Below are 72,089 nucleotides of genomic sequence, written 5' to 3'. Positions count from 1 at the left end.
TTTACAATTCAAATTTAGTAAATCTGCGCAGATCCCATTAACCATTACAATTATGGGAAATGAGATATGCTTACTACAATAATAGATAATTAGGGCTAGGTGGAGAAGTTTGTGAGTTCTCCTATAATTTAGATGAATCTAAAATAATGTGAAAACACCCTTTTTCCAAAAATGTTAGCAAAAATAATATTAATAAATATGCCTGTTTGTGAGATACACTACCTTAATATATCCTAGCACATGAAAATATTTCCCTGTGTGTCACTGTTTTGCAGGAAATAAACAATTAATTACTATTTTGTTGGCTCAGTTTTCTTGGCCATAGTATCCTGACGCTCATATCATAAACATCTTTTGACCACATGACTTCTTTCTTGAGCACCCTTTAACTTCACAAATGCACAGAATCTGTCTTCCTGAGCATCACACAGCTCATTACCATTGCAGTACAGAGATAAAAGTAGATAATAGTAGAGCCATTTGGCAGCTGCTCCCAGTTATGTTTTCCCAAGAATCGTCCATAACATGTCCACATGTTTACAAGAGGACAAGAGGAAAGAGGGTTAAAAGTGGTAATTTAGTTTCTCTGCTAAAATAGGAAAAGAGGAAGATCAGGAGCTGAGGATCTGTGTTGAAAAATTATTAATTTCTCTGGACAACTATACTAAGAATTTCCCGTAGCTTCAAAGTAGTACTGTTAAACAGAAGACAGAAAAGGGTCATCAAAGTCTGTTTTTTTATTTAACGATAACTTATCCTACATGTATATTGTGTATAGAAGGCTCTCATAGTATATCATTCAGAACTAGTCAAAGATTACGTTAGTAAGTAATGTGTATACTTTTAAATGACTATATAAAGCTTATCTGTTGTCTTTGTCACTTTAAATGTTCTCCTTCACTGTCGCTTAGCTATAGCAAATTCAAGGTTGAATTATCTGGTTCATTCTCTAAAAACAGACCTCAGCACCAAAAACATCAGAAAATACCATATAGTGTAGTCAGTGCTATTTTTAGAGAAAATAGGTTCAGGAATGCCTGGGGGAGGGTGACGCACTCAGTCTATCATTTAATATATAAAACTATACAAATAGAGAAATATAAGGAAGAAGACTCCACACCATGACCATATCTTCATCATAATCTGGCTTGTTCTTTCTTTGCTGTTAGTGTCAACAACAGAATGTTGCCCTTTTAATAACCAGTAACATATTTTAATGGATGAATTTTAAAGCCAGACCAACAGAAAAAGCAGGATCCATGCTAAATACATTAGAAAGGCCGGATCCACATACAATATATGAAAAAAGTCAGACCAACAGGAAAAGCCTTATCCACACTTATGGCTGCCGGGCTGTGATTAAAGGCACCAATTGAGTGGAACTGGCAGAGGGGCAAATTGATATTAAAACAGGTTTTTTTAACTGACTTACGATAGTGACCTTGATAAAGATATTACATTTTTTATTTTGGGCTGCCTCATAAATTCAGTAGCAATAATTACTGACTACTTACGGGTTTAATCTGCTTTGCAGCTTTTTAATGTTTTATTTTTAATATCTTTTCCTAATCTCTCTAAACAGCAATCCAGGACCTTCCTTTCCTCATGATCTCTTGGTATTCTTGGGCAAACTGGGGGTAGGCCATTTGGTGGGAGGAGCGCCCGTCCTGGATGAGTGACTGAAGACTCAGGATCCTGAGCACAGGACAATCTTAACTGATGAGCGCCCTGAGCAGCTGTACAGGGCCCCAGGATTCTAGGGGCTTTTGAGCATGGTCGGGTTGAGCCAGGGGGCATCTACATGGAGTGTGTGGCAGCTTGCATAGGGCAGTCGGTTGAGAGGCCGCTCTGATTGTGAAGTACACACACACCAGGCAGCATTTTCCCAGCTTACAGCCACGGAGCCAGATAATTACTCTCTATGTTTTTTTGCACTTGTGCTACTTACTATTTGTTTTAAAATTCACTGATTTAACAATATTTATTTTTCAAAAAGTTTTACCATCTAAAGCACTGATTGTTGGGACTAAGATGTTCCTAATTTCCGTTACAGTTTCACAAAAATGTTGCTTTTATTGCAAAACAAATTGACAAAACACTGTACACTATGTTCTATTTTTTTATGAATTATATGGTGGGTCATATGACCGAAGACAAAAGATCAAAATAAGAAAATAATTATTTTCTAACCACTTGTTGGGTGAGTGGCTTTTTAATACACACTAGTAGGTGCTTTTAATTCCTTCGCTCTCATTATTTGTTTTAATTGTGACAAACCATTACCATTTATTGGTAAAGAGCTGACCACTCACTTAAAGGTGAGGAGTGTTAATTTGCAGATTATTTGTTCCAAAATATCTTTTTAAGGTGATTATAATTTCTTGTGTTCACGATTTTCTTCATGTGCTGTGATTGCAACCATTCATCTAGCAAAGTGACAAGAGTGCTTTCTGTGAGTGAATCTGTGTTTGGTGTGTCATCCCCTCACCCTTCCCTTTGGGCAAATTTGAACTGTTGCTTCTTTTGCTTGGCAATGAAGTATAACAAAGTCTGAGGCCCAAATTGCCAATAATGACCATCCAATGATCCCGGTAGAGGTCATCCATGTGTAGAGCGTTCTCCTTCATTTGCAGTGTCCAGAAATGAGTCTCCATCTGTGTCCAACCTGCATTCCAGGACCTTCACCTCGAGCTTCATTGGTGGCCTGAAGGTAAGAGTGAGTGGCGTGAGGTAAGTGCCCGAGTACACCTGCACCGCATTTAGAGGCTAGGAGGACGTAAAAGAAACCATTGTTTGTATACTAAACTGTGTATAGTTTAAGTCTCATGTACGAGCCATTTCTATGGGTAGATGCATTGTAGTACTAAAATAAAACTTTGTTAATGATGTCTGTCTCAGAAGAAAGTTCTATGCAGGCTCTGCCCAAAATTAGTTAGCCCTAACTGTTGGAGAAATTTAAAAGCCCAACATGTTGTACACAGAAGCATGATCGGATTAGACATTGGTACAAGTTGTCTAGTACTTTCCCATATGTTGTAGAATCAGGAACTGTATCTTCCTTATCAACCATCTCTCTCTAAATAAACCTCTCTCAATCTACTGAGCCAACAGTATGGAGGTCATTCATTATTCAAGCTATTTGACATCATGTTTTTCAAAACCCTGTGTGGTGACAATGCAACATGTTTAGATTCTTGGAACACACCGTAGGTGAAGTTTCCATACCATGTATAATATTGTGGTCATAAATGAACAGTTTACTGAATGGAAAGTAATCATATTAATCGGTACAGTTCTTTAACTTCAGTCACATATACTAAAGATAAGGGAAGAGGGAAGTAAAATAATGTAATCAGAACAGTAACAAAATTTCCCATTAGATAATGAAAACTGTGTAGTGTGTCATAATGAGGAATTAAGGGCCTGATTCAGCATGGATCGCTATTCTGCTAATACAAACGCAACTCAGTTGCTAATATCACAGGCTTGCCTACCCTCCCGATTTGGTCGGGAGCCTCCCGAATATCGGGTGCCACTTCCGACCCCCCGGAAAGGCAGGCAACCCTCACGGCTGCCGCCTACCCGCTGGACTGCCGCTAAAAAACCCTGCAGCGGGTTGGCCCGATGACGCGATTGGCGCTGAATCGCGTCATCGTGACTCCGCCCCCTGCTTCACAATGCCTTTTTTCCGGCATTGTGAAGAGGGGCGGGGCCACGATGACGCGATCGTGCGGTCACGCCCTGGCCCCGTCCCCAAACGGCATCATAGCCCGGCCACGCCCCCCCGCAGAATGCAGGCATTCAGCTCCCTCCCGGAAGGAGGGAGCTGAATGTCGGCAAGTATGTAATATCAGCTGTGATATGCAAATGATTGCATTTGCATTGCGATCGCAGCCTAACATAAGGACGCCCACTTCCCCTTACTCACATCAGTATACTTTAGCAACATAATCGGTAACATCGAGTAACATCGGACCCATACGCACACTTGCACAAGCCCAGACCTTACTCAGAAATTGCTATCTTCCATGCACGCTATGAGACCTCATACTGCGTATGCCATCGCAGTGGCTAATTTATGCACGCCCCTGCAATGGCGTGCAATTGCACTGGCACACCTGCGTTTCCCCGACCATCCCCCGTCACCACCCACAAACGGTGCTTCCTGTCAATCAATCTGCGAGGGGTCTGCGTAGCCTCTGCGATCGCAATAGCTAGTTCGTACACGCACACTGCGATGCGTACTCATGCGTAGAACGCAACAATCGCCCGATAGAGTTTGTATTAGCAACTGTGATCCTTGCTGAATTGGGCCCTAAGAGCCAAGAAAAGTTAGTGTTCAGGCAAATTATAGGTTTTAGCAAAGAATTAATAAGTGGAGTATTAGAGATCTTTGCATGAAGGGAAAATTAGTTTAGCTGCATAATAAAATCTTTTCTTGCAGTAAGTTGGTCAAGTTTGACCCTCTGTGCTTACAGAAAGCCTGTTGAACCTGTTTCTCTCAGGTCCTGATGCTGACACACTTTAAAAACATGCATATGTACTGGCCTTTCTAGGTACACATATGGGGCCAAATGTAATAGGTAGTCTGTTTTGGTAAATTGTGAGTTTGGTGCTAAACTCGCAATTTTTCACAACTCTCCAATGTAATAGGGAGTCTGTTCACTAAAACTAGCATTTTTCAGAGTTACTAAAACTCTCCATTCTCAAACTCGCATCCAGATGTTTTCACATTGAAAACAATCAACTCGCCCAATGTAATAGAGTGTCTGTTTCAGACTCGCAAAAAAAAGTTTACCAAAAGTCCCCAAATAATAGACCTGCTTCAGGCTAGCGAGTACATCCTGAGCAGGTCAGATTAATACAGAAACATGCACATATCCATGAGATATGTACATGTGTCTGTGTGTACTTATGTTAAATGGTTTTAAATAAAAAAAAAAATTATGTGCACCCCCTCCCCAAAAGCATAACCAGCCCCGGGCTTTATAAAGCCTGTTCTGGTACTAATAATACAGGGGCAAAAATGCGTAGGGGGCCCCTGTATATTAAGAAACATTGAATCATTGATGTAACCACAAGATTAACCTCAATTAATCTTGCGGCTACGATGTAGCGGTTCCCACAATAGACGTCTATGGGGATTTCTCACCATAGACGTCTATGGAACAGACAGGCTGGCCACATTCAGCTAATCAGGGAGTTGCTCCGACGGAGATGCTCCCTGATTGGCTGGCGGCCCCTTCACTGACGGGGCACACGTGTGCCCCGGTCATTTACCCCGGAGCAAAGGTATGTGTACACACATACCATTGCTGTGTCCGGCATGGATCGTTTTTTTTTCGTTTTTTTATTTTAACCCCTGGATTGCCTACTTGCAGAAGAGGACGTGATCGACGCATAGGAGAGGTGAGTATGGATTTTTTTTTTCAGATACACCCCTATGGATTACTTCAGATACTAGGTGAGTATGTGTGAGTGTGAGTGTGCATGTATGTTTTATTAAAATTATACTTTCACGGTGTATGTTTGTTTATTTACGTATTTCTTTAGTTGTGGAACTACAAGTGCCAGCTGGCCCATAATGCCCCGCATGCTGGTATTTGTGGTTCTCCAAATACCAGCATGCAGGGGAGGCTTGCTGGTACTTGTGGTTCTACAAATAAAGACAATATTGAAAATTTTATTTTACACTTTACACTAACACTATCAACCCGGCACCCACCGCCCTAGGGTGCCGGGGATAGCCCCGGGCTATCAGTCTAGGCCTGGGGTGCCCTGGAGAGGGGTACCCCTTTATTGGGGGGGTACTAAACTCCCCAGGGATCCCCGGCCTGGACTGACTAGCGGTCAGGGGTAATGCTTTGGCCGGGGAAACCGGTGAAAGGTTTTCCCTGGCTGTGGCATTATCCCCCCGCTAGACAGAGTTCGGTGCTGGTTCTGGAATTTTCAGGGGACCCCTACTCGTTTTGTCCCCTGATTTTCCAGAACCAGGACCAGCTCAACAAAGCCCTGTGCTGGTTCTTAATATACAGGGGCCCCCTACGCATTTTGGCCCCTGTATTTTTAGAACCAGAACAGGCTTTATAAAGCCCAGGGCTGGTTATGTTTTTGGGAGGGGGCGCACGTTTTTTTTTTTTAACACACACACAGAAGCCATCACGGATCTCACTGATCTGTGATGGCTTCTCTAAAACTCGCACCTTTTAATGCTACTCGCATTAAAAGGTGTCAGTTTACATTGTCCTAAACTCGCCTAAACTCGCAAATGCAGTAGCCTCGAGCTGAAAAGTTCGCAGGCTATTGAATTTGCGAGTTTCAGTACAAACTCGCACTTTCTAAAAGTGCGAGAAAGTGCGAGTTTGTACTGTTACTAAAACAGACACCCTATTACATTTGGCCCCATGGTCTCTTTTATGGATATGCCAAACTAGTTGAATCTCATGACATGCCAATAAGCATTTGTGCGCACACCAGTGGATGTCACAAATTATCTTTATCTAAACCTCATTGTTCTGATGCTTTGCACCTAAGCAACAGCTTGTCTAATGCTGGGTACACACTGACAGATATATTGGCCGTTCCATTGAACGGGTGATATATCTATAGTGCATATGCGGGTGTGTACAGGTGATATGCCAGATACTAGCTTAAGCCACTTTGTCCTTGAGCCACTGTAATAAATAATAGAGCGTTTCGTCCTTTGATACATTTTCCTTTTAGTGCATTCCTCTTCAGTGGGGAATTCCTGCTATTGGCATTTTGAGCTTGTTGAATAGGACACACAATGAATCAAAAGTTTCCTATTCAGTATCTCAACACATATTATTACTATAACATAGATTGTGCTTACCTGCCATCATTAGATTCAGTAAGGGAGATAGACAGACAAAGGGAGAAAGAAAGGACAATCACAAACCAGAGTGGGGCGAGGACTGGTAAAGAAAGAAAAGGCACACATACAAAAATAAACACAAACACACAGAGGAAATACAGGAAGAGACACATTCAAAGAGAAGATAAAAACACACAAGAGGGCAGAGGCACACATGGAAAGTGAGAGGTGCACATACAAACTGTAGACAGGTAGACAAAAACAAAGGAGGAGACAGAGGAGTATTACATGGTGACATAGACATGGGGTGGGTTTCGGAATAGAGATGGCGGAACAATGTAGGAAGGTGGGCGAGGTGAAGTGCTTAAGGGTGCGCAAATTTACAGAAGGAAACTGGGCCCCATGTAAAAAGAGTGACCTGCTCGCAGGGGCTCTGCAGAAAGTTTCTGGAAGAAGTTGGTCAGAGGAAGGAAGGAAACAGGTAGATGCTGGGCAGAGAAAATAGAGACAGGGAAGAGATTACAGACAGGAGCTATGTATATGGGAAAGAAACAAAGAGATCTAGGAGTCTATTCATCATCACTTAATTTCAACAAAAGCAGGTGAAAATGAAAATTTTCACCTGCAATTATAGAAATTAAGTTATCGGGCCATTCATCAAGAAGGTAAAGCAGGAGATATTACAGCTATCTACTGCTTACCTTCCTCTCTCGGAATGGCCCGCTGTCCCCATACACTAGTATGGGGACAGAATTCATCAAGCTCTGAATATACAATATTTTCAAAGCTTTACTGCGGGAGCATTTGCCATCTTCAGATGGCGAGTGCTCCCGTTACCCGCTCTTTCCCTATGGGAAGGAGTCCCAGGTCGTGAAGAGGGATCCTTTCAGATCCCCCTGCCCCTGTCCAGCTCCGCCTGCCGGACGTCGAGGCTTTTGTGCGCATGTGTGACCTGTAGGTCACACACGCACACTTGTCTCACTGCTCTGAAAGGAGCAGTAAAAAATATTCAATGCTCCAAAAGGAGCAGTGAAGTCGCTCACGGGGACAGCTGATTTTCGGATCAGCTGTCTATGTGCAGGACCAATGATGTTAATTATCAGGGTCTGTCTGCTAGGGGAAGAGAAACATTTAGGAACTGTACTCAGGAAAAATAGAAAGTTAGCAGCTGTAAAGAGGGCAAAGAAACATGCAGGAGTTGTACTGCAGGGGAGAGACAGATAAGAGCTTTGCAGGGTGGAGATAATCATGAAGGGTATGTACTGAAAGTGAGAAATATAGGAGAAAAGGATGGAGATGTGGAGATAGAGGATACATGCAGGATACTTACAGAAAGGAGTCCATCTACATTGTTCCAGGGGTCAGAGGAAGATGTACCCAGATCTTCCAAACAGGGGCTCCTCCAATAAGTGTGTGCTGAGCTTTTTCAATCAGTATGTGTTGAGCTCCCCCAATCTGGGCCCAGCACATGCTCCTCTGACCCCTGTCACTAGAGAGAAAGTTCAGCATGAAAGACTGCCCCTGCTACACTATTATAGCTGATGGCCAGAAGCCAGTTCCCTGTCAGTGCACCTCTAGGCGTAATGGCCGTCCCCTTCTGCCCAATTTTATTATTTTCATTGTTTGGTTAGAAGCCCTCATTTGATGAATGGTAACACAGGCCTTCAATGGAAAAATGTCTGAAAATAAATAGCTGATTTTTATAGGTTTTTCAGAAAACATACTAAAAAAGTACCATCACATACCCTTTTTCTGCAAACTCAAATTTTCTTTTTAATTATTTCCAAATTACTGTAAGTATTAAGCTTTAAAACAAAAATGTCATTATAGCGCTTTAAGAGGGGGACAGTGAAACCAAACAAGAAAAAAGAAATCTGCTCCCCCAACCAAGAGGTATTATTTCTGCTGGCAAATGGAACATGAAGCCTATCCACAGCAACAGAAGATAATTCAGAACAATACCAAATAAACATAGGCAGAGAGATGAACATACCTAGGAACAGGATAAATAAGCAAACAAATAAAACTCTAAGAGCAATGTGTGCAAATGCTAGCAGCTTAGGAAATAAAATCCCTGAACTAATTGCAATAATGACAAGGGATGATCTGGATATTGTGGCTATTACGGAGTCATGGTGCAATGAAAATCATGACTGGGACATAGCTATACCAGGATATACTTTATTTAGGAAGGACAGAATGGGAAGAATAGGAGGAGGAGTAGCAATGTATGCCAAGGAAAGCATAAATACTACGTTAATACATTGTATTGAAGAAAAAACACAGAGTCCCTTTGGGTGACTATAGAAACAGGGGAGAAAGTGATTCTTCGTATTGGGGTGATCTACAGACCACCAGGTCAAGAAGAGGAACTGGACAATAAACAGGACATCACTAAAATGGCATTAAAAGGAGAGGTTATAATCATGGGAGATTTTAATCTACCCGATATAAACTGGGAGGTGTCTGTGGCAGGTTCCACTAGAAGTAGGGACATCCTGAAATCATTGCTGGGAGCCTCCCTCCAGCAATTGGTGAGGGAGCCCACTCAGAAAGACGCAATATTAGACTTAATACTTACAAACGGAGACAGAATATCTGATGTAAAAGTAAGTGAAAACCTCGGATCCAGTGATCATCAAGCAGTATGGTTCAGAATAAAGACAGATACTGACTCACCCCATACAAAAACAAAGGTGTTAGATTTTAGGAAGGCTGATTTTGCAGGGATGGGAAGATGTGTAAAGCTGGGTACACACGTAAAGATTTTCTGTCCAACCATCCAACTAATTGATTGGTTGGAATGAAAATCTGGTACAGTATGAAAGCAAGTGACAATCAGCAATTTGCTCCCAAACGCCGGAAAATGGACAAAAAACTGTTGTTTGAACAAATTGTTTAGAGCAAACATTTAACAAACTTGTCTGAACGAATATTTTCATCTGTTTTCTGGCATTTAGGAGCAAATTGCTGATCATCATTTACTCCCATACGTTACCAGATTTTCATTCCAACCAATGAACTAGTTGGATGATTGGACAGAAAATCTTTACGTGTGTACCCAGCTTAAGCGAATATTTGGCAGAGGGGGGTACTTGAAAGGAGTGCAGGAGAGGTGGGAAAATGTAAAAAGTGCAATACTAAAGGCAACAGACCTTTGTATCAAAAGGGTTAGGAAAACCACAAGGAAAAGGAAGCCAGTGTGGTTTGGGAAAGAGGTAGCAAGTATTGTGAAAGCAAAAAAGATGGCCTTTAGGAAATACAAGCAGACGCAAAATAATGACGACAAAGAGGTATATCTTGTAAAACAGAAGGAGGCTAAGAAAGTAGTCAGATGTGCAAAGGCAAAAGCTGAGGAGAAAATGGCACAGACAGTGGGTAAAGGGGGCAAAACTTTTTTTAAGTATATAAGCGAAAGGAGAAAAACAAAAGGTGGAATAAAAAGACTAAAGACAAAAAGAGGGAGTCTTGTTGAGGGAGACAATGTAATAGCTGATCATCTTAATTATTATTTTTGTTCAGTATTGACTACTGAGAGAGAGGGAAAGGGGCCACAGTTAAGTTGCAGGTGTGATCAGAAAAATGAGGTAGGAACAAGCACATTTACAGAGGAGAAGATCCTAACAGAACTCTCAAAACTGAAAGTGGATAAATCAATGGGGCCAGATGGGATACATCCAAGGATACTAAAAGAGCTTAAAGGGGTGCTGGTAACACCATTAACAGAATTATTCCATCAGTCACTAGCTACTGGAGTAGTCCTAGAGGACTGGAAAAGAGCAAACGTTGTCCCACTGCACAAAAGTGGAAGCAAGGAAGAGGCAAGCAACTACCGACCAGTGAGCCTTACATCAGTAGTAGGGAAATTGATGGAAACACTCTTAAAAGAAAGAGTCGTAGATTATCTCAAATCCAACAATCTGCAGGATCCCAAACAGCATGGATTTACTTGGGGGAGATCATGTCAAACAAATCTTATTGAGTTTTTTGACTGGATGACTAAGGATATAGATAAAGTGGGGGCCATAGATATAGCTTATCTAGACTTTAGTAAGGCTTTTGATACTGTTCCACATTGCAGACTGTTAAATAAACTGGAAAGCATGGGATTGGATACAAAGATAGTTGAATGGATAAGATCATGGCTGCAGGATAGGAAACAGAGTTGTAGTGAACAGAGTGTAGTTTCAAGTGGGAAATATTACCAGTGGAGTACCTCAGGGATCTGTACTTGGACCAGTGCTTTTTAATATCTTTATTTGTAACATTGCAAATGGTATTGAAGGGAAACTATGCCTTGAAGCAAAAATGGAAACAGTTGAAAATGAGACCTGCGAAGCTTTCAAAGAAGTTGTAAAGAAAATTCTAGGGAACAATAAGGACCCTAACTTTAAGTGTATCGTGGAAGACATGCTGATAAAATACAAAGACTTTGGCTGCTCGATGAGTTTAAAGGTGCACTTCTTGAACTCTCATTTAGACAATTTCCCCAGAAATCTTGTGCTGTAAGTGAAGAGCAGGAGGAATGATTTAATCAAGGCATAACTAGAACCTTGTGGGCCCATAGCAAAATCTTGAAAGACCTCCCCCCCCCCCATTGGCACCGAGAGGTAAAAAAAACATGCATTTGCCCCAACATGAAACAAAAATAACATACCCAGCACTGCAGGGCTATACTGCTCTACACCCCCCTATACTGCTTCACATCCCTTTGTACTTTTCTACACCCTTCTATGCTCCTCTACTTCCCTCTATCCTGCTCTACTCCAATCTATGCTCTTCCACATTCCACTATAGTGCTCTACACCCCTCTATGTTCCTCTATATCCCGCTATACTGCTTAGCACTCCATTTATAAAATCATTTGATGGCATCCTTATTAACGTGTCATTTATGTGCTGAGAATCCAGGACCTTACACTGCTGCGCTGACCAGTGAGAACCCCCCGGCGAGAGAGAGTGCTCCTGGGAAGTCGCTTGCCTTCACAGGCAGCTTTGCCACAGCTGTCACTTCTTGGTAGACTGCATCATTGCACAGCCCACGCTCCAATTGCACACAGCAGAAACAGCATGGACTTGAACAGCCCATCTGCTGGCTAGCTCCAACGGTGGCCATCTTTGTAAAGGGCTCAATGGTCTCATTAGATTTGTAGTTTTCTGCTTAGAATCTGAGCAGTAAAAGAAACTACAAATTCCATGTGCCAAATTCCGGCCTTTTCTGGCCGGCCGGGTGCATCAGGCTGACAGATGGCTGAATCCTGGTAGCCCAATCCATGCGTGACTGGGTACAGGGCGAGCGGTGGGCCCTCTTGGCAGTCTGGGGCCCATAGCAGCTGCGTCCCTTTTGCACCCATGGTAGTTACGCCACTGCATCAAGATATCAAAACGATGGAACGCAGATACCAGGGTAGGTGGAACGTCAACATGATTGTGGACTACTGTTGGATACTGCACAGAGAAGAACCGCAAACTGTCTACAAGAGAGAAAGTAACAAAAGGAGCTTTTGAGAGAAAAAGGAGAAGGCAGTATAAGGACTTGTAAAAATACCATTAAAAATAGTTTTATGCACGTTTACAATGTCAGAATGGATTTCTATCAATAATTTTGTGCATAAAACTATTTTTAATGGGTTTTTTTTACAAATAAATAGATTCCATCCAGAATATGTATTATTATGCTATTTCCCCATATTTTTGCATTCACTTTGTGAAAAAACCTTGTGTGATAGAGAAATTTGGTGGTCAGCATACCAAATACCATAAGAATCTATCATGAAATTGCAGACAATTTTCAATTACCCCAATTTACAGGCCTGTGTAATGTATATAATCAGCGGCGGCTCCTACCCTCTTGTATGAGGGGGGCAGCCGCCGCTGAAAACGACAGGGAGGGAGGGTACATTTATTCACCCACTGTTCCTGTCCTGGCTGGGTCCCAGCACCTGCGCAATTGATCTGTCAGGCGCCGGCACCCGCGCATGCGTTCTAGTGGCGGGAAGCCGTGCATGCCACCGGCATCCAAACGGCTGCATCGTCTGCAGCCCCTAGGAGCTGGTTAGGGCTTGTGGAAAGGCAGAGTAGCGGCTTCCTCCTGGAACCCGCTCTCGGCTATCAGCAGCCTGGACTGGCAGTCCCAGGGGGAGGAGCAGTGGTGGAACGGGGATTCAGGTAAGTAATCTGTATGTGTTTGTGTTATATCTGTAAGGGGCACTGCATAGGGAGGGACTCACTACAGTGGGGGAATTCATAACGGGGCACTGCATAGGGGGGACCCACTACGGGGGGCACTACATCACTACATATCGGGGCACTGTGTAGGGGAGACCCACTACTGGGGGCACTGCATAGGGGGGACCAACTACTGGCGCATTACATAACGGGGCACTGCATAGGAAAGGCCACTACCAAGGGCACTGTATAAAGGGCACTACTGGGGGCACTGCATAGGGGGACCACTACTTAGGGCACTGCTGGAGGCACTTCATAGGTGGACCACTACTGGGGGCACTGCATAAGGGGGCCACTACTGAGGGCACTGTATAAATGGCATTACTGGAGGCACTGCATAAGGGGACCATTACTGGGGGCACTACATAGGTGGGCACTGCATAAGTGGCATTGCATAGGGGGACCTCCACTGGGGCACTGAATATGGTGCACTGCTGGCGGCACTGTATAAGAGGAACTGCATAAGGGGGAGGCGGTAGCTGGGGCTGGCATAGGTGCTGGGGGGGTAAATGTTAATTTGGGGGGTGGGGGGCACCAACATTTATCTTGCCTCCGGGCACCTGGGATGAAGTTACGCCACTGGGAAGAGCCGCATGTGGCTCAAGAGCTACATGTTGGCCACTGCTGACCTAATAGCATTAATGTAAATGTACTAACTGAAATAAATGCAGCAATGGTGACGTGCTGAGAACACCTAACAGTAGCAATGTATAAGTACTTATGTCCACAGAATAAATGCAGCAATGGCGAAGTGCTAAGAACAACTGATAGCAGGAAAGGACAAATAGTAATGTCCACAGAATAAATGCAGCAATGGTGACGTGCTGAGAACACCTAACAGTAGCAATGTATAGGTACTTATGTCCACAGAATAAATGCAGCAATGGCGAAGTGCTAAGAACAACTGATAGCACGAAAGGACAAATAGTAATGTCCACAGAATAAATGCAGCAATGGTGACGTGCTGAGAACACCTAACAGTAGCAATGTATAGGTACTTATGTCCACAGAATAAATGCAGCAATGGTGACGTGCTGAGAACACCTAACAGTAGCAATGTATAGGTACTTATGTCCACAGAATAAATGCAGCAATGGCGAAGTGCTAAGAACAACTGATAGCAGGAAAGGACAAATAGTAATGTCCACAGAATAAATGCAGCAATGGTGACGTGCTGAGAACACCTAACAGTAGCAATGTATAGGTACTTATGTCCACAGAATAAATGCAGCAATGGTGACATGCTGAGAACACCTAACAGTAGCAATGTATAGGTACTTATGTCCACAGAATAAATGCAGCAATGGCGAAGTGCTAAGAACAACTGATAGCAGGAAAGGACAAATAGTAATGTCCACAGAATAAATGCAGCAATGGTGAAGTGGTTGCGGATAGATCCCCTCCAGTAGATGTACCCTGACATCATCAGTTACTCTCCATGTCAGTGTCAAACGCAGGATTTGTAGAGGAGGGTTTCCAAATGCTTAATTTTAGAGTGAGTGGCCAGTCCATGAAGAGGGTATAATTGGCACTTAACCAGCTTTAATATGTGTCATACAAAAGGTATTGTGTGTCATTATTCCAGCATATACAGGACCAGTGATCACAGCCATTAAATGCGGCAGTAAGGCCATCCTGCCTGAGCTGAATGTTTATATTTCAGATGTGGGCACCATTCCAGAGTATTGGAACAAATCCGGGAGTCTGGGGGAGCAGCAGAAGAGCCTAGCACTGCCCTGGATATATTTGTACATATTGGTCTCCTTATGCTCTGGATAGTGTATAATTATTTGGTATTAATAATGAACCCTATTGATGGTATATAGCAGTGTACCCCTAACAGTGCATGTTTTCCAGATCTCTTTTTTGGTGCACAGGTGTGTTTATTACTGACTGACACATGTTAAAAGATACACTAGTGGTGCTAATTATTACATTTTTGATACTGAGAAGAACATGCAGTACTAGTAAAATTCTATAATATTACTATTTCTATTGTGGTCATGGTGTGGCCTGGGAGGGGGGGTTTCCAGGCAACCAGAAACACTCCCTGCATTTGCCTATATATGTGGACAGTGATTGGGGATAGTAACCTGTGGTCTTTACGTCTGGTTAGGGATGGCCATCGGTGGGTAAGCCATTGATGTTCACCATCGATACCATCAGTAGGTAAGATCGATGGTGTGTAACCAGAGAAACCATCGATGATTTCACATATTGATGGTCAGCCCAGTTCTAGTAGTTCCTATGCAATGGACCAATCAGATTAGAAGGCAGGGCTTTGCAGGGTACCCAGGGAGCGGAGCTATGCATTCTGTCCTAGGGGTAAATTTACTAAAGTGAGAGTTTTTAGAAGTGAGTTTTAAAAGTGATGTTGCCCATAGCAACCAATCAGATGCTACTTAACATTTAACGAGCACCTTCTAGAAGATAATAGCTAGAAACTGATTGGTTGCTATGGGCAACATCACTTCTAAAACTCACTTCTAAAAACTCTCACTTTAGTAAATTTACCCCCTAGCGTCATAGATGAGAGAAAAAAAAAATCATCATGGAGCTCTGAGCCATCGATGGCGGAGAATCATTTAATCACCACCATCGATGGCAAACCCCATCAACCATCGATTTTTGGTGATCATCGATGGACCATAGCCATCCCTACATCTGGTACAGTCACTGAAATTGATCTATACACAACCATGGTGAAGTGTTGCGAACACCTGATACTATCAATGTACAGTAATAATGTTCACAGTACAAATGCAACAATGGTGAAGTGCTGAGAACACCTGGCTGGTAGTTGCATATTACAGGTATTAATGTCCACAGAATAACTTAAACAACACCTAAGAAGCATAATGCTACCAGAGGCTGAGAGCTCGGACGGAGCTATTCAGACACGCAGCGGGGGGATGCGTTGTGATTGGCAGTCTCCCTTTCCCACGCTGCTGCCGGTGAGATGGTACGGTCTGCTGTGGGTACCACCAGGAGGTGACCTGCCGCTCAGGCGCTGGACTGCAGCAGCAGGAGGAGGAGCGCGGCGACGGCGGTTGCCAGGAGAAACAGCGCCGCTCCTGTCACGGTGTTACCCGCACACCGCCGCCTCCGCCGAGCCCCCCGGGGGGAGGAGCCGCTCTGACATGTTCTCCGCCAGCTGCCGCAGCAGCGATCAGACATGGCCGAGCTCAGCCGGGATGCGGTTATCCGTTTCTTGAGTGAGCAGGGCGGCCGGGTGCCCAACCAGCAGCTAGTAGATCGTTTCCGGGCGCTTCTGACAGAGTCGCCCCCCGGGGAGCCCCGCACCGCTGCCCGCCAGCTCTTTAAAGACATCGTCAACGAGGTGGGCAGCGTGCGGGCGGAGGACGGGGTGAAGTACGTGTGCCTGCGGAGACGGTACCGGAGAGCCGCCCAGGACGCTCAGCTAGATCCCGGCAGTGACCCGTCAATAGCTGAGCCCGGTGATCGCTCCGATCCCAGCCCCGAAACACCTGGTACGCCCGTCATTAGTCCTGCCGGGGAGAGCAGCCCGGAGCCTAGCACTGGGGAGGACACGTCAGAGGAGACGCATTCAGGCCCCAGGGATGGGGACGCTCAGGAAGACTCCGGTCCCGGGGAAGAGACCGGAGACGATTCCCCCGAGAACGGAGCATCCCCGTCTTACGATGCGCCCCCGAGTATCTCCGTGACCGAGGAGCCGGGAGACAGTCGGTGCGTGCAGCAGCCCCCGGAGCTGTGTCCGCTCAGCAGGAGGACTCCCCGGAACAGCCGCAGGGGCGCCCGGGAGCCGGTGTCTCCGCAGCTACGGCGCGGAGGTCTGCTGCTCCGGGCCGGGTTACGGGACTCTGACAGCTCGTCCCTGCACAGCTCATCCTCCGTGTCCGGCAACGAGGAGGAGGAGAGCGGCGCCGGCGGCTCCCTGTCCGGCCAGGCGGCGCTGGAGCCATTGGAGCACGCCTGGATGCTGAGCTCCTGCCGGGCGCGCTGGGACAGTCTGCAGGAGCTGCTGCTCTCCGAGCCCGGCCTCATCCCCCGCCGGGACTTCATCACCGGCTTCTCCTGCCTGCACTGGGCCGCCAAGCACGGGCAGCACGACCTCCTGGCCGCCCTGCTTGCCCACGCCCGGCAGCACCGGGTCCACGTCAACATCAACGCCCGGGCGTCCGGCGGCTACACCGCGCTACACCTGGCCGCCATGCACGGGCACCTGGACGTGATGAAGCTGCTGGTCGGAGCCTACGATGCGGACCTGGACATCCGGGACTACAGCGGCCGGAAAGCCTGGCAATACCTGAGCCAGGACACTGCCCGCGATGTGCAGGCGCTGGTGGGAGCGCTACCGGCCGCCGGGGAGGAAGAGGAGGAGGACGGGGGGAGCTCAGGCTCGGGCCGCTGGCGGCTCTCCAAGGTGCTGCCGTCTCAACTCATTGTGCACCGGCTGTCGCAGCTCCCGGAGGACGAGCAGGACGGCCGTGGGGAGATCAGCAGGAAGGGATCCGGAGGGAGCCGTGGGGAGATCAGCAGGAAGGGATCCGGTGGTGGCCGGGGGAAGCCTCGGATGAATAAAATCAGGTTCAGAACGCAGATCATCCACAGCAACCTGTCCGCCAGGGACCCGGGGGAGGAGGAGGGCCGGCTGCTGAAGAGCCCCATGAGGCACCGGCCCAAGTCAAATGTGTTTGGCTGAATCTGTGCTGAGTCCCCTGGCCTAGATATTGCTGCTGTAACTGTTGTCTCACCAGCCTGGTGCCCCATATATGCTGTCCCGTTACCGGCATCGTGCCCCCTGTATAGCGTGTATCTCACTAATCAGAGCACAGTCCCTCACACTGGAGGTGAGGGTTCTATAGAGGTGCCTCTTGGTAAACGGGGTACCCAGTCTTCCCATAGTGTAGTGTTACAGCAAATGACCAGCTCACACTCGCTAACATGCATTGTCCTTGGTGAGCCTGAGGAAGCCTGGAAATTGGTTGTGGACTATACTGAGCAGCTCAGTCACCTAACCTGTGTGCCCATGCCAAGCCCTAATAGTGGTTGAAGAACATTAATTTAATATGTATTTATATGGGATGTACTTGATTTCCCAGATAAGCGACTGTACAGTAAAATATTGCTGAGAAGATATGACTGGTCATATTGATTGAAGCAGAGAGGTTTTATTAGACTAACATTTTATAGTCAATCATGTTGCACAGTTTATTCTGTAATTTCAGTCTTTTTTTAGATATCTAAACCAAATCAAAGCTGCTTAAATGAGTGATAGGACAAAAGCCTGTAATGTGACAATACAGAAGTAGCAGACTGTAGAGGGCTTACATGTGGCCTAGCACTTGATTTAAGATCATGCAATATACCAAATGTATCTGGAAAAGTATGTTGCTTTTATGGTTTATATGAATAATTCTAAATAACTATTTTTGTATTTCATGCACCAAATTTCCATTGATAGCACATCACATAATTAGCACTTTCTGTAAATAACTTTAACATTCCAGATAATACTAGTGAATGAATCATACCAGCGTATAGCACTTTGTTTAATTGTGATAGGTTCCACCTAATGACTTGGACTAAGCTTGTATAATGTACTGTCATGCCAGTTACATGTTCTTTGCTTGTAGTGCTTTTCTATTACTAAACATGCAAGTGAAAATATAGTTGTCTGTGTCACTGATCAGTTTATATAAAATAGTAATAACATTGCTTCTTTTATAAATGTCTGGTACAAATGTTACAAAATTTTTATCAAAACAATCTCATGGCTACCTGAATGTGTTGTACAATTGGAGCCTATATTACTGCCCCACCGCCTCCTATAAGTATAAATATATGGGAAACAATGAGACTGCCTGCTTTTTTAGCCTTGAACCAGATTGCTGAGTCTGTGAGCAAAGTGAAGTCTTTCCCACATTTTATTCCTGGCGGGAGTGCGGTCAATGAATGAGATCTTTGTGTTCAGGGTGTTTTATAAACCTGAATGCCTGCAGCCTCAGTGATCCCGTTAACCAATCAACTGCTGGGGAAGACTGGAAACAATTGTGGAGTGATGTAGTTTAGGCCAAAAAGTAATGAAGAGGTTAAGCTTCTTCGTCCACTAGTTCTTCATTTAACATAATGTTGTCGTGGAATAATTTACCTGATCACCAACATTTTCTTGGCTCTGGAAGAAGTTGCCATGAGAACACACAATTTGTCTCCTACTTTAGGATACAATGATGCTTCTATTTAGGAGCTATTCATTTTATTCAACGTGGCTTAGTAGTCACTCAATTCCTTCCTATTTGTTTAATGTTGGAATGACCTAGTCAAACTCATAATTAAACATTCACAAATGTATTGTTCTGATTCCCAGGATTACGACGCAAGACAGCCAATGAAAAATGAAATCATGCTCCTGAGTACACTAATGCTGCCCATAGACCTACCCGACCAGCATAAGATACGATTCCCCGGAGCTCCCTGGCAGTCCCGGCAGCATGTTTGTTGTTTTTCTTTAGCTCAGGATCTGTCATAAGATCCATCCTGTGGCTCATAAAAAAAAAAAAACAATTACTTGAATTGCCGCACGATGGATCGCATGAACAATATAAACGGCACAATCTGCACACGATAGGATGGAACATATGTGCTGCACATCTCATCATACGATCCAATTATAGGAGCTGCGGAAGCGCGCATCGGATCGTATCTTACTAAAATAATACACGATTTTCATAAGATCCGTCTTATGACTCATTGAAAATTGGGCAATCGGCCTGAAATCGTGTAGGTGTATGGGCACCTTTAGGGGCACATTTATAAATCTTTGTGGCCAGCCACTGATAATAAAGATTACTTATTGCCGCAATTTTCTGCATTAAGGAATCCTTATTCTCCTAAATGTATTATTACCTAGTTGCTGGGACTCTGGGCCTCATTCAGAGGCGGTCGGAGGATGCAAGCGGTCGCTCAGAAACTGGGCGGCCGCTTGCATCCTGACCGGCCGCCTCTGTTTCGGTCGTTAGGCTGTAGGTTAACACCCACAGCTCTAATGACCGCTCGGGTGATGGTCGCGATGGTCAGAGACCATCGCGACCATCGGGGTTTACGACGAGACCCTAGGGTAGGGTCTCACTTGTCGTAAGCCCCGGAGAGCTTCTGGCTCTGTCAGAGCCGGAAGCTCTCCACTGACATCACTAGTGATGTCAGTGGGGCCTCCCCCAAATGGTAGGCGTTCCCATGGGAACGCGTCCGTTTGGGCTGCCACCCCCCCGGCCCGCCTTCCAAACGGAGCGAGCTGTCAATCAACATCGACAGCTCGCCCCCTTTGGAAAGAGACCCACTACGACCGGCGCTGTCGGTCGTAGCGGGTCTCTCGCATGCGCACGAAGGAGCCGGCTCCCTCGTGCGCATGCGCACTGGACAAACATCGAGGCGGTCGTAGACCGTACGGCCGCCTCTGAACAAGGTCCTCTGCCTCCGATAGGAGCCCTTCCCGGCAATCGGTAGAAGTAAAGTTAACTTTATGTTTTGTCTGGCGACACATGTAACTGTGGAGTGTATCCCAAAATACAACGGGTTATCGCCATCTGAAGATGGTGTTAGCTGCCGGCGCTAAGTTTGGTAAATATGACAGTTGCACAGCCCCCATAAGAACCTATGGGGGCTGTTGCTGCTGTTAGAAATGGAGGGACAGAGATAAATGGAGATATCTGCTGTTGTCCCTCCATGGTACATTGGGGTGATACTTCATTTTTGTAGATTTCCTTCGAAAACGCATATTTTGGGAGGATATCCCACAAATATTATTTGATAAATAGACCACATAATGTCTATCTTCAACTATCATGTCATGCATCATTTTAAAGGAAACATATAGGTAATAGTTTATTTTTTTTATAATTGTTTAGTCGAATAGCTCAATTGTTTATAACTGTTTCCAATCAGTTTTTATGGCTTTATCAAATCATCTATCTAATTAAAATTAGGGGTGTGCACCGGACACTTTTCGTGTTTTGTGTTTTGGTTTTGGATCTGGATCTTTCTTCGTGTTTTGGATCTGGATTGGTTTTGCCAAAACCACCCTTCCGTGTTTTGGGTTCTGGGTTTTGTGTTTTGGATCTGGATTTTTTCTTAAAAAATAAAAAAAACCCGCTAAAATCACATAAATGGGCCTTTTTTTGTTCCTACGCTATTAATAACCCCAATAACATTAATTTCCACTCATTTCCACTCTATTCTGAACACCTCACACCTCACAATATTGTTTTTAGGCCAAAAGGTTGTACCGAGGAAGCTGGATGACTATGCTAAGCGACACAAGGGGGCGGCACAAACACGTGGCCCATCTAGGAGTGGCACTGCAGTGGCAGACAGGAAGCCAATCAGCGTTATGGTGCCCATTTGCATGTAGCACGAACCCGGGAGATCCGTGCTACATGCATCTGTGTGATTGGCACAGAGCAATGACAGGTCCGTGAGACCCGTCTGTGCTGCTGTGGTAAAAAAAAAAAAAAAAAACCTGTGTAAAAAAAGAAAAAAATGGCGTGCACCCCCCCAAAAAAGAGCAACCAGCCCCGGGCATTAGTAACCCAGTGCTGGGTGTGCTTAAATACAGGGGACAAACGACGTAGGGGTCCCCTGTACTTAAGCACAACCAGCACCGGGCTAGTCAGAACCAGCGCTGGTTGCCAAAATACGGGGGACAAACGACGTAGGGGTCCCCTGTATTCTGCGCAACCAGCTCTGGGCTCTGATCCGGTCCTGGTTCTGGAAATATAGGGGACAAAAAATGAGTAGGGTTCCCCTGTATGTTCCAGAACCAGCACTGGACTTTTTCTAGCGGGGGGCTGATGCCACAGCCAGGGGAGCCCTTTCACCGGGCCCCCCAGCCGCAGCATCAACCCTGACCGCTAGTCAGCCCAGGCCGGGGATCCCTGGAGAGCTGGGGACCCCCCCAATAAAGGGGTCACCCTCTCCAGGGCACCCCAGGCCCAGGCTGATAGCCCGGGGCTATCCCCGCCACCCCTGGTGGCGGTGGGTGGCGGGTTGATTGTGTGGTGTGGTGTAAATAAAGAATATCAAACATTGTCTTTACAAGTAGAACTGCAAGTCCCAGCTAGCCTGCCCCGCATGCTGGTACTTGGAGAACCACAAGTACCAGCATGCAGGGCATTAAGGGCCCACTAGTACCTGTAGTTCACCTGTAAAAAAAATGTTTAAAAAAACACAGGACACACACACCGTGACAGTATAAGTTTATTAAACATACATACACACACACACATGTACACATACTCACCTATGTAACCTGTAGCATCGGTCCACTTGTCCGGTAAAGTATCCCTAGGGGACCTGTGAAAAAAAACATACTCACCATCTCCTATGCGAGGTTCTGTCCTCTTCGTTCCAAAGTAGGCATCCCCGGACTTGGCAAAAAAAAAAAACGAAAACGCGATCCACGAACTTAGTACCGTTCTATAGAACGGTACTTCCCGAATGAGAGCTTAGCGGCGGGGTATCACCATGGAAACCCCGCTGCTAAGCGTTCATTGGCTGAGAGAGGTCATCTCCCGTCTCTCAGCCAATGAACGGCTCCCTCCATTGTAGTCAATGGTGGGAACCGCAGGGTAAACTTTAATAACCTTGCGGCTCCCAGCATTGACTACAATGGAGGGAGCCGTTCATTGGCTGAGAGAGACGGGAGATGGCCTCTCTCAGCCAATGAACGCTTAGCAGCGGGGTTTCCATGGTGATACCCCGCCGCTAAGCTCTCATTCGGGAAGTACCGTTCTATAGAACGGTACTAAGTTCGTGGATCGCGTTTTCGTTTTTTTTTTTTTGCCAAGTCCGGGGATGCCTACTTTGGAACGAAGAGGACAGAACCTCGCATAGGAGATGGTGAGTATGTTTTTTTTCACAGGTCCCCTATGGATACTTTACCGGACAAGTGGACCGATGCTACAGGGTTACATAGGTGAGTATGTGTACATGTGTGTGTGTGTGTGTGTGTGTGTGTATGTATGTTTAATAAACTTATACTGTCACGGTGTGTGTGTCCTGTGTTTTTTTTAAACATTTTTTTACAGGTGAACTACAGGTACTAGTGGGCCCTTAATGCCCTGCATGCTGGTACTTGTGGTTCTCCAAGTACCAGCATGCGGGGCAGGCTTGCTGGGACTTGCAGTTCTACTTGTAAAGACAATGTTTGATATTCTTTATTTACACCACACCACACAATCAACCCGCCACCCACCGCCACCAGGGGTGGCGGGGATAGCCCCGGGCTATCAGCCTGGGCCTGGGGTGCCCTGGAGAGGGTGACCCCTTTATTGGGGGGGTCCCCAGCTCTCCAGGGATCCCCGGCCTGGGCTGACTAGCGGTCAGGGCTGATGCTGCGGCTGGGGGGCCCGGTGAAAGGGCTCCCCTGGCTGTGGCATCAGCCCCCCGCTAGAAAAAGTCCAGTGCTGGTTCTGGAACATACAGGGGAACCCTACTCATTTTTTTCCCCTGTATTTCCAGAACCAGGACCGGATCAGAGCCCAGAGCTGGTTGCGCAGAATACGGGGGACCCCTACGTCGTTTGTCCCCCGTATTTTGGCAACCAGCTCTGGTTCTGACTAGCCCGGTGCTGGTTGTGTTTAAGTACAGGGGACCCCTATGTCGTTTGTCCCCTGTATTTAAGCACACCCAGCACTGGGTCACTAATGCCCGGGGCTGGTTGCTCTTTTTTTGGGGGGGAGGACGCCATTTTTTTCTCTTTTTACACAGGTTTTTTTTTTTTTATTTACCACAGCAGCACAGACGGGTCTCACGGACCCGTTAGTGCTCTGTGTCAATGACACAGATGCAAGTAGCACGGATCTCCTGGTCCGTGCGTGCATCTGTGTCATTGAAATACACAGCAGCACAGACGGGTCTCACTGACCCATCTGTGCTCTGTGTCACTGTCAATCACACAGATGCATGTAGCACGGATCTCACGAGTCCGTGCTACATGCAAATGAGCACCATAATGCTGATTGGCTGAGAGCCGTGACAGACGGCTCTGTCAGCCAATCAGCACTTTGCCCATTAAAGGCAAAGGCATTTTTTTTTAAATGGCCGCTCGAGGCAAAACCTCGAGATCCGACAGCAGATCTCGAGGTTTTGCCTCGGGAGAGGGATCCGGGGCAGACAGGGAGATCCGAGCTTGGGCTCGGATCGCCCCGGATCCCCGAAGTTCGGGTGGGTTCGGTTCTCAGGGAACCGAACCCGCTCATCCCTAATTAAAATACACCTCAAGCCAGAAATATGATGCTTTACAATCAAACAGATCTGGTTTCTCAAAATTGGAGTCGTGTCACATACTCCAAATAGGAACCTGCATACTGCCAAAGGTCACAGTGACTTAACACCTCCACCTGCTATTGTCAGCCCAGCAGATTCATTTAAATAAAGAATTTATAACCTTATTGAGCATTGCAATTTTTTATGAGAGCATCATCTAATGCTACTTCTATCACTAAAATAACCACCTTCCTACATTTTATTCTATGCAACAGTGATGCTTTAAGGAAGAACACACCTTATAATTATGAGATTAAACATGAATCATTCATTCCCAGCATACCAAACTGGCACAGCTCATAGTGCTGGTTCTGCTTTTGGTATTTGTCTGACCTTTATCACATGCGAATTTAGATTAATTGCAGTGTGATTATATGCAAATTCCTAAAAATATATGGGCATTCCAATAAACGGGCAATACTTTCAAATTAAGTGTAAATAAACAGTAAATTGCTGGAAAACCAGATGGGTCTAAGAGGGTTCCAGATCACAGTAAAATGAATATGCATACAAATAAAAGAGGCAGCACAACACCAAATCTTATTTACAGAAGTCTGAAAAAAGGGTGCTGACACTGCATTTTTTGTCACAAACTTGTCTTTGCTATAATGTAAAATATATCTTATTTTTTCATCAATTTACAATGAAATTCTATTTCTATAGGAAAGTAGGTTGTATTAATGTTTATATACAAAACAAAAGGTCACCCATGCGCAATAGGATATACCGTAGTTCTATATAATGTCTCTTAAATACAGTCTCAGATAAAATTATAATATAAATCCAAAGTCCAATTATAAATCCAACGTTGATTAGGGTGAGGGTGTGTTTTCATAAACTTCAAAATCAGGTACAGTAGTAGGATGGTCTTCACACTCCCATATATAACATCAGGTCATATGGAAAGAGAAGGGAGAGAGACTATCATAGTGTAGTACCTTTTAATAGAATAATCAATATCAAACAAAGTGTATAAACATCCACAGGATAATTTAAAATTCAAGGCATACCAGATGGTGTTGGTGTACAGAGCACACCTAAAGTCACTTGTATAGCACTTCCTAGGAACAGGATTCCGTGGTATCCCAGCACACTCTGGTGTCTGAAACGTTCGCACCTCCTGGAATGTAGCCTTGTAGCAGTGTCACCAACGCGTTTCAACTCCAAATGTGAGTCTTTGTCAGGGTGTAGTGATCTTGTGGACTCAGATCCTTTATAAACCCTCCCCAGGAATCCTATTGGTCAATCTTAAATGAACTCCATAATACTATATAACGCTATTAAAATAAAGCCCTTAAGTAGGTAAAAATGCTTAGAAATAGAACACATCCAGTATATGGTTGCAAAGATGATGATAATTAAATACAGAGTCATAGAACAATCGCGTTCATGTGGAACGCAAACAGGACTTCCGGTCCGGCAGGTGACCCGCATGCGTCACTTCCGGTGCCGAATGTAAACAAAAAGAACGTGTAGAGTTTGATTGTCGCCCCTACAGTCTCGCACAGAGGATAGGTAGGCTGGATGTAGTGGTCTATTTATTCAAAGACTGCTTGCTGAAAGGAGCTGTATTGTTACAGTGGAACGCGGATATAATAGATAAGGGGTCCGGAGTGACACACAGACGTCACTTCCGGTACCCCGCGTTCATGAGGAAAATAAATAAATAAAAAAATCTGCAATCTATGGAAGTAAAATGTGATGGATTTTACACCCAAGTTCCCATAGGGAAATAAAAACCTACAGATGGGTATATAAAATGCCAGTAAACCCTAAAATGAATATAAAATATATACATAAATCTGAATGGATACAATATATAAAAGACCATGAAAAATAGTAAAAATTCATAAAAACCACTTAAGTTCGAAATCAATGTTCAAACCATTGGGTTTCAGTGTTTCAGATCAAAGATAAATTTAATTTCAGTTTTAGCCAGACAGATTACAGTGTCCTTATTTTTTCTCCAATGGCTATTTACTTGTTTCACTCCAATAATATGTTTAATACCATTTACTGAGTTGTTGTGCTGTTCTTTAAAATGACAAGATAGGGAATGTTGTTCGAAAACCTTTCTTAATATTTCTTAAATGTTCAGACCATCCGTCTTTTAAACACCTGGTTTTTCGTCCTACATACTGTAAACCACAGACACATTCTACTAGATAGATACAATTCTTGCTGTTGCAGGTAATGAAATCTAATACAGGATATGATTGGCCAGTTTGAGACGACACAAAATTCTCTACCTTTGTAGCCTATTTAGTAAAACTTCTACACACCACACATGTACCGCAACGGTGGAAACCCTTGGTTTTAATACGGCCCATTCTTTTAGGTGGAATAGCGCTTTTCACAACTTTATTCTGAACATTTGGCGCTTTTCCAATGTCTTTTGACAATTTTTTGAACCTCTCTGTGATGCACTATGAAGGAGGTGATACCCCTTCTTTAAAAACCTGTCTTTACCTATATTTTAAAGAAGGGGTATCAAGATAAAGATATTGAAGATCAGATTCAAGAAATGATTATTAAAAACAGAGAGGATCTATTAATTCCTAATCCTCATCAAGAACACACCTCCGATACGTTTTCACTTCCTTTTATCACCTCCTTCAGTGTGCATTACAGAGAGGTTGAAAAAATTGTCAAAAGACATTGGAATCTGCTAACCCAAGACCCTATTCTTAAACCAGTGATTCCACAGAGACCTAAATTCATCTACAGAAAAACGCCAAATATTAAGAATAAAGTTGTGAAAAGCACTATTCCACCTAAAAGAACAGGCCGTATTAAAACCAATGGTTTCCACCGTTGCGGTACATGTTTGGTGTGTAGAAGTTTTACAAAACAGGCTACAAAGGTAGAGAATTTTGTGTCGTCTCAAACTGGCCAATCATATCCTGTATTAGATTTCATTACCTGCAACAGCAAGAATTGTATCTATCTAGTAGAATGTGTCTGTGGTTTACAGTATGTAGGACGAACCACCAGGTGTTTAAAAGACGGATGGTCTGAACATTTAAGAAATATTAAGAAAGGTTTCGAAAAACATTCCCTATCTTGTCATTTTAAAGAACAGCGCAACAACTCAGTAAATGGTATTAAACATATTATTGGAGTGAAACAAGTAAATAGCCATTGGAGAAAAATATAAGGACACTGAAATCTGTCTGGCTAAAACTGAAATTAAATTTATCTTTGATCTGAAAACACTGAAACCCAATGGTTTGAACATTGATTTCGAACTTAAGTGGTTTTTATAAATTTTTACTAATTTTTACTATTTTTCATGGTCTTTTATATATTGTATCCATTCAGATTTATGTATATATTTTATATTCATTTTAGGGTTTACTGGCATTTTATATACCCATCTGTAGGTTTTTATTTCCCTATGGGAACTTGGGTGTAAAATCCATCACATTTTAATTCCATGGATTGCAGATTTTTTTATTTATTTATTTTCCTCATGAACGCGGGGTACCGGAAGTGACGTCTGTGTGTCACTCCGGACCTCTTATCTATTATATCCGCATTCCACTGTAACAATACAGCTCCTTTCAGCAAGCAGTCTTTGAATAAATAGACCACTACATCCAGCCTATCAATCCTCTGTGCGAGGCTGTAGGGGCAACAATCAAACTCTACACGTTCTTTTTGTTTACATCCGGCACCGGAAGTGACGCATGTGGGTCACCTGCCGGACCGGAAGTCCTGTTTGCGTTCCACACGAACGCGACTGTTCTATGACTCTGTATTTAATTATTATCATCTTTGCAACCATATACTGGATGTGTTCTATTTCTATGCATGCTTACCCATTTAGGGGCTTTATTTTAATAGCGTTATATAGTATTATGGAGTTCATTTAAGATTGACCAATAGGATTCCTGGGGAGGGTTTATAAAGGATCTGAGTCCACAAGATCACTACACCCTGACAAAGACTCACATTTGGAGTTGAAACGCGTTGGTGACACTGCTACAAGGCTACATTCCAGGAGGTGGTAACGTTTCAGAGACACCAGAGTGTGCTGTGATACCACGGAATCCTGTTCCCAGGAAGTGCTATACAAGTGACTTTAGGTGTGCTCTGTACACCAACACCATCTGGTACGCCTTGAATTTTAAATTATCCTGTGGATGTTTATACAATTTGGTTTATATTGATTATTCTATTAAAAGGTACTACACTATGATAGTCTCTCTCCCGTCTCTTTCCATATGACCTGATGTTATATATGGGAGTGTGAAGACCATCCTACTACTGTACCTGGTTTTGAAGTTTATGAAAACACAACCTCACCCTAATCAACGTTGGATTTATAATTGGACTTTGGATTTATATTATAATTTTATCTGAGACTGTATTTAAGAGACATTATATAGAACTACGGTATATCCTATTGCGCCTGGGTGACCTTTTGTTTTGTATATATGTCATTTGGATATTTTTAGGGATTATCTATTGTCACCCTCTGGCTGCAAAAGTGAAGTGCGGTGTTTTCATCCCATTTTTTTATGTATTAATGTTTACATAGTACATCTGGTCAAATTATTCTAGCAACATTGTTTCCCCTTAAATACAGTACTGTATACTACCAAAAACTGTTTAGTGTAGTTTTTAGGAGACCATGTGTTACTGCTATAACCAATTGTTCCTAAAAATATCCTTAACAGAGCCCTGCATGGTAATATGGTATGTCCTCAAATTATCTTCTAGTTTACTAAATGAGTGAAAACGTCAGCACAGACCATAGAACAATGTGATTTATTTAGAAGTTCTATAGGCTACCTATTAAAACTAAAGTGAGACACTGTTGTAGCTGGTGTATAAATATCCTGCTTATGTCAGCGTCAGTGTATAATTTACCTTGGAGCCTTATGAAAATGTACTAGGTAAATATTTCTGATGTGAACAGTAACATTTGTATATGTAGAAATATGCAATATGGTTAAAATGCATAGAGTAGAGATAAATATGAGGAGCTAGAAAAAGGTTTTAGAAGACACTAGAAAATGTAACACTATTTGTACAAACTATCACAAAAATTAAGGCAACAAGTAGAAATGTTGGCGCCTTGGCTTGTGGCTGAACAGTATTTTGCTATATGGTGTTGACAATGTTATAATAGTAGGGAAAAAGCAATACTGTTTATTTTCATTATAACATACATGTACTATAACCAGAGCTAGATTACCAGCATGACAGCCTAGGGGCAATCACTAGTCACTAGTCTCCCACCCCAATGCACCTGATTTGATAAGGGCTGTATAAGAAGAGAAATAGGCCTGACGACTGGATGGCACATGACATCACAGAGAACAGGCGCTCCACCGCTCTAAGAAGAGGCAGTAATTAATAGGCGTCCAATGACTCAATTCAAATGTTTTTGGGCACCAATTATTGTGCTTGTCGCGTCAAAATCAGACTAGGTTTAGCCATCTAAAACGGCTAAACCTATAGTCCTGGTTAGGGCTCCCAAACAGCAGGTCTTAAATAGTATGGGCGCTTGCATTGAAGTCTACACATTGGAATGGGCACTATTATAGGTAAGACCTGGATAAATTTATATAATGTGTCAATATTAGGGATGTTAGGGACCCACCTGATGATGTTCACCTTGACGTGGTAGGTGGGCATACATCTTTGGCCAAATGTGCTCAGAACCTTATTATTTATATTCCATGTTAAATGTAGAGTTTATTATAATTATTTTAATTATCAGTGTTCTTAGTGCTTAGAGTGTGCACCTGCATTTTCTTCTTTTTCTGTATGGCACTACAAGTCTCAGCATGGTAGTACCAATTTTGGCTACAAGCTGGGATTGATGCTGATAGAAACAAGTAATAAAACTGTCAGCAAGAAGAAAAAAAAACATAAGGACCTCCTACATAGCTCCTAATTTATTATAAGTAATGTGGGTTTTATTCTACCCTCAGTCCTTACCCACATACATAAGCAAAGTATTTCTGAAGCCCATAAAATAGCTGTCACCACAGTGACACTAATAGTAGGATAGAAAATAATCCACTCATGTATTCAGCCCTGTCATGTCAAGGTACACGCTATAATGCACTAGAGGAATTTACTGAAGCCGGCTAGAGGGGCTTAAAGGGACATTTCACCGTGTGTGTGTGTGCACGCAAACACATACACACTTTATTTTTGTTTAAAGCTGGGTGTACACTAGGTTGACCTAACAATTGGTAAGTGTAAACACACTTGCCAATTTGTGTGCCCAATGTGCCATGCTTGACAGCTCAAATGGGAGGGCATTTAAATCGCCCAGTTGAGCTGTCAGTCACCGCCGGGTCCCGCAGCATGTTTACAGATGATCAGCGGGTCGCTCCTACACACCAGCAGATGACCAATATAACTTAAAGATACATCGGCTATCTGCTGTGCTGCACAGCAGATTGGATATGTATGTGAACGATTTAGCTCACAGACATATCCACTGTACACACTCGGCGTGCACTATAAATATATTGTCCGTTCAGTGAAACAGGCGATATATCTATCAGTGTGTACCCAGCTTTAGGGATATATTTATCATAGTTTGATTTTTGCATTAGATTTTATGTTCTATTTAGCTCACCTGAAATCGAATCAAATCAAATGTAGAAATCCCACATTTACTAAAATTACATTTTGGAAGCCTTTTCTAAATCAAATTCAATTTGGTTCGATTTTGAATAGTGATTTTTTGTTCAATTTTGCATGCCCATGTCCAAATCGAACACAAAATTGAACTTCAGATCCCCAAAATAATAGACCTGCTTCATGCTGGAATTTTTAGCATGAGCAGGTGTGAATTACACAGTTGTATGCACAGATAAGTGAGATCCGTGCATGCTTGTGTGAAGTGAAGTCATTAAGCTGGGTACATACTGACAGATATATTGGCCGATGAATCGATCGGTCAATATATCTGGTGCCCGTCGGCTCGTCTGTACACAGACATAGCGTCGGCTGTGCTGCACAGCAGATGGACAGATGTATCTGTAGACATATCTGTCCGTTGGCAAGTGTGTACGGGGGGTTGGCACATGCAGCCGCTGTGAGGGGGATGCGGACTCGCGGCTGCCTGGAAGATGATGGTTGTTCAGTGTGTATGAACGACCATCATCTATAGATATATCTCCAGATCACTTAATCTGCAGATATATCTGCTAGGTGTGTACCCACCTTTAGACTTTCTGCAATCCTGTGTCAGTGCTTTAGACAAACAGTAGATAAAAAGCCTGTTTAAAGAGTAACCATTCTTGTTGTTTTATTAGATAAGGCCTATTGTATACAAAATAGACAATTACTTACAATCCAGTATCAAACACTATACAATTTAGAATCGACAGTTACTATTTAGCATGCAACAGACTTGTGATAAGGCCAGAAATGGTTTAGTGGCTCAGGAAAAGGACCTGCAATGTACAATAGTCGCCTATGCACAAAGGCATTTACATTCTGGTTCTCAGTACACAATTCCAGTTACGCCTACCATAAAACACTATGGAAAAGTTATAGCTGTTTCGTTAGTTGGCTCCAGTCCTAGGAGACATTGTCTGACTGAGCTCTACTGAAAAAGTTCAAATGCTGGAAAATGTCATTCGCTTGCTCTTAGCCCATATTAGTATTTCTCCCAAAGGAATAAATCCACATGTACAGTTTCCAGATATCTGCTCATAAATGTAGCTCAGGCTTTAGGAAGTGGATTGATGATCACAAAGTTTCACAACAACAGAACACAATGCCAGAGAAGTAGGATTTGGTGCAACACGTTCAAAGCCCTCAGTTTGCCTAGAATTCGTTAAAGTTGTATACCATACTTATTACTTTTCCCTGGATATGTAAGATATAGGCAATTGTCAAGCTCTATTAATGATCACTTTTCATTTTCATTGTTTAATTTCCACAATCTGGATATTTACACTAACTGAACAGTTATCTAAAATACATTTAATCATTACAAAACAAACATACAAATGGGAATGGCTGTTAGTAACAGTGATTACGACATTTTAGTTAAGTCAATATAATGGTATGTACCCACCCAAATACAATTATCTCCACTGTGCCAAAACCTGCAGATGTCATGAACAAATCACCAGTGTTACAATGAAATCGCAACGGCTGTATAAAAACAGACATAGTATACAGTATATTTTCCATTGCTTATAATTACAGACCACAACATCTGCAGAGCCATAAATGCCCTTTCAAGGAAAATGAGCATCCAAAATATTGATTCAAAGGTTATTAAAGGAATTTTACCACCAGATTACTTTTATTTATTGGTAAGTACATACCATCGTACAACTGTTACTGAATATATTACTGTCATGGGTACTAGTAGTGGAAGAGGTATTTTATGACTGAAGGGTGCTTATGTGCAGATAGTCAGGGTCTCTCTCCCCCTAGGATAAAAATGGCACCAGCGCAAGCACAGAGTATCAGAAAGACTGAAGAGCAGCTGGAGCTTTTCACCAGACGTCGTCTTCTCTTGGCTGCTGCCAAACTGAACGCTCCGCTCGGCGGCGTCTGACTTCAGATGCTGCAAGTCTGTGGAACGGTGACGCGGAGAGTAGTGATTGGCTTGCCATGGCTACTTCTGATTGGCTGCCGGCCTGCAAGCGTTTGGCTCGCATTCGGTGCCAAATTTAAAATGGCTACACTCGCTGCTGCTGCCTGGTCAGCACTGGGAGCAGACCCACTGTCCCAGCATCGGCCACTGATTTGTCATCATGCCGCTGCACTTCCGGCGATGGGATCCGATACTTGATCCCAGTGCCAGATGCCGCTGCATACACACTAGGGGACCATCTCCACTTGCCCTGCAAGTCATGTACAGGAGCCAGGCGCACTGCTAGCCAGTGCCATAACTAGGGCAGGGTGATCGGGGCACGTGCCCTGGGCACCGTGGGACTGGCGGCACGGGGGGGCAGCCGGCCACGGTACCGGCCCGCCCTAGTTAGCCAGTGTAGTGCCGACCGCAGTGTGTGCGGTCAGCACTACACATTTACACAGCGCCGGTCCTGTGCTGCACAGCTGAGCCCCTTCCCTCCCCCTGAGCGCTTGCCCAATAGCGCCAGGAGGAGAGTGGCAGACGGGCAGGCTCAGGCTGTGCTAACACACACATCGCCACCGACAGTTCCGCCCCCTGGGCATTTTGAGCTCTGTGCAGCGGCACCAACCGCACTGCCCTAATTATGACCCTGGAGCAACTCATGGTGGTGACCGAGTGCAACTTGCAGGGTCTCTGGTGTAACTCACACTCTCTGCGCAGTAGACACACACAGGGGCACATCCTTCCACAATGGAGGATGAAGCTGAAGAGACACAGACAAGCCAAGCATGCGCAGTAGCACATCTAACTGCTCAGCTAGATAATACGGTGATGCTGCTCTGGCAGTACGGGGTCCCGGCAGCTCAGAAGAGACAGGACAGAGCGCTCTCCTCCAACCTCTACCCTTGCTCAAGGCTGTCTCTGGTTACACAATAATTTAAAACATGCCACATTCTTAGATGTCTCACCTGTAACCAAAAACACAGGATGACAAATCAAAACACATTATAAAACATTGACATTTCAAATGCATTTCAGTCCACATTTCTGTAGAAAGGCATTTAGTATAGAAAGGCATTTAGTACATGTGGACAACATCTTAGCGAGATTTCCTTCACTAGTTATATATTTCACGCTGACTAAAGTGCTATCTCCCAGCTATCTTATAAAATGGTGCTTTATAGCTATATGCTTAGACTGACCAGCTATATATGTTGGGTGTGTCGTTTTGTGCAAATAAAAAAATTATCTATTCCCCAAATTAATTTTGCTTTAGGAGCCAAAACTTTTGCCAGTATATTTCATCATAATAACATATTAAGCTGCAGTAACACTTAATTAAGCAAATAATATACAAAGCTTACCTAGTACGTAGACATGAGTCAGCATGTAAGGTGTGTTATATTTATCAGAGGCTCCACCATGTAAGGAACAAGCCTCAGCTGGACTCACTTGTGTTACAAAATGAGGATGTTTCTTATCTGTAGGACATGTCTACAAGCTGGAGGTATGACTCCTCAATGCTTCTGCTTTACATTCCTCCCTCTCATATATTCCCTGCCTCTCCCTCCAGCTACAGTATGTCAGATAACTTATATATTTCCCCCCAGCCATGTCCCTAAAAAAAAATCTGAATTCTTGTAAACAATACAAAAATATCTGAAACGGTTTACTGAAAGAATTCATAATCTGCAGATTAGACACATTCACAATCTCAGGCTTTCTTTGGGAAAGTGCAAATACATTTTTAGGGTTCCCTACCCTTATATAAGACCCACCTTTTATATCCCCTCCCTCTAATGTGGTATGAAACAATGTACTGTTATTCACATATTACAGAGGTATTAGGGGGCTATTCACAAAATGAAACATGAAAGCTCATAATTGCCCTATCAAATTATTTATTTTTACATTTTGAATGTAACAATGGAAATAGCAATTTACTACAGGTTGCTATATAAGCTCTACACTGGCTTCTACTTCCTTAATGATGAAGTGATTGCTCTGAAAAAGAATAATATGTGATTACCTGGTACATTACAGACATCTGAATAAATGGCTTCATGTAATGTTTAATGACTATTTGTTATTGTGAGCATTTTTTTTATTCACCAGGGGCCTGATGCAGAGTTGGAACTAGATTGGACATACTTTCCCAAAGAGAAGTGTCCCTGTCCCCTGCTATTCAATGTGTGAATCGAGGCAAAGACGTTATTCACAGCAGCACTGCTCTGCCTTCATTATACTGTAGATTTCCATTTGGCCTGAATATAATTAGATGGACATCATAACCACTCCTATTTTTGAATAATACAATCTAGATGTGAATATCTGAAGAATGCTGTTTATTGTAGTAATAGGATGAAAATTGGTAAAACTAAAACAAGAAATAAAGGGATGCAGTTACAATACAACTAATACAATGCAAACACGAAAAGACCACATAACTGAGTAACCTGTCAAAAGATCTTATCATCACTGCTCTGCTGAGAAGAAGATATATAGCACCTGTACAGGGGCATTGTGAAAACAAAAATTAAGAATTCCACTATTCCCTATCCAGGGTGGATTAGTAAGCAAACTATGGGCACCTAAGAAGTCCAAACTTGGTTGCTATTAGGCTGGCCACTAGCTGGAGCTTATATAGAATAATGCATACAGCATAACAACAACCATGCTGAATTATGCCACATTTCCCACATCTGACCTTGTGCATCTCTCGGTGAGCCCAGATACAAAGTCCTGAAGTATGTATGCACAAAAAGAGGAATTTTATTATGCAGATGGTCAATATTAAAAAAGTAGTAAAGATTCAAGGACAAATCTTTAAAACTTGAAATAGTCCTTTAGATCGTTGTGAAATATGATATGCGAAATGCACTCCACCATAGGAATCCATACTGTGAACCCTAGTGCAGAGCATCACTACAGCAGAGCACCAGAGGTGCCCTGTGCCAGAAGATCTTGATAGCCACTCTAGCGCACGTGATGTCAAAATGTTACACAACAAGTCTTATGGTTGCGTCCATCTATGTAGAAGGGTGATACCCCAGGCATGCTAAATGCTGTAACCAGGTGCATAGAGGCAGCAAAAGTGATGCCCTCTACGCCCTGTGCTCTGGTTGGCGACACCAGTTGCTCACCTATCTTTATGTCCCGGGTGCAGAGAGCCCAGTAGAAGAGCCATACATGCCCTTTCTCCACAGATACACAACACACTTTTGTATCCTATAAATTGAGATATTTGCTAAATAAATGATTATTCTAATCAAATATCTTATTGCATTGTAAATCTTTTGTTCATCTTAACCATTGATATTTTCTATTAAGTTTAGTTTTTATGGTGCATTAGATTAGGGATTGAGCACTTTATTGTATTCAATCTTTGGTTTGTGTTCCACCTGTGTATTAGAACCAGTATTTTATATGTAAGTAGAAAGCAGCAGATGTCAGCTAGTAATTTATATCACTAAAGTCTACATGTCATGATCTAGTCTTTGTTTGTCTTCTAGCAGACTAGTTGTCCCTAGAGATTCTAATGCTAATAAAAACAGCTAGTAGTTTAATAGATACAGTTGCTCCACTGAAATGAGTGTTAAATGCTGTAGCCTTTTACTGTATGAAAAGCTAGAAATTAAACAGCATTTTCTCTGACAGATAAAAATCTGCTCAGAAATGCTTATGAAAAGGCTATTACTATTTTTTTTACTAATACCCCTTTCAGACATAGAACCCGGGAAATTTCCTGCTCAGACCCGGGAATTTCTCCTGTGAAAAATCACGGGTATTTGGTCTAGACCTCCCTTTCACACTACACTGTCTACCCGGGAAATTCCAAGGTATACCCCTTTCAGACAAGAGCAGGGTTTTTGAGAGTTTTAGACAGTTTTATTAAAGTGGACGGTAAGGCGCAGAGGGACAGGTGGGGAAAGTGACAGAGGGACAGGTGGGGAAAGTGACAGAGGGACAGGTGGGGAAAGTGACAGGGACAGATGGGGAAAGTGACAGAGGGACGCTGTACCTGTAGTTTCCCAGCGCAGCTCCGTGCAGCAGTGAGAATACGGGGAGGCTGTAATCTCTCCCTCCGCTTCTGCCTGGTGACAGCCGGAAACTTCCCGCGCTGGGGCTGAGGACAGAGGAGCCGCTGATCTCAGCGCTACCGGCGCTGAGTATGGGAAGGGGGGGAGGTGCGGGCGCTGTTACCGGCGGCACTGCTACCGCTGGTAATTATAGGGACAGGGGGGCGCTACTCTCAGTGCTACCGGCGCTGAGTATGGGAAGGGGGGGGATGCGGGGGCACTGTTACCAGCGGCGCTGCTACTGCCGGTAATTATAGGGACAGGGGGGCTGCTCTCAGCGCTGTCGGCGCTGAGTATGGGAAGGGGGGGAGGTGCGGGCACTGTTACCGGCGGCGCTGCTACCGCCGGTAATTACAAGTACAGGGGGGCTGCTGCTCTCAGTGCTGCCAGCGCTGAGTATGGGAAGGGGTGTGGGCGCTGTTACCGCCGCTGGTGCTGCCTCCTCGGTGGCTCAGTCGGAGCGAGGGCCAATCAGAAAGTGCCTGGTGCAGCCCGGGAGTAAAATCCCCGGGTTGAACCATTCACACTAGGGCAGGGTAGTCTTCCCGGGCCTTAAATACCCTGGTCGATTGCAGGGGCGGCTACCTTTCACACAGACATGAGACCCGGGAATTTTGGCCGAGGCAGGCCAAAATCCCGGGAATCTCAGTATGTCTGAAAGGGGTATCGATGTAAGCTTCAGAAATATGTTTCTTCTAAAACACAGGTGTGAATTTCATTTCCTACTCATTTATGGGGGGGGGGGGGATGTAATAGTCTGCAAGATGCAGGCATCAGCAAGATTCTGGTCGGTCTGCCCAATTATTTTAAAGCAGCAATAACTTAAAAGGCAAAGCTAACCAGGTGCATGAACAGTAGACTCTAGCACAGTGGCCAGAGTCTACTCAACAACTGTGTCAGAGAGAGGAGGGGGGACAAGCACAGGAACTGCACATGGGCACCCTCCTCTCATAAACCACCCTGCCCAATGTATATCTGTATGTACAGAGAAACTAGCGATATTTTCACCAAAAAACAGTCGAAAAAGGGTTTTCGCCTCTAATTGAATACGGCCCTAAGAAGGATAGCAGAAGAGTCGGTGGGATGGGCAGATGGCATGAATGGTACGAAAGTCAGCACTGTTGATGAGGTAGTTTTTGAGGGACCACTTAAAGAAGTGAAAGTTGGGGTTGAGCCTGGTAAGTCAGGGTAGGAAGTTCCACAAGTGGGGAGCTGAACAGGAGAAGTCTTGGAGAGTGAAATGGTTATCAAGGTGGAGGTGAGGTATAGGTCCGAGGAAGATCGGAAAGTAAGGGAAAGGATTTATCTCAAGATAAGATATGATATTTTATGGGGGAGAAGCTAATGAGGGTTATGAAGGTGAAATTGATGGGCTTCAATTTGATCCTGGCGGAGATGGGGAGCCAGTGGAGGGTGAGCGGAGGTCTAGCGGTGTGTGACAAAGATCAATCTGGCCACAGTATTTAGGGTGGATTCTAGGGGTCGGGAGCCGGCAATGGGGAAGGCCAACAAGCAGAAGCTTACAGTAATCTTGGCAGGAGATGAGGTAGTGGATCAGAGTTTGAGTTAGGGCATCCAGGTGGAAATGACTGGAAATGTAGGATATAAAAGCAAGAGAGAGTTCGGGAGAGGAGAAGCATATTTTTGCATTGTTAATGAAGAGGTGCTGTTGAATGCAAAAGTTGAGTGTTCCCCAAGAGAAAAAGCGTGGAGAGAGAACAGCAGGCAACCCAGGACAGAGCCTTGTGAAACTTCAACAGAAAGAAGTAGTGAAGAAGAGGATGAGGTAGAAGTGAAGACACTGAAAGAGTGTTCAGTACGGTAGGAGGAGAACCAGGAGAAGACAATGTTGTGAATGCCTATGGAGTGAAAGGCTTTAGGGTCATTGACTGTGTCAAAAGCAAGAGTGAGGCCCAGTTGATTAAGACTGGAGAAAAAAAAACAGAATTAAGCCTGAACAGGTAATTTTAGTGAGTGCAGTTTTGGTAGAAAGGAGAGGAACAAGCCTGATTATGGAGGGTCAAGTAGAGAGTGAGCATAGAGAAAGGGGGTTATGCAATTGAGCAAAAATTGCTTTAGTAGTTAAAAAGCAGGGAGGAGAAATAGGGTGATAGCTGGAGAGAGAGGTAGAGTCAAGACAGAATTTATTGTGGAATAGGATGATGAGGGCATGTATGAAGAGTGAAGGAAGGCATTAGATGAGAGAGAAGTAGGATCAAGAGGTCAGCAAGATGCAAGCAGGCATTGAGGAGAGGAATTGGAGGAGTTGAGAGGGAAATGTATCAAGAGCACAGGCAGAAGGGAAGGAGGAGGAGGAGTGTGAGGACATTGTCTTTAGTGCCAGGAGAGAAGAAACTGAGGTGTGAGTATTAGAAAATGTGGTGCAGTAAGGAAACAAGGGGAAGATGGCAGAGGTGAACACAGAAGGGAGCTGATGGTGTCAAAGAGGTGACGATGGACTTGCCAGGGATGACAAGGAAACAGAAAAAGTGAGAGAGGAAGAGGTCATGGATCATTATTGCAGACAGACTTGTATTCTAGAGTGTACAGGAAAAGTGGAGATTAGAGAGTGGTGAGATAAGAGTGAGGTCCTGAACTAATTGGTCAGCTAATCAAAAGCAATGTAATTGCTATAGATCTGGATTGATAAGAATCATGTAAAAAATATCTTAAAACCTACCCAACCAAACATATAACAATTGCTGATAAATTGCTCTTGCATATAAATTAATCATTGATCTCATCCAAGCAAACAATGCATGAGGTGGAGGGTACCATGATTCACATGAGGTCACTGAAGTTTTGTCCTCCTGTAGCAGTGATTTCAGGTAGAATGTTCTCCTCTTCATCTAATTTAGAGATTTTTTAAGAGATTTTTTTTTATTGTTTTGTTTTTGTAAGTTAAGCAATGTTTCTTTGCACATGTGCTCCAAACATGTACATAAGTATTTTTAGCATTTATTTGACTATAGTCTCCTTACACATTTATAGGCAGAGTGGAAGAAGACAGGGTCGGCAAGAGCCGCTTGGGTATAGTAAGGGCATGTTCCTAGAGTTGCAGCATGGTTACACATGGACACATTAGCAGATTTGCTTTTTAGGTGGCATTACTTTTGCAGGTTCTGTGGGGCTGCAGCAGTTCTATGTAATGATGATGATGATCAGGGGAAGGCTGGGACAGGGAGGCATGTGCCCCCCGAGTCTGAATACTTTTAAGCATTTGGGGCTGTGGCCAGGGGGTCTGTCCAGACTATACAACTATACAGCCTGCGCAGCCTTGCGCCATGCTCACGCTGCACTGCAGGATTTTAGCACTGTCAATTGTTGGATGGTGCTGACCATGCACCAATCACAACAGTGGGAGTATCCGAATGCTGAGAGGTGGATGGCTGGAGCTATCCACCAATGAGTGGAAACTGCAGTGTAAGTACACAGAAAGAGAGCCGGAGACTGAAGGGACCACAGTAGCAGGAGGAGGATGAGTAGTGGTATTGGGTGCATCCATACATCTGAGGTCTCATTGTAAATTGATCTGGTCTGGGGTATGCTTGCAATTGAGGAAGGAAGGGGGATGTCAGATCTGGGAACTATTTTTTAATGAGGAAGGGGGAGAGTCAGATCTGGGGTATACTTGTTAATGTATAAAAAATTAGGAATGACATATTTTACATTTCTTTTACCAATATAAAGTGGTCACTATTTTCTAAAAGTGTTGGTGTATATGTAGCAGATTGTTTGTTTTAAGGGTTAAATAAATGTATGTTTTAATACAAGGTTAGTAACAATCGGATTTATTTTTACTTATAAAGTGGGACTGTATTAACTATGTGTATTAATCATATTTTTTTAGGATTTGTCTTGGTTTGTGACCAGTGACAGTGCTTACGTTTGCATGTAGATATTAGGTAATATTGTTTATAAGAGATGGACAGTTCCTACCTCTAGGTGTAGTGGCGTAATCATCATCAGTGAGCATCAGCCTACACTTGTTGCAAAAAAAGCGCATGGTAACAGACATATTTTTACACTTACACCTGACTCTGTGTCCCGAAGTTCTGTCAACATATCCTCACTGAACTTTGATTGATAAGATTGCCTGTTACAGCCCAGTTATGCCTTTTCAGCAATAATTGGAGATGCATGTATATGACTGTACTACATTTCTTTTTGACTTGAGTACACTTGGTTCATGCCCATTTTTCCATTGCCATGTGCTTGTGGAAAGGCAGGGCCACTTGCATGCATTTACCCCAGGCTAAAAGTTGCCAGCCAGCCCCTGTTGGTGAAGAAGAGAGGTGGGCCAGTGTGCAGTCTCCGTACATACCCGTCCCTCTCATTCACCGATCTCTGGGAAAATGGAGCAGACAGCACGACAAGTTCCCGATGATATCTGTGGCGCCAACAGAGAGGTAAGTGTTGGGTATGGATGCAGGGTGTGGGCTTAGGGGCTCGTGTGCACCGCACACCCTGCACCTATTATAGATATATCCATGATCGCAGCACTTTTTTTACCTTTGTGATTTGTTATTGTGTAAAAATAGGTTACAGTAAATTAGCATATAATACTAACACTTTGTTTCTATAAATCTAGTCTCTCCTCTCTTATATGGTTGGATTAAAAATATTAATATTGTTATATCCAGTCAGCAATTGCCATATACATTTTAGGTGTATGTTTTTTTTTTTATAGTGTTATTATGTATTTATGTGTTTATAAGTAAAAAATGTTATAAATTTGCAATATTGGGTTCCATTTCTTATAATTGGTTATCGTGTGAAGCAGAGCCGTAACTAGACTTTTTGGTGCCCTGTGCCAGAAAGAGCATTGGCGCCCCCCTCATTTTTCAAAGGGACATAATGCACCCAAAAAAGGGAATGGCCTCATGGGGAAGGGCCAGGGAAGAGATAGGAGAGGCCAGGAGATGCTGGGGATGAAATAAGAGGAAGCTACAAGCAAGAATGATAATAAACAGAAATTTGACAGGCCCAAACAGCACCCCCTGACCTGTGGTGCCCTGTACGATGGCACCGGCCGCACTACCCTAGCTACGGCCCTGGTTTGAAGTGCCATAGCAAACACAAAATGTTTTTTTTATTTTGGTCTTAATCCCTTCCTTTGTTACAGGCTGCTTTTAGTTGTTCAAGTTTAAACAAGGATCCTAGTATAATTTTGTTCTACTGCATACCAACTCAACCTATGCATGTGAACACACTTTTGTTGCATCTGTATTTGCCTAAATGTGTTCAGTGTGTAAATGTGTCTGCGTCTAAATGAATCTAAATCTAAATGTTTCTGGTCTGCAGAGCAGTACAAAGTATATATTATAAGTTCTGAAATTCACAGACATTCATATGTAAATATTAGTTACATTTTTAATTTTCATCTTGTCTGCATTGGGGTTTGCCAAGTAGAAGGTGACTACTCCCTCATGCTGCAATACATGTGTCATACACATGTGTGATATACATAGGTGGATTTTTATTTTTCAATATGTAGTTCCATTCCAGTAGTCCCCTCTGTCTCCCTGTACTCCTATCCTCAGTTTGCGACACTGCATAGGAGCCACCAGGAGGATGCTGCACTGACCTGGAAAAAAGAGACACAAGGCAAGCAGGTAAGTTTGCTGGAGAGGAGGGGAGAGAATGCTAAGAGGTGGACAGTGAAGGGGAAAGTATGTATGTGCTGTGAGGGGGACATTATGTGCTGTGAGGGGGAAGGATGTGGTGCTGTGAGGGGGTAGTGAAGAGGGCAGTATGTGCTGTGAAGGGGGGTAGTATGTGCTTTGAAGTGGGCAGTAAAGGGGAAATATGTTTTTCTGTGTGCTGTCGAGGGGGTTAAATGTGTGATCTGTGGGGGGTGACAGTACTGGGAGGAGGGCAATTGGGGGTCAGTGAGTGCTATAAGATGGGCAATGAGGGGGTCACTGCGTGTGCTGTGAAGGATCATTGTGCTGTGGGGGACAGTGAGTAAGCTGGGAAGAAGGTCAGTGTGCTGGGAGGGGGGCAGTGAGTGCTGTGAGCAGTGTCGGACTGGAGCATGAAGGGCTCACAGGGGGAATTAAGTGGTAGAGGCCCATGCTTAAGCGGTGAGGCCATCCACCAGAGGGGGTGTGGCAAGCCACCACAGACACTTGGCTAATCAATCTTGGTGTAGTTTCTATAGACTGGAACCAAGCCCCCATGTTGATCACTGCTCCTGCTGCACCAGGTAAATGACATCTAATAGAGTAAAAATCTATAATTTGAAGTCTGGAACTTGACACCTAGAAGTGGGAGTGGGTCCACTGGCAGTGAGGCCCACCGGGGATTTCCCCTGTACCCCTGCGGGCCAGTCCAACCCTGGCTGTGAGACAGCAGTGTGATATGAAGGGAGGGGGCAATGAGACAGCTATGGAAGGGGTAGTAAAATAAATATGGGCAGTAAGAGACGTATGAAAGGGCAGAGAGAGATATTCAGGGAGGGGGCAATGAGAAAGACACATGCATTCTAATACTTTATGTTGGCTGGTAGTTGCAGATTCCGGGGGAGGAATCTAGATTATTTGACACATTTTAAATGCAGTAATGTACTCCCAATTTCTTTTTCAACAGGTCCTAAACTTTTCAAGATTTAGACAGGCACAAACAGAGCTTAGAACACCAGCTGGCAGCTACAGAAGCTGGGGAGTGTAGCTAGCGGGTATGGCATAGACTGTGAGGCCACACCCTCTTTTTCGGTAGCACGCGCACAAAGGTCACTTATCCTATCGTGGTACCCCCCCGTTATTTTCTTCTGGATCCACCCCTGGTGATAGGGGATGGGTACGGGATGCCGAAACTTGGGATCCAGGTGGTCAAAATTCCGAGGCCGGCATCCCAACAGGGTTAGGATAGGTGTCCTAACCCTCCCCAGTGCCTGATCCTAACCTTCCCCTAGTGCCTAAACCTAACCTCCCCCTCCCCACACCCTAAACCTAACCACCCCACCTAGTGCCTAACCCTAACTCTCCCACTAGTGTCTAACCCTAACCTCCCCCCATCCCCGCTACTTACCTTCAGGATGCCAGCGGTCAGAATGCCGGTGCCAGGATTGTGACAGGTGTCGGGATTCCAGCGCCGGTATTCTAAGCCCCAACATCCCCTGTGCAGGTATGCTGAACGTATCCCTGTGACAGACCATTGAAATATGTAGTTGATTGTGGTCAGTCATTCACTGCCTGTTGCAATCTCAGTTATTCTTGTAGAGTGATTATCATTAACAAAAACGTTTATACCTTCCCCATAGCTCTAATGCAGGCCATATGTCTATGTCAGGGGTAGCCAACCCTGGTCTTCGAGAGCTACCAACAGTGCATGTTTTCCAGGTCTCCTTACGGAATCACAAGTGAAATAATTAGCTCCACCTGTAGATCTTTTCAAATGTGTTAGTGAGTAATGACTACATCTGTGCACCTGCTAGGGGGTCTGGAAAACGTGTCCTGTTAGTAGCTCTGGAGGAACGATGTTGGCTACCCCTGATCTATGATGTATGGGCCCCTTTACACTGCATTCTATTATGGACCTGTTGCTAGTCTGATGCTTATGAACAGAGAGACTGATAAATACCAAAAAGGTTACCACTTCCTGTTTGAAACGAGTGGGTGATAGTACCATGAAGTGCAGGACCAGAATATTACAGGTATCAGTGGAATGCCACACCACGCATAAGGAATACTTTCGCTTAACATAGTAAAAGCCACCCAAATATAAATGTTATGTTTTTGTGTACTCTCCCCTGTTTACACCAAATATTTTGTTTTTTCTTGGGCATGTATGAGAGCTGAAAAACACAATTTTTAGAATCGCCTTATTCAAACAAAGCAGTCACTATATATCAGAGACAATCTCCTTTTGTTTAAAGCAGTAAATGAGGCATTTACCAGAGAATGCTGGCATTTTGCTTAAATAAGTTATTTTTAAGTTCTAAGCCACACATGTTCAGTGACCAGTAAGGGGATTAGTATCCTAAGTGATACTTAGTTACATAAGGACTGTTGTTTCTGCCAATTATTACAATACTAAATAATCTCTTTCACCATGCCATTTGTTTGTATGCCAATACCTGTATGCTGGCAATTACAGATATCAAAGTGCCCGGTTGCACATCTATAATTGGTGCAGGGGGTACGGTGCACGCAGGGCCATGGGTTATGGAAGCTTCACACCACACACCCATAGTTGCCAAGCTCGCTTATAATAAGCGGAATTGGGCTTGTTTTTTTTGCAAGTGGCTTGTGTTTTTTGCAAGTTGCTTGTTGCTTGTTTTTGGGCTTGTTTTTTTTTAAGGTTGCTTGATTTTGGGGCTTGTTTTTTTTGTGTAATGCTGAGGCACCCCTGGAAGTAAGTAAATGTGTGTTTGATGTGTGTGTTTTTTGCACTAGTAATGACTCAGGGGGGTGGAGAAGGTTGTGTCTGGGGAATAGAGGGCAGTAGCCAGTGGACAGGGTGAAGTTTGAGGGGGCAGGCATGAAGGAGAGGTAAGCTAGATGACAGAAATGAGGCAGGTACATGGGGGCGAGTTAAAATTACTGAGGCTATTAAAAAGAGGGGATAATGGAATTAGATGCGTGATAGGAATGAAGGAGGTGAAGAAGAGGGGTGAGAGAAATGCGGAGAAGAGTCAGGTAGAGGAAAGGTGGGTACACAGTACACACTAGACGATATGTCGCCTGATCCTGCTGATTGGGCTGACATATCGTCCACATCGGCCAGTGTGTACCCACTATGTGTGACCCTGAGCACTCCCGCGGGTCGTCCATCGGGGACGTTCTGTCGGCCTGCATGTAGGGCCGATGGAACGACCCAGATGCCAACATAGTGGATGGAGCCAGTTCTTGACATATCGGATGTTTGGTCACCACATCATGCAGTGTTTTCCGACCGCCCGATATATATTGCATGGTTGGGTGTTGCATTGCTGGATACACACATCGGCAAGTGTGTACCCAGGGGAAGACTGGCAAGGGAATGAGGTATGAAAAGAGGGAAGAGGTAAATATATGGAGGCTGGTGTAGAGGGAGAAAAGCAATATAGGCAGATAAGGCTGTGCATACACTAAAATATTTAGGCTAGAGAAGAGGGGGAATAAAGGAAGTTAGGCAGGTAGAGAGTGAGGACAAAGAGACACCCCCATAAATTGGGCTTTTTTATTTAGCTTTTTAGGATTGGTTTGGGCTTGTTTTTTTACTTATAAGTTGCTTGTTTTCCATTTCAGAGTTGCCAACACTGCACACACCCTGCGCCCAAAACAGACTCTTCACACTGAAGTGCAGCACTCCTCCATAGCTGCTGCCAGCAGCGCTATATCTTCAGTACTTTTATCAGAAAGATGGCAGCAGCACAGGAGATAGCAAAGGTGCTCGCACTGTGCCAGATCATTGCTATCTTCTGCACGTGCGCCATCTTTCCAAAGACAATGCCAGCCCTAAGCAAGCATTGTGGTCAGGGGGAGGGGCACTGTACTGAAGGTGGAGGATCACTGCACACATATCCCCTATGTCTTGATATACCTCTCATAGGCAAAATTCAGAGAGGGCATGTTGATGGAATTGTGGGTTATTCAGAGTTGGACAGAGGTAACAGCAACATGTTTGAGACAGTCAAACTTAATTAATTTCAATTTGTGAGCATTACTAGCATAATTAAACAAGCAGGATGAAGAATAAATGAAATCAGTGAAATTAAGACAGAGTGGTTTCAACAAAAACAAATGGTGTTGCCTAATAGAAGCCTATGGGCCTCTCACTGCATTGTTCACTGAGAGGGATCCAAGTGGCTTCTGGGACATAAACCTGGAAGTCCCCTCTTCACAAAAGGATGGCTCTTTTCGAGAGAGCTGTCCTTGGCAATTTTAATCGCAATTCTAGGTACATAGTGGTATTATTAACACCGCTGTGTACCTGAGAAGTTGCGGCATGTACCGCATCCAAAATGCCATGCATAGTACATCCAGCCCACAATATCATGATGGCAAACTACATTTACAATTAAGTTATTTAAAGAAGTTTATCATTAATGTCCAACAGTGTTTTTCTTGCTTTTACTTTGCCTTGCTGTAAATCCAACTGAAAGAAACAAAAATTTAAATATTTATTTTCTTGAAAAGTACTATGAATTGGTTGTTTGCAGTGTACATAAAAAATAAAAAAAATCAGTTTCCAACTACCGGCACATGGATGCTGAGCAGATTTACTAAAAGATAGATGTTTCCGATATATGAGTCATCTCACTAATATATATGGTTTCATGTATACAAAGGTCCAATAGTAGAACTTTTGTACCGGTGTGTTTATGTACAGTACTGGACTGGTAATTTCACAATAATATGAAACTAAAGGACTGGTAATTTCACAATAATATGAAACTAAAGGACTGGTAATTTCACAATAATATGAAACTAAAGGACTGGTAATTTCACAATAATATGAAACTAAAGGACTGGTAATTTCACAATAATATGAAACTAAAGGACTGGTAATTTCACAATAATATGAAACTAAAGGACTGGTAATTTCACAATAATATGAAACTTGTTTAATTTTATTGCTAATAGCTAATTATCTTCTCATTTTCCAGAAAGCTGAAATGTTCTGAAAACTAGGACATGTGCCAGCACAAACATATTTCTATGGTTTCTGCATGGAGCATATTATAAATAGGACTACTCCCTACGTCAGATTTGCTGAGTAGGTACAATTGTTTCCAATAAACAAACCTGCTTCTCTGTTGTAATATCCAAGAACATAAACATAAATCCAACTTGAAGATCAGCTAGAATGCTGGTGTAGGTCCCCATTAAGATTGGTATACATTCATTTAGCTTATTATTTTTTATTTATTATAAGTGATTTATTTGGTGCATACATATTCCACACTGCTTTTCAGAGAATATCTCAGTCCTGCCCCAGTGGAGCTTACAATCTATATATTCTCTATCACATGAGAACACACACACACACACACACACACACACACACACTTTTGTATTTACTTATTTTGTTAAAAACCAATTAACCTATCAATACTGTATGTCGAAGGAAACTGGAACACCCGAGACCCGGATAAAACCCATGCAAAAAAAACAGAGATAACATATAATCCCCACACAGATGGTTAATGACTGGGTATTGTACTAATGACCGTAGTGCTGTGAGCCAGTCATGCTAAAAACTACACCATCCATGTTGATTCGGATGGAATGTCATATGTAATTAAACTGTAGACATGAACTGTGCAGTACACAGAACATCTGTCAGTCATGAAGGGTATTTTTATAGAGCCTGGTGTTAAAACCTTTAGCAATACCAAAGTGTAGTGAGACAATATACATATATATGTATATGTGTGTATAAATATATATATATAAATCACGATGTGGATGGCACTCCCATATAAAAAAATACAACAGTCCGGGTGCCCTCAGCAGATGGCAATAAAGCCCACCAGTATATTCACCATATCAGCGGCACTCCGGGTAAAGAAGGAGAATTTAGACAGGAATCTGTGTCGACACAGATTCCTGTCTAAATTTTCCTTCTTTTCCCGGAGTGCCGCTGATATGGTGAATATATATATATATGTATATATATATATATATATATATATATACTATGTTTGTGTATTGATCAACGCAGTGTCCTGGGCTCGCAAGCTGGCCAGTCTGAGGAGTAAGCTGAGGCGTCATCCACCATCGCAACCATCAGTTGTGATAGTCACGATGGTGATCCCAGCCTGCGACCTCCATGCAGTGCTGGGATTGCAAATGCAGTAGGAGGTGTCATGCCTGCATGCACTACACACTGCAGTATATACAGTACACCTCCTGCTGCAGTATATACACCTGCTGCATACACCTCCTGCTGCATTTGCATTATTGCAAGGAAGTAATTGCAAAGCTGCCTGTGTGCGCTACACACTACTGTATATGCCTGGGTGCACTACACACTGCAGTATATGCCTGCATGCACTACACACTGCAGTATATGCCTGCGTGCACTACACACAGCAGTATATGCCTGCGTGCACTACGCACTGCAGTATATGCCTGCGTGCACTACGCACTGCAGTATATGCCTGCGTGCACTACGCACAGCAGTATATGCCTGCGTGCACTACGCACTGCAGTATATGCCTGCGTGCACTACGCACTGCAGGATATGCCTGCGTGCACTACGCACTGCAGTATATGCCTGCGTGCACTACGCACTGCAGTATATGCCTGCGTGCACTACGCACTGCAGTATATGCCTGCGTGCACTACGCACAGCAGTATATGCCTGCATGCACTACGCACTGCAGTATATGCCTGCGTGCACTACGCACTGCAGTATATGCCTGCGTGCACTACGCACTGCAGTATATGCCTGCGTGCAGTTTGCAATTGCAATCCTTGCTGAATCAGGCTCATAGTCACAAGATTTTAAACCTTTAAGCGTCTGTACAGTTGGTGGTTTATGGACACCATATATATATTTATTGGTATAGCAAGATACAGATTTTATGAAGTACGCACAATGGTTTGATATAATTTCTGTTTTTATATCACCCCTTTATAAATCACGGCCTGTGAGTTGCTCTGAAGACAAAGACATTTCAAAGATAAGCAATACTTACATTTATTTTCACTTTCCACTTTTTTCACTTGGGGAACTTTGAAGGCGCTGGTCACTTTTGATTATTTATATATATAATGTGGGTTGGGTACAGGATGCTGGCACTCAGGATCCCGGCTGTTAGAACCCCGACGCCGGCATCCCGACAGGGTTAGGATACAGACACCTGCTGCAGACCTGAGATTCTCCAAATTATCTCCCCATCCTGTCCACTTCACTAGGAAGTGTGTAGGATGTGGGAGATCTGCCTACTATATTGGAGGGACCTGATAAATTGGAAGCCTGCTGCAGTATTCCCTGATTTGTGCCTATTACTTTATGATGTCACTTTGCCATATGACGTAGGAGGAAGAGACTATTGCTTTCCATATGCTTTATTCACTATACTTTATTACTTTGCTAGCTTTCCTGTATGTGCCTCTTATCACAAGTTTTCAGTGTCAGACTGGTATATGAAGGGAATGAAATGTCAGTGGCCCACTGCAAAACTGCCAGCCCACTGCAGAGCACATGTTATTGTCCCCTCAAAGGGACCTCTAAGTACCAGCTGCATGAGCCAGGACTCGGGGGAATGTAGTTAGAATAGATGCGGTATAGAACACAGACAGGACAGGCAGACACAATATAAGGAATACAGACAGGACAGGCAGACACAGGGTATGGAACACAGACAGGACAGGCAGACACATATGATATGGAACACAGACAGGACTGGCAGACATAGGATATGAAACAGACTGGACAGGCTGACACAATATAAGGAACACAGACAGGAATACAGGGTTATAGAACACAGACAGGACAGGCAGACACTAAAAATATGGATAGGCACATGCAGGATATGTACCACTGACAGGACAGGCAGACATAGGATATAGGGGGTCATTCAGACCCACTCGCAAGCGGCAGTACGCTCGCAAGTGGGTCGATGTTCCCCACTGCGCATGCGCACGACGGAGGGAGCTCCGTCGTGCGCATGCGTGAGACCCGACGAGCGAAGGACTTTCCTTTGCTCGGAGTGTCTCATCAAAGGGGGCGTGCTGTCGATGGTGACTGACAGCACGCCTCCTTTGGTGGGCGTGCCGGGGGCGTGCCTGCCAGACGGAGGCGTTCCCAAGGGAACGCCTACCATCTGAAGCCGGCCCCACTGACATCACTAGTGATTTTGGCTCTGATAGATCACTAGTGATGTCAGTGGGAGTGATTTTGGCTCTGATAGAGCCAAAATCACTCCTGGCCTTGCGGTTGAGAAACCCAACCGCAGGCTTTTACTCGCAGTTCCGATAGTCGCGATGGTCGAGACCATCGCGACCATCATTTTGCACACTCGTATATGCAGTGGGTGGTGACCCACAGCTATACGAGCATCCAGGAGGACGCTCCATATTAATGGAGGTGGGCCCTGATTCAGAGCGAGCGCTCTGGTCAGAGCGTCCGGCTCTGAATCAGGGTCATAGAACACAGACAGAACTAGCAGACACTGGGTATGGAACACAGACAGGACAGGAAGACACTAAGGATATGGAACACAGAATGGACAGGCAGCTTGATGGATCCCTGTGAAGCAGAGAGGAGAGAGGGCTGCAGGTAGAAGAGCAGAGCACACTCCAGAGGTTTCCTCCTATTTCATCTGTGTTGAAGCCCTAAAGGATTCCCACGGTGCTGCATTTTGGCTCCTGCCCTGCATTCTGGACTCCTCCTGCTGCCTGCAGGACTAGAAGGTCAAATCCCCCCAGCTGTCGCTTCCCACATGACAGCAAGGAGTCCTGTATCCACCACTACTTATACAGTTTTTAAATACTTACACACTAGTTGTTGAATAGCAGGGCCGGTTCTAGACCAGGGGCGAGAGTTTCCTTTGGCGCCCACTTTCTCCACACACACATGCTGCCCCATAGCTTCACACACACACGCTGCCTTAGCCTCACACACCCACACTTCCCCCATAGCCTCACACACACACATATTGCCCCCATCACCTCAAACACACTTCCTCCGTAGACTCACATATACATGCTGCCCCCCCTCAGAGATCACACTGCTCCCACACAGGAACCCCCTCACAGATCACCCTGCCCCACCCCAGCGATCACACTGTCCCTACACACAGATGCCCCACCCTTTCATATAACATTGCCCTCACACACAGCCCCCCCCTCACAGATCACACTGGTCCCACACACAGGTCCCCCTCAGAGATCATACAGCCCCCCTCAGAGATCACACTGGCCCCACACACAGGCCCCCTCACAAATCACACTGCCCTTTTCAGAGATCACACTGGCCCCACACACAGGCCCCCTCACAAATCACACTGTCCCCACACACAGTCCCCTCAGAGATCACACGGTCCCCACAGCCTCTCTCACAGCTCACACTGCCCCTTCTCAAAGATCACACTGCCCCACACACAGGCCCCCCTCAGAGATTACACTGTCCCCACACACAGGCCCCCCTCGCAGATCACACTGGCCCCACACACAGGGCCCCTCACAAATCACACTGCCCCTTCAGAGTTTACACTGGCCCTGATTCAGAGCCGGACGCTCTGACAGAGCGCTCGCTCTGAATCAGGGCCGTCCTTCTTAATTTTTAGAGTGGCCACCCACAGCTATAGCGAGCGGCCAGGAAGATGGTCGCGATGGTCTTGCGACGAGACCCTTGTGGTAGGGTCTCATTGTCGCAAGCCCTGGAGTGCTTTCGGCTCACTTGTGATGTCAGTGGGGCCGGCCCCAGACGGTAGGCGTTCCCATGGGAACGCCTCCATCTGGGCAGCCACGCTCCCGGCACGCCCACCAAAGGGGGCGTGCTGTCACTCACCATCGACAGCACACCCCCTTTGGTACGAGACCCGGAGCGACGGCTTGCCCATCGCTATCCGGGTCTCGCGCATGCGCACGATGGAGCTGGATCCGTCATGCGCATGCGCACTGGGCCAACATCGACCCGCTTGCGAGCGCTGAGCGCTTGCGAGTGGGTCTGAATCAGGCCCACTGTCCCCACACACAGCCTCCCTCAGAGATCACACTGTTCCTACAGCCCCCATCACGGATCACACTGCCACCGCACACAGCTCCTCCCCAGAGATCCAAAACCTAAGTAGTCCTTAAAGTGAAAATGTACACTTATATTGCATAGGTATATACAAATCTTTCATTAAAATGTAACTTTTATTCACTTACTTATAATAAACAATTAATAATAAAATCAGCTAAATAAAAGACATGGGATAGTGGTAAATTAAAATCAAGGCTTTCATTTGTCTTAGTGTCTCACTTGTTAATATTCTCAAGCTGCTGTGTTTGTAAAATACACACTATTATGCTGATTTATTTCTGTGCACACACAACAGGATTTCTTAGTAGATAGCAGTGAGATTTTATAAACAAGGCAGTAATGGGAGTCTTCTACTGTCACTCTAATATAGTAATAGAATAAATGTGCAGCCTGATGTCATCCAACTGAGGTAAAAAAAACACTTCTTAGTAACTCAAGGGTTACACGTCTCCACTGCACCCTTTCTATATTTATTTCTACCCTCTATGTTTTAGTTACACAGGCATATTTTCTCTACACTGTGCACTATATACATAGTGGCAGATCACTTGTAACAAGTGTATCCGGCTCAGTACTATTTCCCACACTGCAAGGATAGATTATAAACAAAATGTACCATTATCCTCAGTAGTTATATTTCTCAGTACTGAGGCTTATGATAGGGGTTAGCTACCGCTGCTCGTGTACATAGAACTCCTCATTTTCAATATTTCATTTTATGTCAATTCCACCAAGGGTTCATGTGTACAAAGGGCTTTTATATTTTCTTAAGGTGTTTATTTTTCACATAACACAATACCGTCACACATATTCCCCTTTGTCATTGCCTTCAAAACCTATATTGAGCCTTTTCATTTCATATTTGCAATATAGTTATTCCAGCACCACAATCCATGGTCACCCACACTTACCAGTTCAATATCACACTGCTTCTGCCCACTTTTATACCAGGCGCCGCTATCCCGGTCACCTCCATTATCGGTCAGTGTTCTACTACTGCCGCCTATTAGTTTTAACAGAGCCACTAACAAGGTCTCTCTGTTCAACAGTTCTATGTTACACTGCTACTGCCCGTCTATTGCATATCAGTACCGCTGTCGCTGTTTGTCTCCCCTATCTTACATGCCAGTTTTTCCTTTGTTCCAGACACATTTACTGCAGCATAATTTATATTATTTAGGACACTTTCAGTTAGACAAATACAGCTTAACGACAATGTGCGTTTCACTGTAAGTTCTTCAATAGGCAAGCCAACTGCTTTTCTTCCCGGTTCTTTATGTATCCTTCATCCAATCACCTTCCAATGCCTGTTCGAAACTGAAATCCAGTCCTCCTCATTGGTTGCTATACAGCCATGGCAAAAAGTTTTGAGAATGACACAAGTATTGGTTTTCACAAAGTCTGCTGCTTCCGTTTTTAGGATTTATAATGTCATGAAAAGTGATCAGATGAATTGCAATTAATTGCAAAGTCCCTCTTGCCATGACAATGAACTTAATCCCAAAAATAAAATTTCCACTGAATTTCAGCCCTGACACAAAAGGACCAGCTGACATGTCAGTGATTTCTCTCGTTAACACAGGTGAGTGTGTTGACGAGGACAAGCTGGAGATCACTCTGTCATTCTGACTGAGTTAGAATAACAGACTGGAAGCTTTAAAAGGAGGGCATAGCTTGAAATCATTGTTCTTCCTCTGTTAACCATGGTTACCAGCAAGGAAACACGGGCAGTCAACATTGCTTTGCACAAAAAGGGATTCACAGGCAAGGATATTGCTGCTACTAAGATTGCTAATAAAATATAGAAGAGTGGTTCACAAGCACTGTTAGGATTAGATGGAACTTCTTGATTTTCTCCAAAAAAAGGATTTCCTATAGTCTCAAATGAATTTGAAAAAAAAAAACAGGAAGACCAGGTCACATAATGATACACTGTATTTATTTTTATCTGGATCCGTATACACCACTGGACTCACCCCAAATCAATAAAATGCGTTCATCAAAAGGTGAGTCCAGTGGTGTATATGGATCCAGATAAAATAAGCCACTTCTCACTAGGAAAAACATCAGGGACAGACAGGGGTAAAGTTATTTTCTCTGAATCCCCTTTCAGACTGTTTGGGGCATCTGGAAAAACAATTGTCCGGAGAAGGAAAGGTGAGCGCTACCATCAGTCCTGTCTCATGCCAACAGTAAAGCATCCTGAGACCATTCATGTGTGGGGCTGCTTCTCAGCCAAGGGAGTGGGCTCACTCACAATTTTGCCTGAGAACACAGCCATGTATAAAGAATGGTACCAAAACATCCTCCAAGAGCAATTTCTCCCAACCATACAAGAACAGTTTGGTGATGAACAATGCCTTTTCCAGCATGATGGAGCACCTTGCCATAAGGCAAAAGTGATAACTAAGTGGTTTGGGGAACAAAACATCAAAATTTTGGGTCCATGGCCAGGAAACTCCCCAGACCTTAATCCCATTGAGAACTTGTGGTCAATCCTCAAGAGGCGGGTGGACAAACAAAAACCCACAAATTCTGACAAACTCCAAGCATTAATTAGGCAAGAATGGGCGGCCATCAGTCAGTATGTGACCCAGAAGTTGACTGACAGCATGCCAGGGCCAATTGCAGAGGTCTTGAAAAAGAAGGGTTAACACTGCAAATATTGACTATTTGCATAAACTTAAAGTAATTGTCAATAAAAACCTTTGACACTTATGAAATGCTTGTAGTTTTACTTCAGTATACCATAGTAATATCTAACAAAAAGGTCTAAGACAGTGTTGGCTAACCTTGACACTCTAGCTGTTGTGGAACTATATATCCCAGCATGCCCTGCCACAGTTTTAGCATGCCCTAATAGCAAAACTGTAGCAGTGCATGCTGGATTATGTAGTTCCATAACAGCTGGAGTGTCAAGGTTAGCCAACACTGGTCTAAGAACACTGAAGAAGCAAACTTTGTGAAAAACAATACTTGTGTCATTCTCAAAACTTTTGGCCATGGCTGTACACCCATTCATAATATATCTCGATTTAATCCAATATAATATAGTACATATATAATTAAGATCCACAGATTTTTTAGCTCATTCCTTTTAACATCCTTATTTGTACATATAATCTTATCATATTTATTACACTATAATATGTTTAACACTTAATTACACCAATCACCATCATATAAATTTATAAACCAACATAATAAATTACTTCTTATATTAATTCATATTCCTTATCTTATACTAATATTTATTATATACTTATATCCATTTATTGTATTATGCAAGAATTTATTAATTAAAGTAATTGATACTATTACCATTATTTATTCATTTTACTGTAATCCTTGGCTGCGCATGCACTATACAATTATCTGTCAGATATCTGTCCAATCTGGCTGGTTGGAATGAAAATCTGGTAGTGTATGGCTGCAAATGACAATCGAACATTTGTTCACAAATACTGGAAAACAAACAAAAATGGATGTTCAGCCATATTGGTTAAATAAAACAAATGTAACCAATTTGAACTACCGTTTTTTGTCTGTTTTCCAGTGTTTAAAACCATATAACCGACTGTCATTTGCTCCCATACATTACCAGGTTTTAATTCCAACCTGATTGGACAGATAATTGTATAGTGTATGCCCATCATTAATATTCAATTTTATTAAATAGCCTGCATCTATATTAAATCATGATATATCAATCCTCTATTATATTATAATATAATGAATCTATATTTGTTAGGTAATCTACCACCCTGTGAACTGTGCTTAATAATATTAATCTACTATATATTTCATTACATTTCTACCGTGTATACACATATTTATACTATAAATTTTAATAAAACGTGAATTAACCCCTACAGTATCAAAACTTGACTCTTCGTACTTTATTTTAAATCTGATAGCATTGTTTGCAAACAGTAATGCTACAGATAAACACTTAGATGTATCTGTGTATAGTGTCATAAAAACCATTTGTGTCTACCAATTAAAAATTTACTCCAAATTATGTGTAAAACCACAATGCAATAATCCATAAGTGTTTATTAATCCTGTCATATAATATACACCAAACCCAATATTATGTCCAAATAATCTAAAATAATTATACCCAAGCCCTCGCCTATCCATTAGAAAAATTCTATAAATACAATCCTCATAATATCATCCTCTGAAATGAACACACTAAATAATATTATTAATTACAGTCCTCATTGGTGTTGGACTAAATAGTCTACTTTCCTATTGTTGATAATATACATCTCATAATTTAAATTCCATCCGTGGATCAATTTTAATCATACATTCCTACATTAGTATCTGTATTATGACTCAACATAGATCCTATCTATATTATCTGTATTATGACTCAACATAGATCCTACCAAGGGATCATTCCAGGTATTCCAGTACATGCATATCTATATTAGTTTCTATATTATGATGTAAAATATGATCGAGATTAATTTCTTCATTCCAAAAACATAGAGAAATTGATGTTTTCATTTAGGCCCTTAGGTACCACGTTGTCCATCAGAAAGATCTGCCTAGCTTCTTTTTTGAGGAGTTCCAGAGTTATAGCTCCTCCTCTCAGGCCCAGTTGTACCTTTTCCAACCCAAAAGCCATTAAACCATTGCTTTTTCTTTGATGACACCATAAGAAGTGTCTCGCTACGCTAGTCAGTGCCTTTATTCTACCTTCATCTCTGTGCATTATTTATATTATACACAAATTCCATTATTCGTTTTTTAAGTTGTCGTGTAGTACTAGTCATACCCACATATACCTTGTTACAATGACACATCAAACAATAAATCACTCCTAATGTTGAACAATTAATGAAATCCTATATTACACATTTCTTTCCATATCTGTTCACATAATGATATCTTTTCACCATAAATTCACTGTGTCCACATTTATGAGATCCAGTTGTATTTTCTCTCATTCTCTTCTTGGTACCAAAATGGCTGTGTGTCAAATAATCCTTTAGATTCCTTGATCTCCTCCAGCTGATGTCAACTCTGGTACCCAAAATGGCAGCTAGATCTTCATCAGTTTTGAGAACATGTGCATATTTCTGAAGAGCAGTTTGTAAATTCTTCCATTGCCTTCAAAAGGTGCCTATAAATCTGATTGGTTGCACTTGTTTGTAGATTCCAACCTTTTGTATCTTATTCTGATATAGTAACAGTCCCCCTCAGATCACACTGCCCCCGCACACAGGCCCTCCTCAGAGATCACACTGCTCCCACACACAGCCCCCCTCAGACATCACACTGCATCCACACACAGGCCCCCTCACAAATCACTTTGCCTCCACACACAGGCCCCTCACAAATCACACTGCCCCCCACACACAGCACCCCCTCAGAGATCACACTGCCCTCTTCAGAGTTCACACTGTCCCCACACACAGTTCCCCTCACAGATAACACTGTCCTAACACACAGCCCCCCTCGGCGATCACACTGTCCCCTCAGCCCCCCCACAGATCACACTGCCCCTGCACACAGCCCCACCTCAGAGATCAAACTGTACCCACAGCCCCCCTCAGAGATCACTGTCTGCACACACAGCCCCCTCAGAGATCACACTGTCTGCACACACAGCCCTCCTCAAAGATCACACTGGCCCCTATTTAACTAAGGCAAATACCGGTGGAATTTTTAGTGTAGTATCACTGTAATGCTAACAAAAAATCCACTGGTATTTACCAATACTTACGCCTCAGGTAGGGCCCGCGAAGTCCAGCAAAGTCCTCAGCTAGGTCCTTCGCTGGGCTGCTGGCAGCCTAACGATGCCAGCGACGGGGCTCGGTGTAATGCGCATGCGCGACGATCCGACTGCACATGTGCATGACATGGGTACCCGGCAGTGCCTGTAAGGCGTTGCTGAAGCCAGAAAGGCACCACCGGGTCTCCATTGCTGGCAATAGGGACCGCAGATGGCGAGAGCGATGCTTGACAAACAGCGAAAGGGTGGCATATCCCCTTTAGTGAGCGCTAAGGGAGTTATGCTTCATTGTTAAATAGAGGCCACTGTAGATCACATTGTCTGCACACACAGCCCCCCTCAGAGATCACACTACACACCCTCACAGATCACACTGGCTCCCTGTCACAGATCAAACAGGCCCCCTCCCTCACAGATCGCACTCCCCCGCCTCACAGTCAGCCACCACAGACACGGAACAAGGGAACAGGGCATGACCTAATTGTCTGAGGTGTGGCTACAACCTATTTGCAGTGCTACGCACTGGGGAGGGTGGCACTGTGAGTCCAGGGGGGGTGCAATCAGAGTAATCGCTCCCTTCCCACAGGCAGAGGAGAGGAGACTGCTGTTGCTGTCTCCCACTGCAGCCCAGCACAAAGCAGCATGTGATGAGCTGCTGACAGGGAAGAGGACAAATCCAGGCCTCTCTAACAAGCCCGGGCAATTAGTACCTGCTCCCCCCCTTCTCGGTGCCCCTGACCACAGATGCTTGGCTAACCATTAGACAAATCTTGGTGTAATTTCTATAGAAGGGAACCGAGCCCCCATGTTGGTCAGTGGTCCTGTTCCTCCAGGTATCTGACCGTCTACTCTAATAGAATAACAATCTATAATTTGAGGTCTGGAACCTGACACCTAGAAGAGGGGGTGGGGCCCACAGGCAGTGGGGCCCACACAGGATTTCCCCTGTACCCCAGTGGGCCAGTCCAACCCTGAATGAATGTACCAACTGAATACTATACTTTGTGGCTCTGTTCAACATTATAAGTTGCATCCATATCAGGACACAAGACCACACCTGATCAGATGATTCGATCTACCCTACATTCCAACTCAGGATGGGTCTCCTTCCTTTAGTACAACCTGATCTAAGTTATGAGAGTTACCATACTGATACTAAACTTAATGCACATAACTGACTAGCATAGCAAAAAAGGAATGTAAATTAAACAGATTTTCTTCTTCAGGGTCCATACGACTCCACAGGGAGACAGTGGGGTGTATGTGGTACTTGGAGGACCGGACACCAACAGCAAAGCTTTTTTCAATACCAGGATGCACCAGTCCTTCCCCCTATACCCTGCCCACATCCTGAAGGCAACTCAGTTTTGTTGGTGTCTGGCAGGAGCTGGATCACCGTTAGAACAGTGGGGCTGCTATAAGTAGCCCAAGATTTATTTTCTGATTTATTTTTATTGAAATTTTTTTCATAATAGAGCAAGCAGCGCTAGACAGTCCTCTGGACATCTGCACTGCTGCTCCATCACCCCTCCACGGTGCCATGACACCAGCCCTCGGCTAGGTACCCTAGGCGGGGCTCCGGGGGTACCTAGCTAGCATGGATCCTTGGATCCCAGCTGCAACTGGGACTCAAGGGGACAGGTAAGGTGGATTACCTGGTGCAGGGGACAGAATACTAAGGTCAGGGACCCAGTGGTTGATGTCAGCATAGGGGAGAAGGCCCTCTCCCTTCGACTCGTGCCATAGCTCAGGGCGCCATTCCACTGCGGTCTTGCTGCCCCTGAACTGCTCCTCCCTCACCCTCCGCCCCCTCAGAGACTCATGGCAACCATTTTCTGCATCAGCCTCAGGTCTCCGGGACGCTGGGTCCGGTCTTCCTGTATACCTCTCCCAGGAGCCAGGTTATTCAGCGCTATTTCCTACCAGCCACTGTGGTCTGTGTAGTTGAATTTAGTGCCCACTGCAGTTATATTGTATGCTCTGCATTGTATGTGAGCGCTGCTGTCTGTTCATTTTTTCTACAACCGTCAGCTTATACCTTTCCCTTTCATTATAACCCTGGCATACTGAGGTATAGGGGATTCATTGTACCTCACATCTACCTATATTTGTGAGGGCTATCACATACTGTATATCTGTGTTGCGCACTACACTGTGCCATATTGTACATATATATGCATTGCTCACTGCACTGTGCCAGATTGTGTGCTACAATTATCCTGAGGACAATCCAAATCTAAGGACAATCCTTCAGCCTGATAGGGCAGGCCTCTCCCTGGGAGCACCCAGGATGGGAGGCCGACTTCTTCAGTTCACACAGTTCTGACCACCCCAGACACCTGGGTAAAAGTGGGCTCCCATGGATACGCCCTCTCATTCCTGAGGTGGCCCCCCAGCAGTTCTTTTGCACAGGACCTCCAATGGAACCAAGCAAAGCCCTGCTCCTCCAGCAGGCCATTACAGTCCTTACTTGTCTCGGGGGTAATAATTCCGGGCCCCTCATCACGGAGAGGGAAGGGCTATTATTCTACCCTTTTCTTGGTTCAAAAACCCAACGGCTCTCATCTGCTTATCCTCAACCTCAAGTCTCTGAACACGTTTAGCTGGGTGCCCAGGTTTCGTATGGAAACCCTACGCTCTATTTTCCTAGCCATGGAGCCTGGGGAATTTATGGTGTCTCTGGACATTCAGGACACTTACCTACATGTACCTATAGCTCCTTCACATCGGCAGTATCTCCGGTTTGCCGGACGTGGACTTCATGGCCTCACGATACAACCACAAGTTTCCAGTGTATGGGGCCAGGATGAGGGACCTCGATGCAGCCTTCGTGGATGCATTATCGGTGAAGTGGACCTTCCATTTGGCATACCTCTTTCCTCCAGTCTCCCTTCTGCCTTGAGTTCTTTGGAAGTTCATGCAAGAAGGCAGCACAGTCCTTTTGGTAGCTCCGGCTTCGCCCAGATGCCATTGGTACTCCGCTCTTCAAAGTCTCTCCATAGACGTTCCTCTCTAACTTCCTCTGTGACCAGACCTGTTGTATCAGGGTCCCTATCTACATCTGGACCTGGCCCATCTGTCTTTAACGGCTTGGCTTTTGAGACATCCCTCCTAAGATCTAAAGGGTTTTCAAGCTCTGTGGTCCAGACCATGCTTAGAGTGCGTAAACCGGCCTCTGCCAGGATTTATCGCCAGGTGTGGCATACATATTTCAAGTGGTGTGCTACTACAAACTATGACCCTCTGGTTTTTAGGGTTTCTAGAATCTTTGCTGGATTGTATCTCAGACTCTGACTAGCCTCTCTGAAAGTGCATGTCTATGCTCTGTCCATCTGTTTCCAGCACAGAATTGCTCCTCTACCAGATGTTCATACCTTCCTGAAAGGTGTTCTATGAATACAACCTCCCTTTGTCCCTCCTGTGGCTTCATGGCCTTTGTCAGTGGTTCTCCACGCACTTCAGGAACCTTCATTCGAACCCCTGGGTTCAGTAGATGTCAAATGGCTCACTGCGTAGACTCTGTTTCTTATGGCTATAGCATCTGCCTGTAGGGTATTGAATTTAGGGGTGCTTTCCTGTCGCTCCCCATTTCTAATCTCTCGTCCGGACAGGGCTGTTTTTCGAACACGCCCTGGCTTCCTTCTCCAGATGATCTCTCGTTTCCACCTCAATGAGGAAATAGTGGTTCCGGCCTTTCAATCACCAGACCTCTCGGCAGGTGAGGCCTCTTTGGATGCCCTGATGCACCTGGCTTCTATGGGTTTTTTCTCTTGGTCACTTGTTTCCTTCTCTGTGTGAGAGTGTGATTCTTCAGTGTTCTAGTCTTCCTTCTCTTTATCCTGCTCCAGCCTTGGGCTTGTTAAACTGAGTTGCCTTCAGGCTGTGGGCGCGGAATAGTGGGAAGGACTGAAGCATCCTGGGATTGAAAAAAGCATTGCTGTTGGTGTCCGGTCCTCCAAGTAGCATATACACCCCATTGTCTCCCTGTGGACCCTATGGACTTCGAAGAAAGAGAGTTAACAAGGGTAAGTTTTACCATAACTCTCCTTTTTTTTTTTTTTAAACCTTTGAAGTCCGAGGTGCGTGGCTGCATCACCCAGTGAACAGTGCAAAAACTGTGTTGGGGCATAGTACTTTGGACCCTCTCCAAAATGAGAAGGGCCTCATTACTCTCCATGCCCTCAGAGCCAAATGGCCTACTGAGGGGAAATAAAGGGTCTTCGAGTCCCCCCTTGCCGAAGCGCAGAAGGACACCTTGAATCCCCGACCCCCGGAACCAAAAGGCCTCTTTGGGGGCAAGGGTCTTCAGACTTTCCTTCGCCTCACGGCTCGGGTCGTCCATTTTTTTCCCAGGGTTGGCTGAAGCTTCCTTCTCGGGAACGAAAACCTTCAGCACTCCCCAGAAGGAGGGGGCCACGGCAACAAGGGGAGAGGGTGGCCCATAAGGGTCTCACCTAAACCCCAAAAACGTGACACAAAACACGAAAAACATAAAAAAGTGTGGTGAAGTGTAAAAAAAGTGCAAACACACGTGAAAAAATAAATAAGTAATGAATTAAACAGATGCAGCAGTCACAGCTAGGATTATTTGATCCACAATTAATGACCACTGTACTTTTAATCTATTTCAAAGGAATCGGTATGAAATACCGCCGGCCGCATGGCCAGCAGTTCGATTCCCGGCAGTGCCTGGCCGACCAAAGAAGAGTTTGCGCTGGAAATCCCGATCGTCGATAGGCAAGTATTGACTAACCTAACCTAACCCCCTAACCCTCCTTAGGGGTGCCTAACCCTAACCTCCCCCCCAAGTGCCTAACCCTAATCCCCCCTCTAAGTGCCTAACCCCCCCTTCCCCGCTGCCTAAACCTAAGTCCCCCGGGGAGGTGCCTAACCCTAAGTCCCCCCCGGGGGTGCCTAACCCTAACCCTCCCTCCCCCTAGCCTAACTCTAACCCTCCCGGGGGTGTGCCTAACACTAAGTCCCCCCCGGGTGCCCTAAACCTAACCCTCCCCCTGCGGCTGTCCGCTCGTGGCACCCGGCATCCCTTCGATCGGGATGCAGGGCGCCGGTCTGCCGGCGTTGGGGAAATGTCAGGCGTCTACATCTAGATGGCCAGCATTTCACCCTTGCCGGGATATGACAGTCGGGAAGCCGGTTGCCGGTATTAAGGCAGCCGGCTTCCCGAATATATACCATTTCAAAATGAGCATGACTCGTGCCACTTACAGACACTAAAAGTTCTACAGACATTTCAGTTTTACGTATAAATCCTAGCTTGGATTTTTATATTATTATTATTATTATGGATGGAACAGTAGCCCCTGACCATACCCTGTTTTTGTTAGCACTTTCTCTGGTTGCAAGAATATACTGGGTAGGTGAATCCTGACTTTAAAACATTCTCCTAAAATTGGCATCGATTTGACTACAATAGCAAGTCATTGATGAGTAGCATGGGTGTGCCTGTTGCAGCATTAAACAGCAAAACAGTACACAAAACAAAACCAGATGACTGCTGGCTCAGCTGGAACCAAAGCTCTTCCAATCAAGCAGGAGAAAGGTCAAATTCTTTGCATACAAGGTCAGCATTCTAACTGGGATGTAAGAGACTGATAACATGGGATGTGCAACGCTCTACTACTGGTGACAATATGTGAAATAGGCAAAAACAAGCACTTACACGTTTACCTCAAAGATTGCTAGAGTTCAATGCAAGAAAATCTCAGAAAAGATATGATTCATATTAAGGGAGTGAGCATTATAGCATACTTACTAACTCTCCCTGAATGTCAGGGGGACTCCCTGAAATATCAGCAATCTCCCTGATTGCACCTTAACCCCTCATTATGTAGCTGTTATATACTCTGCAAAAAAAAAAATATATATATATTACTGGGGGCACTACTGGGGCTTACTACAGGGGGCACTACTGGGGCTCACAACAGGGAGCATTACTGGGGCTCACTACAGGGTGCATTACTGGGGGCACTACTGGCGCTTACTACAGGGGGCATTACTGGCACTACAGGGGGCATTACTGGGGGTACTACTGGGGCCTTACTACTGGGGGCATTACAGGGGCCTTACTACTGGGGGCACTACAACTGAGGGCACTACAGGGGCCCTTACTACTGGGGGCACTTCAAGGGGCATTACTACTGGGGGCACTACATGGGCCCTTACTACCAGGGGCACTGCATAGGGGCACAACTACTGGAGGTACTGCATAGGGGGACCATTATCGGGGGGCACTACACAGGCGGGCACTGCATTGGGGGATCTCTACAGAGGGCACTGCACAGGGGGACCACTACTGGGGGAACTGCATAGGGGGGCGACGGCAGCTGGGGGGGATGGTTAATTTTATTTTATTTTTTTGGGAGGGGGGGGCACCAACATTTATCTTGCCTCCAGGCACCTGGGAGGAAGTTACACCACTGGACACACTGACACAGACACAGTTACTGACACACCTTACTGACACAGACACCACTTACCTACACAGACACGTCTAACTGACACAATCACTCTGACAGACACCACTTACTGACACAGATACCACTTACTGAAACACCCACACTTACCTACTCAGACACCTCTTACTGACAAAAACACTGACACCCACATTTATTGACACATCTAATAGGCCCCAGACGCCAGCATCCGATCTGATTCACAGTAGATTACCCTGCAGTCCCGTCGTCACCATTTCTTGTTTTTCTTAGCACAGGATCTGTCGTAAGATCGATCCTGTGCCTCACACGCTCATTATGGGAATAGGAACAAACAGTCATTGAAATGACTTGAATTACCACACGATGGATCGCATGTAAAAAAAGAAAATGCCACGTTCTGAACACAATACTATGGAACATATGTGCTGCACATATGATCATAAGATGCGATTGAAGGACCCACGGGAGCGCACATGGGCTCAAAAAATGCACGATTTCATTAAGACTGAACGTACGTCGAGTCGAAAATCGTGTGATTGTCTAGAAATCGCCTAGGTGTATGGGGGCCTTTACTGACACAAACAGTCTGACAGACACCACTTACTGACACACCCACCCTTACCTACTCAGACACCTCTTACTGACACACCCACCCTTACCTACTCAGACACTTCTTACTAAACACAACCACTGACACACACAGTTACAACTTACTAACAGACACATTATGTACACAGACACCTCTAACTGACAAACACACTTACTGACAGGCACCGCTTACTGACACAGCCACCACTTACTGACACAAACACCACCTAGTGACACAGATACCTATTACTGACATGGACACCACTTATTGACACAAATACCCCTTACTGACACACACACACTTACTGACACAGATACCACATACTGAAAGATTCCCCTTACTGACACTACTTATTATCACATTATTATAAGTACATACATACTGACAGACACTCCTTACTGACACAGATACCCCTTGTGTACACACACAACTTACTGACACAAACACATTTACTAACATAGATATCACTCACACAAACACCATTTACTGACCAATAACCCTTACTGACACAGACACACAACCCCCATCCCCCCTCCCGGACTATAGCATGTGGCTGCTGAAACATCAACCAGCCCTCCCCCCTCCTGGACTATAGCAGGTAGTTTCTTAAACATCATAACCACCCCCCTCCCCCTCCTGCGGCTCCCTTCTGCAGCACAGCCACAGACCCAGCACAGCTCACCTCTCCTTGTAGACAGCAGCCTCCTCCACTAATCTCTTTCCTCTGACTGGTCAGGTGATGGGACTCCTGGAGTCACAGCAGCATTATTCCGGCGGCACACAGCCCCAGCAGCATTATTCCGGCGGCCAGTGGGTACAGGGCCTCCAAGTAGGCCGCATGGAGCTGGCTGGAGTCGGAAGCCACACCCTCTCCCCGTTCAATGCACTGCAGACTACAGTGCAGACACTATAGTAGTGCAGGGGGGGCCCACATGGGAACAGTTTACAGAGAGACACAAGAACAGTGATTCCAACTACATGACATCTAGTTCTGTGGGGCCGGCTACAGGCCCCTTGGAACCCGCCGGCCCTAGGTGGCAGCTTATGTTGCCTTGTGGAAAATCCGTCCCTGGATGTAAGTCCGTTTTATGACACCCCTCTCAGATGTAGCAGTACACGTCCACTTAACCACTCATAGGTGCTGCTTTCACTATCTCCCTGAAATGCTTTTTCAAAAGTAGGCAAGTGTGCTTATAGGTATGCTTGCCATATCATCCCTTTAATTCGGGACACATACGACTTGCACAGGTTCTGTGGCTGATTAAAACCAGGTGGAATGAAAATTCCACAAAATCTGTGTAATTCATGTGTCCCGAATTAAAGGGATGATATGGCAAACCTATTTATAGGAGAAGACAGACCACATTAGGGAAGCATCTGTGGCTGATTAAAACCAGGTGAATTGGAGAAGTCAGCCTTCCACAGACTCTGTATAGGGATGACATGGAAAGCCTACACATGTGCACAATGGATTTCCTCCTGCTCGTCTGTCCTCCCTGCAGTGATGCGGCGCATTGCGACCGCAGTGCAGAAATCAGCTGCAGCAGGGGGGACTCATCGTCATCATCCACCTGAAACACACTCTGCTGCGCTCTGCATGTGGATGAGGGGGAGAAGTAATGCCCCATGTAGGTGGTGGTCTACGTGCCCTGGGCCTGGGGGTGTGTGGTAATGCCCCAATAAAGTAATTTGGGGAGAGGTGGTAAATATGGTGGGTAAAACAGTGAAAAGGTAGGGGACGGGAGGTTCAAAAAACAGGGACATATTACACTGTGGGGTGGGAGGGTTAGATGCAGGGCCAGTTCTCCCGTTACGCATGGTATGCGTAAGGTGCCACATAGTGAAGGGCACCTCAGCTGCGTACCATGCGGGCCGCGGGCAGACTGTGTCTCTGTGACACAGCTGCACCGCGTGTGTAGCGCTGACCAGACAGCACAAACACACAGCCGCCGGCGCTGGCAGCTGTGTGTTTGTGCTGTCTGTGTGTTTGCTTTAGCAGCTGATGAGAGTCAGACAGACTCTCATCGGCTGCTGCTCCCACTGCCAGAGCCGGACATCTTCCGGCTCCCGCAGTGGGTAATGGGAGTGACGTCATGACGTGACGTCACTCCTATAATGCAAAGCAGCAGGAGGAGCTGATAGCGGCGGCGGGACCAGGAGCAGGAGCGGGTTTCAAGTAAGTGTTTTTTTTTTTATTACGTCTCTACTGCGGGGGGCGGGGAAAGGTGGATTACTACTGGGGGCACCACAAGGGGGGCACTACTTCTGGGGGCACTACAAGGGGGGGCGACTACTGGGGGCACTACAAGGGGGGGCTAAAGCTGGGGGCACTACAAGGGGGGATTACTACTGGGGGCACTACAAGGGGGGCTACTACTGGGAGCACTACAAGGGGGGGGCTACTACTAGGGGCACTATATAAAGGGCACTGCATAGGGGGTACCACTACTGGGGGCACTGCATAGGGGGGGAGTACTACTGCAGCACTATATAAGGGGAATACTACTGGGGGCACAAGGGGCACTGCACAGAGGGGACCACTACCGGGGGCACTGTAAAAGGGGCACTGCATAGGGGGCGCCAAAAAATATACTCGCTTACCAAAAAATTTGGGCTAGGGCCGGCCCTGGTTAGATGACAGGATCTCTTTTACCACTAAGGGGTGGGGATAATGTTAATGGGATCTATTGCCACTGGGGGGGAGTCTATTGTCAATAGGGCTGTTAGGTCCTATCAACATGGGAGGGTGTGAGACACCCTTTAGGCATATTTTTTTAAAGAAAATATTTTAATGAACTTTTAAATATATATATCAAATGAATTAAATAATTATTTATGAGTCATTTTTTCTTTAAAAAATTGTCAGTTAAACGGATGGTCTGGCAACCCTAGTGTAGCCAGAACTTTGTGCGCCCCTTAGCAACATTTTGTTACATGTGCCGCTGCTGCTCTCTGCCTGATTGGCTCTCAGTTGCTATCCTAGCTACCTGGACTCTGGCTGCTACATGCAGCTACCCACCTGTTGGTAGTCTCGTTACCTGACCTCAGCCTGATGGACCAATCACAGGAGACCTCTCCCTTCATTAGGAATTCAAGTCAGTTCCTGTGCCGGTGATATTAATAGAAGAAATAGTAGGGGATAAAATAGCGCAGTAAACAAGTGGGGTGCAGCTTACTTGTTCATAGAAGACAGGTTATACACCACAACCTCTAAATAATGTGAAAAAAATGCTATCTATGAACCAGAGGGCGCTCCCACTTGACAAATGTAAAAAGTGTTATTTTCACACACTTAATTTCACCTTTATAGTTGCAAATAGAATCCAATAGGTATTTCTATTAAAAAGGTGTTTAATAATGGATGTGTATACACACATAAGACATAAAAATATCAATAAGACAATAAACATATACATAAAAACCAATGTAGCATGATATGTGCAAATAGCAAAAATTGAATCCTCCTGGAGCTTTTACCATTAGGAGTGAGTGGTGTGAGAACCCAAATGAAGTAGTCCTGATGGATTGGGCTGGTGATCCTTCACACCACCAAGCTTTAGCCTTATCTTCTCCGGGGGGTTTCACCAAAGATGACAGCACATATATGCCGGTGATATTACTAAGTTTCTGCACCTAGTGGATGTTCACGTGGTCGCTGCACGCTGTGCAGTTCCTTGCTCCTGAACCCTTGTTCCTGCCAGTCTTACTCCTCTGTCATGCTGGATTCTGGCCTGTTCCAGTGTCCATCCCAACTTTGTGCCTGTGTCTTGCCAAGACCCTCCAACTTTCCTTCTGTGTCACCTCCGGTTTTGTGTAGCTGTGGATTCATCCTGCCAGTTCAACTAAATCAAGTACTGGTTCTGCTATAAACTCCAACCTGCCAGTTCAACCATTTCAAGTACTGATCCTGTAACAAACTTCTATCTGTATCCTGAGTAGCTGGCCTGCCACAATCGAGCCCATATCCAGCATTGCAGGTTCAAACATTATTCCCACCTACATCCTGAGTAGCTGGCCTGCCACAACCAAGTTCATATCCAGCATTACGGGTTCAACATTATTCACCCAAACTCGCTCTGAATCAGGGCCACGCTTTTTTTTTGTGGAGCGGCCTCTTGGCCGCTCGCATAGCTGTGGGTTACCAGCTGTGGGTCACCCATAGCCGTGGGTGACCACCCACAGCTATAGCTAGCGGCCATGATGATGGTCGCGATGGTCAAGACGTAGCCGGCTCCATCGTGCGCATGCGCTGTGGGCCACCATCGACCTGGTTGCGAGCGCTCATCGCTTGCGACCGGGTCTGAATCAGGCCCTGTGTCTGTATATTGCAAGTCTGTAGTTCTTCAGATCATCTAACAAGTCTCTGCCATATTCCATACCATCGGTTTCAGTCCGATATTGTCCAGTCCAGTTCCTTCCCAGAGATTCAGGGCCTGAGTCAGTAATGTATGCAAATGCAAGTACGCACACAGGACGAGGGATTGACCATAGCGCATGCATATAAGCTGCACTGTGATTACGAGCGCACAGAGGAATCCATAGCAAAGTAAATGACAGACTGCCAGCGTTTGGGAGAGGTGACGGGGGGTCAGAAAAATGCAGGCGTGTCTGTCCGTTTGAATGCCATTACATGGGTGTGTATAAATTAGCCACTGTGATTGCATAAGTAGCATGAGAGCTCTCTGTGTGCAAGCAGACTTGCAGTTTGTACGGCTGGTCAGGGCTGTTGTAAATGCTGCGTACCTGTGCGATGTGCGCCGATGGTACCGATGTTTACACATAAGAGCGACATTGGACAGATATCAGAAGGCAGCATCTTTATGCTGGCTGAGCTGTGGCACGCATTAGCATACTTTCTCAGCTGCGATCGCAATTGTGTATGCTGCTGTATCAGGCCCTCAGTCATCAGCTGCCAGTACAGGAAAGCCCAAGCAGAGGACTGTGACTTGCACATCGGGGGCAGCTAAGTCCCTTACATCCGTTATACTTAGCAAGACTGCGAAACCATCGCCAACATCGAGTACAATTGCAGCCTCATGCACACTTGCACAAGCTCTGACCTTACTCAGGAACTGCTAACCTCGCCGCACGCAGTGAGTACACAAGCTGCTTATGGCATCTCAGTGGCTAATTTATACACGCCCCTGTAACGGTGTTCAAACGCACTGGCACACCTGCGTTTCGCCAACCACCTCCACCACCCCCGTCACCACCCCCAAACAGTACTTCCTGTTACTCACTCTGCGATGGGTCTGCATAGTCACTGCGATCGCAGTCCCGATCGCAGTGGCTGGTTTGCGCAAGTGCACTGCAATGCATAAGCGTAACGCAACAATCAGCTGATTGCTTGCGTAATCGCAGTTGCGATCCTTGCTAAATCAGGCCCACAGTTTAAAAATATACTTCCCATAGCTGTTATAGAGGCATAACAGCTATGGGAGCCCCAGCTCCCTTCTTGTACTGGCTCTAAGCGATACCCATATTTGCCAACTCTCCTAGAAGTTGATTGATTTTTCTGGTGCCCCCCCCTGGAAGAGTAGGTGCATCTCCCGGTTAAAATGATGCCAATAGCGTCATTTAGCCCCGCCCCCTCCTTGCGGACATGCGAATCGCTGCCTTTCCCCGTGAAGGGGCCTAATGACGTCTAGAGTCCGTCCCCGCCCCCCAAAGCTATAAGCAGCATCTCCTCTCTGGGCTGCTCCCGGATAGGAGTTTTGGAAAGATGATAAGTATTGTGATGCCCCGTTTTCAGGGTAGTACACACATAGAGCAAATATTTTTATTGTATACATTAGTACAGGGGTAGGCAACATGTGGCACTCAAGTTGTAGTGGAATTACACTTTGCAGCATGCCCTGACAGATTTTCTGATCGGGCATGCTAAAACTGTGGAAGGACATGCTGGGATGTCTAGTTCCACAGCAGCCGAAGTGCCACACATTGCCTACCCCAGCATTTGTATAATGTGAGACCTCCACCCAAAGTTTCAAATCTACTGTAGTACATTTAATTTATTTGATACATTGTTATATTAAGACTAAATCTGGTCCATCATATGCATGCACTGAAAGTACATATGGGAGGGGGGAGATCCACAAATACATCAGTTACCATTAGGCTTTAAAACCATGCCACTCCTATACACGTAATGGCACCATATTATGTTCATTAATTACAGCATACAAGCCAATATTAGGTGTATTTTCCTGCAGACTGTTTGGAGCATTGCTTCAAAATGGAATATACTGTACTATATGTGCTTTACTACCTGATTATTATACTATTCTTGTTTAATTACATAGCGCCACTAATTTATACAGCACTCTAACAAGATATGTCATTCATATTGGACCCTGTCTTTTGGAGCTTAGTCTAAACTTAAGTACCCCTAATATACAAGTGTACACACTCACATACACACTAGTGTTCATTTCTGTTCTGCTACCAAATGTGCTCTTTTCAATTCACCCTTCATAATGTGATGGCTTGTAAACTACATGGGGAGATTTTATCTTTACTATTATTTATTGGTACTAAGGTAGAGGTGTAGAAATAATGGAATAAGGGGCCTGATTCAGAGCTGAACGCTCTCACC

At 44.7% G+C, this 72,089-nt stretch overlaps 1 protein-coding gene and 1 long non-coding RNA gene across 2 annotated transcripts; one reads left to right on the top strand and one right to left on the bottom strand.

Annotated features, from left to right (window-relative positions):
* The first annotated feature begins 16,039 nt into the window (after positions 1 to 16,039).
* Positions 16,040 to 19,141, top strand: SOWAHC (sosondowah ankyrin repeat domain family member C). The gene has a single exon (XM_088454058.1). It carries the CDS (start codon positions 16,238 to 16,240, stop codon positions 17,744 to 17,746), a length of 1,509 nt encoding a protein of 502 aa, XP_088310184.1. The 5' UTR covers positions 16,040 to 16,237; the 3' UTR covers positions 17,747 to 19,141.
* A 23,387-nt stretch (positions 19,142 to 42,528) lies between these two features.
* Positions 42,529 to 66,230, bottom strand: LOC148480621 (uncharacterized). Its single transcript, XR_015871954.1, has 3 exons — positions 66,177 to 66,230; positions 44,047 to 44,159; positions 42,529 to 42,601 (listed from the first exon to the last, which is right to left on the bottom strand). It is a non-coding gene; the product is annotated as an uncharacterized LOC148480621 (long non-coding RNA).
* Between the last annotated feature and the right edge of the window lie 5,859 nt (positions 66,231 to 72,089).

This window comes from Taudactylus pleione, unplaced genomic scaffold (assembly GCF_031769625.1).
Source record: "Taudactylus pleione unplaced genomic scaffold, aTauple2 ptg000609l, whole genome shotgun sequence".
Classification (NCBI taxonomy): Eukaryota; Metazoa; Chordata; class Amphibia; order Anura; family Myobatrachidae; genus Taudactylus; species Taudactylus pleione.
The sequence above is the reverse complement of the archived record's forward strand: the minus strand, read 5'-3'. Positions and strand labels throughout refer to the sequence as shown.

What these genes read in the sequence shown, in the direction of transcription:
- SOWAHC (XM_088454058.1), top strand. Translation starts at nt 16,238, where the DNA reads ATGGCCGAGCTCAGCCGGGATGCGGTTATCCGTTTCTTGAGTGAGCAG.